Genomic DNA, 60,948 nt, shown 5'->3' with positions numbered 1-60,948 from the left:
TAGTGCCCTATAGGTGCTGGTTCTTGGTCGTCTCCTTCATCGGCGTCCATACCGTCGATGTCTTCGGAGTCGAAGTCGAGCATGTCGGTTAAATCGTCGACAGTGGCTACAAAGTGGGTGGTGGGTGGGTTTAGAATTTCTTCCTCATCCGCATGCCAACCATGCTGACCGTAGTCCGGCCAGGGCTCTCCTGACAAAGAGAGAGACTTTAGTGAATTCAGAATATCGCCAAAGGGCGAGTGCTGAAAGACGTCCGCGGCGGTGAACTCCATGATCGGAGCCCAATCGGGTTCGATCGGAAGAGGTGCGGAAGATTCGGAGTTTGGAACGGAGTCCGACACCCCGGAGTCATAGGCCTTGCAAAGGACTAGGCTGGTGTTTGGCTCTATCGCCGTAGAGATTGTGGCTCTTGGGGCGGTGTCCAACCGTCCGTCCCCAACTGGCGCAGCCGGCTCCGAGCTAATGGTCGGAGCGGGCACCTGAGCGACGCTCTGGGCATTGTCCGGCGGCAGAGCTAAATCATGCCCATCGTGACAGTGCGGCGCGCTCGGCGTGGCTCGAATCCGTCGAAGATCAAATCCCCGCGGATGTCGACTGTGTAGTTTAAACTTCCAAACTTGACCTGATGGCCAGGGGCGTAGCTTTCGATCTGCTCCAGATGGCCAAGCGAATTGGCCCGCAGTGCGAAGCCGCCGAATACGAAGATCTGTCCGGGGAGAAAAGTCTCACCCTGGACCGCATCGTGGTTGACGATCGAAGAAGCCATCGAGCCTAAGGGTGACGACACAGAGGAACTCTCAATGAAAGCACCAATGTCGGTGTCAAAACCGGCGAATCTCGGGTAGGGGGTCCCGAACTGTGCGTCTAGGCGGATGGTAATAGGAGACAAGGGACACGATGTTTTTACCCAGGTTTGGGCCCTCTCGATGGAGGTAAAACCCGACTCCTGCGTGATTAATATTGATGGTATGGGTAGTACAAGAGTTGATCTACCACAAGATCAGACAGGCTAAACCCTAGAAGCTAGCCTATGGTATGATTGTTGTTCATCCTACGGACTAAAACACTCCGGTTTATATAGACACCGGAGAGGGCTAGGGTTACACAGAGTCGGTTACAATGGGAGGAGATCTTCATATCATATCGCCAAGCTTGCCTTCCACACCAAGGAAAGTCCTATCCGGACACGGGACAAAGTCTTCAATCTTGTATCTTCATAGTCCGGGAGTCCGGCCAAAGGTCATAGTCCGGCCATCCGGACACCCCCTAATCCAGGACTCCCTCAGTATGCAAACTCCAGCGATCCATTTATGGGCTGGTGCAAACATGTCGGAGTTGGAACATTCGCTTTGATGAGATGATCAAAGCGTTTGGGTTTATGCAGACTTATGGAGAAGCCTGCATTTACAAGAAAGTGAGTGGGAGCTCTGTAGCATTTCTCATATTATATGTAGATGACATACTTTTGATGGGAAATTATATAGAACTTTTGGACAGCATTAAGGCCTACTTGAATATGTGTTTTTCAATGAAGGACCTTGGAGAAGCTGCTTACATATTAGGCATCAAGATCTATAGGGATAGATTGGGACGCCTAGGTCTTTCACAAAGCACATACCTTGATAAGATATTCAAGAAGTTCAATATGGATCAGTCCAAGAAGGGGTTCTTGCCTGTGTTGCAAGGTGTGAAATTGAGCTCGGCTCAATGCCCGACCACGGCAGAAGATAGAGAAAAGATGAGTGTCATCCCCTATGCCTCGGCAATAGGGTCTATTATGTATGCCATGCTGTGTACCAGACCTGATGTAAACCTTGCCGTAAGTTTGGTAGGAAGGTACCAAAGTAATCCCGGCATGGAACACTGGACATCGGTCAAGAATATCCTGAAGTACCTGAAAAGGACTAAGGATATGTTTCTCGTTTATGGAGGTGACGAAGAGCTCGTCGTAAAGGGTTACATCGACGCTAGCTTCGACACAGATCTGTATGACTCTAAGTCACAAACTGGATACGTGTATATTTTGAATGGAGGGGCAGTAAGCTGGTGCAGTTGCTAGCAAAGCATCGTGACGGGATGTACATGTGAAGCGGAGTACATGGCAGCCTCGGAGGCAGCACATGAAGCAATCTAGTTGAAGGAGTTCATCACCGACCTAGGAGTCATACCTAATGCGTCGGGGCCGATCACTCTCTTCTGTGACAACAATGGAGCTATTGCCCTTGCCAAGGAGCCCAGGTTTCACAAGAAGACCAGGCACATCAAGCGTCGATTCAACTCCATTCGTGAAAATGTTCAAGATGGAGAGATAGATATTTGCAAAGTGCATACAGATCTGAATGTCGCAGATCCGTTGACTAAACCTCTTCCACGAGCAAAACATGATCAACACCACAACTCTATGGGTGTTCGATTCATCACAATTTAAGTAGATTATTGACTCTAGTGCAATTGGGAGACTGTTGGAAATATGCCCTAGAGGCAATAATAAAATGGTTATTATTATATTTCCTTGTTCATGATAATTGTCTATTATTCTTGCTATAATTGTGTTATCCGGAAATCCTAATGCATGTGTGAATACATAGACCACAACATGTCCCTAGTTAGCCTCTAGTTGACTAGCTCGTTGATCAACAGATAGTCATGGTTTCCTGACTATGGACATTGGATGTCATTGATAACGGGATCACATCATTAGGAGAATGATGTGATGGACAAGACCCAATCCTAAGCATAGCACAAGATCATGTAGTTCGTTTGCTAGAGCTTTTCCAATGTCAAGTATCATTTCCTTAGACCATGAGATCGTGTAACTCCCGGATGCCGTAGGAGTGCTTTGGGTGTACCAAACGTCACAACGTAACTGGGTGACTATAAAGGTATACTACAGGTATCCCCGAAAGTATCTGTTGGGTTGACATGGATCGAGACTGGGATTTGTCACTCCGTATGACAGAGAGGTATCTGTGGGCCCACTCGGTAATGCATCATCATAATGAGCTCAATGTGACCAAGTGTTTGGTCACGGGATCATGCATTACAGTACGAGTAAAGTGACTTGCCGGTGACGAGATTGAACGAGGTATTGGGATACCGACGATCGAATCTCGAGCAAGTAACGTACCGATTGACAAAGGGTATTGTATACGAGATTACCTGAATCCTCGACATCGTGGTTCATTCGATGAGATCATCGTGGAACATGTGGGAGCCAACATGGGTATCCAGATCCCGCTGTTGGTTATTGGCCGGAGAGCTATCTCGGTCAGGTCTGCATGATTCCCGAACCCGTAGGGTCTACACACTTAAGGTTCGGTGACGCTAGGGTTGTAGATATATTAGTATGCGGTAACCCAAAAGTTGTTTAGAGTCCCGGATGAGATCCCAGACATCACGAGGAGTTCCGGAATGGTCCAAAGGTGAAGAATTGTATATAGGAAGTCCAGTTTCGGCCACCGGGAAAGTTTCGGGGGTCACCGGTATTGTATTGGGACCACCGAAAGGGTCCCGGGGGTCCACCGGGTGGGGCCACCTATCCCGAAGGGCCCCGTGGGCTGAAGAGGGAACGGAACCAGCCCCTGGTGGGCTGGTGCGCCCCCCTTGGGCCTCCCCCTGCGCCTAGGGTTGGCAACCCTAGGAGTGGGGGCGCCCCACTTGGCTTGGGGGGCAAGTCCCCCCTTGGCCGCCCTCCCCCTTGAGATGGGATCTCTAGGGGGCCGGCGCCCCCAGGGCCCCTACATAAAGAGGGGGGAGGGAGGGCAGCCGCACCCTAGTCCCTGGCGCCTCCCTCTTCCCCCGTAACACCTCTCCATCTCGTTGAGCTTGGCGAAGCCCTGCCGAGATCGCCACTACTTCCACCACCACGCCGTCGTGCTGCTGGATCTCCATCAACCTCTCCTCCCCCCTTGCTGGATCAAGAAGGAGGAGACGTCTTCCCCAACCGTACGTGTGTTGAACGCGGAGGTGCCGTCCGTTCGGCACTAGGATCTTCGGTGATTTGGATCACGACGAGTACGACTCCCTCAACCCCGTTCTCTTGAACGCTTCCGCTCGCGATCTACAAGGGTATATAAACACACTCCTCTCTCTAGTTGCTAGATGACTCCATAAATTGATCTTGGTGAAGTGTAGAAATTTTTTATTTTCTGCAACGTTCCCCAACAATGTCTAATCCAATGTGGTACTTAGTACTCACTCTCTACATGTCATCCCAGTCTTGGTATTCTTGTGATTTCTTCTGTTTGCTCTGGCTAGTAGGTGTATCTGTGTTATCTAACCTTGTTTTCACAGGTTCATTCCATCCTGAGCCAACTCAAGACCACAAGGTAAGTATATGCATCACAGTCATGTGTATGAGGAATTCTTGCTGTTGTACATATTGTTTGCAAGAAGGACTCATGAGCATGAAGGTACATTTCTCACATACACATATGTTGTTTTCTTTTGCTCTGATGCATATGGCCAAGATACATGTAACACATTGCTTACTCTGTCATGATTATGCATTCACATGCTTCTACATTCCATACTCACATGATTGCATACATGTAGGGGGAGCCTATGCTTGTTACATGTCTTTCCAAAGCTTCACTTGCCATTCTCTATATCTTTATCAAAAGCTTTCATGTATGTTGTCATCAATTACCAAAAAGGGGTAGATTGAAAGCACAAGTGCTCCCTGGGTGGTTTTGGTAATTAATGTCAACATATCTCTTGTTGGACTAACACTTTTACCTAGTATATTTTAGATAAGTTCAACAATGGAGTGGCATGGACTAAAGGATGTGGAACTCCTTCAAGATGCTAAGGACAAAGGATTGGCTCAAGCTTCAAGCACAAGAATCTACATTTTATATTTTAGTGATCCAAGATCACATTGAGTCTATAGGAACAGCCAATACTATCAAGAGGGGATGAGATGTTGCTTAATGGCTTGCTTGCTCAAAGTGCTTAGTGATATGCTTCAAATCCCTCAACTACTCTCTCACATCCACATATGTCCTAAACCAAAAGTCTAACTCGGCCCCACCGATTCTTTCTATCCGGCGCCACCGAGTTCAGATGTCATAGCCATTGCCACAAACCCTAGGAAAATCGGTCTCACCGACAGGAATCTCGGTCTCACCGAGATGGGATTGTAATCTCTCTGTGTATGTCCATTATCAAAATCGGTCTTACCGAGTTTGAGCAATCGGTACTACCGAGATTACAATGCAAACTCTTGGTTAGCTTATTACTAAAATCGGTCCCACCGAGTTTGAGTAATCGGTCCCACCGAGTTTGCCTGACCAACTCTCTGGTTAGCTTATTACCAAAATCGGTCTCACCGAGTTTGTGTAATCGGTCTCACCAAGATTACGTTATGCCCTTACCCTAACCATATCGGTCCCACCGAGTTGCATGTCGGTCCCACCAAAAATCCTAATGGTCACTAGGTTTACTGAATCGGTCGGACCGAGTTTCTCAATTCGGTCCCACCGAGATTGGTAAATTGTGTGTAACGGTTAGATTTTGTGTGGAGGCTATATATACCCCTCCACCCACTCTTCATTCTTGGAGAGAGCCATCAGAACAAACCTACACTTCCAACTTACCATTTCTAAGAGAGAACCACCCACTCATGTGTTGAGGCCAAGATATTCCATTCCTACCATAAGAATCTTGATCTCTAGCCTTCCCCAAGTTGCTTTCCACTCAAATATTCTTTCCATCAAATCCAAATCCTGTGAGAGAGAGTTGAGTGTTGGGGAGACTATCATTTGAAGCACAAGAGCAAGGAGTTCATCATCAACACACCATTTGTTACTTCTTGGAGAGTGGTGTCTCCTAGATTGGATAGGTGTCACTTGGGATCCTCCCACAAGATTGTGGAGTTGAACCAAGTAGTTTGTAAGGGCAAGGAGATCACCTACTTCGTGAAGATCTACCGCTAGTGAGGCAAGTCCTTCATGGGCGAAGGCCATGGTGGGATAGACAAGGTTGCTTCTTCGTGGACCCTTCGTGGGTGGAGCCCTCCGTGGACTCGCGCAACCGTTACCCTTCGTGGGTTGAAGTCTCCATCAACGTGGATGTATGATAGCACCACCTATCGGAACCACGGCTCAAAAATCACCGTGTCTCCAAATTGCGTTTGAAATCTCCAATCCCTTCCCTTTACATTCTTACAAGTTGCATGCTTTACTTTCCGCTGCTCATATACTCTATGCATGCTTACTTGTTATGTATTGTGAGTGTTAAACTTGTGCCTAAACTCCACTTAAACTTAAAGAAGTTAAAAACTGCAACTTTTGATACTTAGTGTCTAATCACCCCCCCCCTTTAGACACCTCTTCTCGATCCCTTTCAGCTATCTTTATATTACTCCGTCAGGAATTACTTGTCGATCAAACGGATGTATGTAGATGTAGGGAGTATAATACATGCAACTCTCTTGACTGGTTCAAATTTGTTTTGACGGACGATTGGGATGATACGATGTGACTGAGGGCATGGCATGTAGACTTTCAGAAACGGAGAGTGGGTGACATAAAAGAAGAGTCAATTACACATGTGGTGCTAGAACTTGGCGCAAATGGTCACTTTTGTGCTAGAAGTTGTGGTGTACATCGAAGTGGTGCAAAAACTTAGTTTGGGCGTGCAAATATTAACAGAAAAAGATTTCGGCCAGGTTTGGAACAGCGACGCCATGCTACCAAAATCTCCACCCTACACGCTGATTCATTCAATAATTGATAACAGCCATATAAATATTTAGTAAGGACGCATGCGAAGCTTAAATGGGTTGCACATATTGTAGCCCATTTTGCACAAGCTATTTTTATAAGATATTTTAAAATGTAAGTAATAAAAATTATGATTTGTTTGTTATCCATTGAGAACGTCGTAACCGGAACAGCGTATTGGTTGGACATGTTTGCTCTCTTACCTTGGTTGCGTGTTTGAGTCCTGGCCTCCCCCTTTTTCCTGATAACTTTGACCAGCGGGATGAAAAATGGCACTTCGATATGGATTTTTTTTGCCAAAAGATATATTCCGATGGAGTTTTGAAAAAAAGAAACAAAAAATCAGGCCACACCCCCCCTCTGCAAGGTCCAGTGGCTGACAGTGGGACCCATGCGCCTAGTCAGCGTAGATTCCATATACCATTGCATGTTCGAGTCAAGTTTTTGCACCACTTGATGTACACCGCAACTTCTAGTATGCGCTAAGCTCTATAGCACCATCAATGTAATTGACTCATAAAAAACTTGTACCTTTCTTTTTTGCGAGTGAAAATTTTGTATTACTCAACGACCAAAAGATTACAACCAGCGGAGGCTAGCTCAACTGCAATAGAGGGGCCAGAGCCGATCCAAGTCATGGTTCTACCCTCAACACGAGCGAAATTTGTAGAGTATCGCTAACCTTATTTTGTGAGCATAAATCCATGGGCAAGTAAGAACTTTCTCTCTGAATGCACCTCCCCTAGGGCTCCTAGGGTTCCCAACTTCCCTTGGCGGCGACGTCAGGGTTCCCATCTATCATGAAGATTTCGATTCCAATCTCAGTTCGATCTCCCCCCAGGGCGATTCAGGACGTGATTCCAAGTAATCCTTCCTCGAGGAGGAGATTGCATGGCCGACGGAGCTAGCAGGGGCCCGCTGGCGGATGGCGGATCTGGATTAGGCAATGCGTGGAGACAGGAAGGAGGTGATGATGGAATTTTGGGGGATCGATTCGCGGGACTAGCCTGCATGGGGAAGAGGAGGAGGAGCTCGACTTGTCAGGTGAGATTGAAGAACTGATTGAGGAGATGAGATGGATCGCAATTTTTAGGGTTCATACCCAAAAACCCTATAGTTATGTTTCACTATATAAATCCCTGCGGAACGCCTGGACAGCATCGCAGGGGGTGACATTCAAGCCGGTGGGGGAGAATCTCTTTTTAGCCCAAGTGTTGTGTTTGGGCGACTGGAATCGAATCATGAATGGAGGGCCATGGCTCTTCCGTAAAGCTGCGGTGGTGCTTGAGGAATATGATGGAATTACAAATGTGCAAGAGTATAAGCTAGATCGAATTCCGGTTTGGGCACGAGTCATTGGTGTCCCTGATGGACTGATGAAAAGAAAGACGGCAGAAAAGATAGTGAGGAAGGTGGGTGTGCCACCGCTAACGGTGATCGTCAATGAAGGACGCATCAACCTAACTAGGTACCTAAGAGCGCGGGTGTTCGTAAAGCTTGATACGCCTCTAGTGCATTTTGTCCCGTTGACTCTGAAGTAGAGCAAAAAATACCCGGTGGAGTATGAGAAGCTACTAGATTTCTGTGACTTTTGTGGGTTGATTGGGCACGTTGTGACTGAATGTGGTGATGGTATACACAGTGCAGAATCTTGTGAATGGGGGGAGTGGCTCCTTGTGAACTTTGATCCGCCCATGGGAAGAACACATACAGACAGAGGGGGAGCCCCGGGACGCTACCACTCGGGTAGAGGACGGGGCTTTGGACGGGGTAGATGAAACCCAAGTGCCCCGAACCAAGAAAAGGAAAATGATATGATCATTGGGGAGGAGCTAGAGTGTAACCGTGGTGCAATGGTTCCAATGGCACGGAAGAGACTGATAAACCAAGATGGTCCAGTGGCTAGTCAGGGGAGTGGAATAGTGGTGCCCTCGGTGATGCCACCAGCAGGATTTGTTAGCGATAAAGTGAGCTTGTTAGAGAGTGGGCAGGAGGAGCCAGTTGATAAGAGTAAGCTGAGTACCCCTCAAAAGATTCATGACAACAAGAGAATGAGGCCCACAAGTGTGGGTGAGGATCCAACACCAAGCACATCGGCGACTCCCCTCGAGGGTGTTCACCGGGACCAATGAAAATACTATGTTGGAACTGCCGCGGTTTGGCCAGTACCACGGCAGTGAGATCGCTTCTGGATGTCCAGAAGCAGTTCGGGCCAGATGTATTTTTTCTGTCTGAAACACACCTGAACACAGCTAAGGCAGAGAAGGTTCGAAGGAAAATAAATATGGATAAGATGGAGGTTGTCAAGAGTGTGGGAGCTAGTGGAGGCCTGATCCTCTACTGGCAGAACGCGGTGGAAATACAAGTGAAGGACAAATCAAAGAACTTCATTGATGTGGTTGTGGGAGGTGCAGCGGATGAATCTTGGAGGTTTATAGGTTTCTATGGAGAATCCAAGTGGGAGGATAAGCACCTTTCATGGGGGTACATCCGCAGCATGTATCAGCAAGAGCGTGCACCATGTGTAGTGGCAGGCGATTTTAACGAGATTCTTTATTCTCGTGAGAAGGATGGTGGAGCGCCGCGACCAAAAAATATGATGCAGAGATTCAAGGACACTTTGGTTGACAGTGAACTTGAGGATATGAGCTTCACCGGCGACCAATTCACTTGGAGGCGACGAAGAATTCTGGAGAGGCTGGATAGAGCTGTATGCAATGGACAGTTCCTAGATCTCTTCCCTAATGCAAAGATCACCAACATAGGGCATACTAAATCAGATCATAGACCGGTACTTTTGGACACAGATGGTGACTTGGCGAGCGATCATTTCAGAGTAAAAGCCAAGCAGTTTGAAGCGAGATGGTTGAAGGAGGATGATGTGGAGCAGCTTGTATCTGATGCATGGAACAGAACCAATCCACATGCAACGTCGGTAGAACGTACTACTGTGGTACATGCAGAGATGCACATATGGGATAGGGAAATCTTGAAGGCGCCCCATAGATGCCTGAAAGAGCTTAAGGAGGAGTTGGAAAGCTTGCGGTCGGGCCCTCTCACTGACGAGTCGGCGGATCGGCTATGTGCTTTGCTGATTGCAATTGAAGAAAACTTAGAAAAGGAGGAGATCTACTGGGTACAGAGGAGTAGGGCAAACTGGCTTAAGTTTGGTGATCGTAACACACACTTCTTCACCAACTTTTCTACTGCCCGGAAGAAGAGGAACCATATACGCAAACTGAAGGATGATAGTGGGGTGTGGGTGGAGGATAATGAGTCAATGAGGATTATGATAGCAGAATACTTTCAGCATTTATTCTCATCTGAAGTTGCTCTTCCTAATGTAAATGTTCTGAATAAAGTGAAACACTCTGTTACAGATTATATGAACCAAGCTTTATTGGCGCCGTACACTGCCGAGGAGGTTAAGCGTGCATTGTTCAGTATTGGGGATTTGAAGGCACCCGGTCCAGATGGACTATACGCTATTTTTTATAAGAAATTCTGGCCAGTATCGGGCGATGAACTAGTAAAAGAAGTGTTGCAGGCAGTAAACACGGGAATCATTCCTGAAGGGTGAAACATGACCACTATTGTGCTCATACCGAAGGTTGAGAACCCGGAGACGGTTGCACAGTTTAGACCCATAAGTCTTTGTAACATTGTTTATAAAGTAATATAAAAAATGCTAGCGGCAAGGTTAAGGCTACTACTTCCAGATATCATCAGTGAAACCCAAAGTGCGTTCGTGCCTGGAAGGATTATTACCGACAATGTTATTGTTTCTTATGAGTGCCTTCATACAATGAAGAAGAGGAAAACAGGGAAGCAAGGGACATGTGCGGTGAAGCTAGACATGCACAAAGCTTATGATAGAGTGGAGTGGGTGTTTTTTGGAGGCAATTCTTGGGAAGCTTGGTTTTGATGCAAGATGGATAAAATTGGTTATGGCATGTGTGACTTCTGTGCAGTATAAGGTAAGGTTCAATTCAAATGAAACCTTGCCATTCTCACCAACAAGAGGGCTTCGGCAAGGGGATCCCCTCTCTCCTTACTTATTTCTACTGTGTGCGGAAGGCCTATCTGCACTTATTTGCCATGAGGAGAACCTTGGGAATTTACAAGGAGTTCAGGTGTGCCGTGACTCCCCTCATATCTCACATTTATTATTTGCTGACGACTCCCTCATCTTGATGAAAGCAGACTGTGGGAATGCCCAAACCTTAAAAAGGATCCTGGATGACCTGTGCAGCATCAGGCCAAATGGTGAGCGTGGCCAAGTGTTCTATATTTTTCAGCTCCAATACAGAGGTGGAAACAAAAGCTGATGTGTGTCAAATACTGAATATAATGACGGATGCGTTGTATGACAAATACTTGGGGCTGCCATTGATGATTGGAGTAGAAAAGGTAACTTGCTTCAAACATCTAATCGAAAGAATCCAGAAAATGGTAAATGGGTGGAAGGAGAGAACTTTATCCTATGGTGGAAAAGAAGCACTAATTAAAGCGGTGGCCCAAGCCATCCCCACATATGTGGTGAGTGTATTTAAATTCCCGAAGAAAATTTGCAAGGGGATCACTGATGCAATGTCGCAGTATTGGTGGGGTGACGAGGAAGACCATAAAAAGATGCATTGGTTTGCTTGGTGGAGAATGTGTATCCCGAAGGAAAGAGGGGTATGGGGTTTCGAGATGTCCAAAGTTTCAACTTAGCCATGCTGGCCAAGCAGTGTTGGAGGCTGATTGAGCATAATGAGTCCCTGTGTGCAAGGGTATTAAGAGCGAGATACTATCCCACTGGCAACATTTTGAATTGTGAGCTGAAGAAGGGTTCCTCTTATATTTGGAGGAGCATTTGGGCAGGTATACAAACATTCAAAGAAGGATGCATTTGGAGGGTTGGCGATGGTGCAAAAATTAATATTGGAGTGACTGTTGGATTCCCAACAGTTTTTCAAGGAAGGTGGTCACTGTCCGGGGTAACCAAGTGCTCACAAAAGTAATTGAACTCATAGACCCGATTACAGGTGAATGGGATGAGGAGTTGATCCGTGAAATTTTTTGGCACATCGATGCAGAATGCATCCTACAGATCCCCTTGCACCAACAAGTAACAAAAGATTATGTTGCTTGGCATCTGACCAGGAGCGGAATTTTTTCAGTCAGATCAGCTTACTACAAACAGTGGGAGGTTTCATATGTAGGCGAGGCAATTGAAGCAAACTTGTTTGGTGGGACAGCGCCACACCCAGTATGGAAGAAATTATGGAGTTTGAAAGTTCCTGGGAAAGTAAAGATCTTTTTGTAGAGATGCTTACATAATGCAATTCCGTGCTTCGGTGTCCTAGCAAACAGGCACATAGGCCATGTCTCTCAGTGCCCAATATGTCGTTTGGCTGCTGAGGATATTAAGCACACCATCTTTAGCTGTGAGCGAGCCAAAGCAGTTTGATCGTCGTTGGGGATTTGGAATACTATATCTAATGCTCTACTGGTGGACCGATCGGGAGCAGCAGTACTGGAATTTCTATTGTGTGATCATGTGCATCAGAAGGCGTATATGGATCAGTTTGACCTACCTTAACTTATCGCGACGGCAAGCTGGTATATTTGGTGGCAGAGAAAAATGCATGTTAGAGGGGAGGTAGTTCAACCTCCGGCGCGAACAGGACAATCCATTCATGCACTTACACTGAATTTCACCCGTGCAATGGCCGTTCCTATGCCAAGACCGAGGATAAACTCTTGGCCAATAGTTCTGGCATCGCAACAGCTCTTGAACGTTGATGCATCTTTCCGTGAGGAGGATCACTCAGGATCATGTGGAGCCATTATAAGAGACCACAAAGGGAATTTCATAGCAGCTTCTACCTCACGTATTGACCACGTTGCAGACGTAGTCTCTGCTGAAGCTGTAGCACTCCGAGAAGGTGTGAAGATAGCTATTTCGATGGGTTGCAATAACATCATGGTGAGGATGGATAACTTCATTGTAGTAAACGCTCTACAGCTGAATGAAGGACAATCAATGGTCGCTGGCCCCGTTTTGGAAGTATGCATAGATTTACTAAGAGGTTTTGGGAAGGTTATTCTTGAGCATTGTAATAGAGAGTCAAATATGACTGCTCATGCGCTAGCTGAATATGGCCGTGCAAACGACCCATCTCTGTGGATAGAGGCACCACCAAGTTTCATTGCCAATTCTTTGATAGACGATGTATCTGTTATTTAGTTTAATAAAGCTAGCCATGAAGGCCCTCCCGTAAAAAAAACCTTATTTTGTGAGCGGCTAACATGAGTAATACTATTTTCTCGAAGAGACAAGAGATATCTTATCTCTGATGCACCATCCAATTCCAAGCACAACAAGCCCCCCCTCCCCCCGCGTCATCTCCTCCGAGGCGACTCGGGGGTTACCCTACCCGCCGCCGCCACCCTCCTCCCTCCCCTTCCCTGCCCCTCCGCCGCCGCCAGAGGTGTCCTCCGGCTTCCGCGTGCGACACCAATGAAGGTGGCGGCGGGGATCTGGCGGCTCCACCTTGAGTGGAGGGCCTCGGCAGCCGGGGCGGCGGCCCTGGGCGGTGTGCGCGGTGTGGCCTTTGCGGCGGGTCATGCCCGCATGTGTTGGTGAGCCGTCTCCCCTCGGTCGTGTGGGCGACGAGGTGACGGCGGCCGTCGGTTGCTAGTGTGGCAACGTCCCCCGCAAGCCTGCCGGCATCCTTGTGAAGATTCTCCTCCCTCTCGCCCCGATCTGCTCCTTCCCTCGCCGGATCCGGGCTCTGGTGGCGCTAGCCACTGACTCCGGGTGCTGGTTGCGGGATGCTTGTTGGGTGTGTGTGGATCTAGGGAAACCCTTGACCGACGCGGCGGCCACATCAAAGTTGACGCCTTGGGCACCGATCTCCTCCATGGAGGCTCTGGTGAGGATCCACACCCTCTCATCCCCTCCCTGCATCATGGTGAAAGCCAAGGTCCCCTGTTTCGGGCGGTGACGGTGCTATTTGTCGTGTTCCTTCTTGGAGGCTTCGTCCGGGGATCGCAGGGGTGGCAAGTGAGTGGTGGTGGGTGTGGGGGCGGCGGGCGCCAACTTGATCTTTCTTGTCGGCATCTTTTCATGGGCTGCTAGTATGGAGTGTCCCTGCCAAGATCGCCGGCGGATCGACGCCCTCGTTCCTGGGCGAGAGGGGATCAGGTTCCCCTCTGCGGCGACAACGGTACGCCAGTTTGGTGGGAGCCGTGTGCTCCGGCAAGTCCTGCTTTTTGCCCCTGTTTGGTGATATCTCTTAATGTTGTCCCAATGCTTCTGTAACTTCGGCCGGCAGCTCTCGTCCGAGTGTATGACTGAGCCGGAGACGACGAGGGTGCTCCTGCGTAGTGTGGTCTGGGCTTGCAAGTTCTGTTTCAGTTTCGCCTCATTGGCAACGTGGGTGCCAGCTATCTGGGTTCTAGGGAGAACCGATCTGTCGTCTGCCGGTGCGGCACCCTTCGAACCAGGGTGAGTGGGTAGGGGCCTTTTGCAGCGACGGATTCAGATGGTGGTCATGTCCATGTTTGGTTATTCGAGGGTGGTTGCGACATCAATTCAAGCGCGACAGTGCATTCCTCGGTAGTCCTTAGTCTGCTCTAATGGTGCAGGTTGTATCATAGGGCGATGGCCATGGCGTAACGATGCTTCTGATCGCTTATGCCTGGGCCTTCGAGTTGTTTCAGCTGTGCACCTTGTATCAGTCGTGTGGTTTTTCTTTTTTCTGTTGCGTGCTTGTAAGTTGTTGGCAGTTGTAATCCTGGCCGGTTGATGGCTTTGTTAATTCAAAGCCGGGCTCGACTTGCGCCTTCGTTCCAAAAAATAAATAAAATCTTTATCTTTTTTTTTCTCTCTCTTTAACTAAAGAAGCATAAATCGATCTATCATGGTCTCGATCTTGGATCATCTTAACTGCATTGTCTGTGGGCTCAAGTACATTTATGGTGGGAGTATAATAACATCAAATTAAGAGTACTACCCCTATCTTATGAACACCTGCTAGTTTTGGGAAATCAGGAAGATGCGTGTTCGTAATTTGCTTACTCTTGTATATCTGGCTTGGCAGAACGGCAGGCGCCGGCGACGGCGTCGTGTGTGTGGTCGTGTTCCTTACGTTTCGTCCAACACCCGATCCAATGCTTTTCATATACATGGGCTGGCCTTGGTAGAACTGGTGAGTAGCGTACCTGAAATTGCACCACACACCGACAACCCATGCACCTTGCCGGCTGACGACGGAGCCACAGCTACAGTATCTCCCAACGAACATCTTCTTGATGCCGTCGAGGCAGTCCCAGCAGTCATCAGGCGGCAGGTCTGGGTTGCACTGCGCCAAAGAGTAGATCGACGCCGGTGAGGCGCCGGTGCTGTTGACATCGACGCGGCCGGTGGCGTAGCTCGCCGTTGTCAAGCTGTACGCCGCCATCATGGCAGTCTCGTCGATCATGTCACTGACGACGCTCTCGCCGTTGCCAGCATGCATGGGCTTGACTTTGACGTCGTCGGGCCAGACGACCACTAGTAAACTTTCGGTGGCATCACGGCCGTATGAGGCGAAGTCATGGCTGGAGTAGCTGAGGACGCAGGTCTCGTGCAGGACACGAGCGTCCTTGTTCAACGCGCACAGCTGCTGCGCGTCGCCGAACGCGGCGCCGATGCAGTCGCCGCAGGCGGACACGTCGCCGCGGCAGAGCCCGATGCCGTAGACGGTGTCCGGGGCAGCGCCGACGGAGCCCTTGGTGAAGAGGGCGGACGAGGCGTTCTTGCGGAGCGCGGCGGATAGCAGCTCAAGGTTGGCCCCGTAGGTGCTTTGGGCCGTGTAGTCGCCGCCGGTGACGCCACCAATCGATCAGACTGCCAGCAAGAGCAGTGACGCCGCCGTGTAGTCGCCATCCGTAAATGCATGCACGGATGGCTTCCCTTGCCCGTACGTTTTTTGCCAGTAATGCTACATCGACGGGCTCTTTACAGGGCTTTACGGACAGGTGTGGAGCTGTCAACTAATCATTGGATTAAGGTGAGGAAGGAGCCCCACCCACCTGAAAATCAGGGGGAGGGGGGCGAATTAGAATGAAGGTCCCTGTAAAACTCATGTAAGGGTCTGTATGTTTAGCATTTTTGGTTTTTTGCAGCCGGGCTCCTACCCTTTTTTTTGCAGCCGGGCAGCCTAGTCAAATTAGTATTGATTGTAAAGAAAACACGGATGTGATGGTCAGACACAGGCTGCATGCATGTATCTGTTTAAATCTGGGAATGGGTTTTGATTAACTGGGGCCAATGGTTTGGTTTTTTGCTCTGGGCTTAATTGGTTCGGATTGTGACGGGCCCAGATCGTTATCAGTTTGGTTTGGTTTGGGTTTGCATAAAAACAAGTTGGGTATGGCTGGGTGTGGGTCTAAATGGTTTGGTCGCTAACAGTTGCAAATCCTGGTTTAGAACCGGTTCTAGAACCGGGTGTACGCACGCGATGCGACGTGGCCGGTGATACACGTACGTATGCGACGCGACGCTTCTGGACATATATCGTATTGGGCTGCTACTGTGGATCAATTAAGCCACTAGCTAGCTTGCTTGTTTCTTGGTTAGCTTTGCACGTACAGCAGATTGATTTGGTTTCAACCCAAAATTAAGAACTAGGTTAAACCCATAGTTTGAAGAGTGGTTTGGTTTTGGTTGAGGTGGACAAAACGTACGGTTTGGTTTGGTTTAGGTTATGCATGATAATTGGAGGTGTGATTTAGTTCTGGTTCAAACTCCGCGTTGACTGTTTATGGTTTAGGTTTGGTTGAGTTGTATAACCATTGCCAGGTTTATATCTGTTCACCAGGAGCGCCCGCAATTTTCTACGGAAACACTAACGCCCCACACATGTGGGTGTTAGCCAACTCGCGCACACGCGTCGAATCTTGGCACAAAGCTGTTGATTTTGTGTGCCACGTAGGACAAGTCGAATGTGTGGCGTGTAAGAGAATTTGCCCGCACGCCGTTTTCGTTCCGAAGTCAGTGGTTGCGAGTCGGGGCGTGCGGTGGAACTGCCGTCGCGCCCGCACGCCACGCCCGTCTTCGGTTGCCGTCTCCCACGTCTCGCCACTTCGCTTTCCACTTGCGGTTTAGTTTACTCCCCTCCCCAACCCACCCATTCACACCAGTTGCAGTCGATTGCGAGGAGAAACCGAGAGGAGAACGCGACGGTGGCGGCGGCGGAAGAGTCGACCGCATTCGCGGCCGTTGGTGGGGCTCGCCGGACCGGAGCGTCGTCGCCGGAGAGCCGCAGATTGAAGGTAAGACTCCCTCCCGTGCTCACATTTCCTGCCTGCGATTTTGCGCCCCCTTCCTTTTTGGTCAATTTCCGATCGAGTTTCGTCGAGACTACGGCCGATTCACCGTGCTCCGGCGTCCCTGTCGGCTGTGGAGTCGTGTGCTTGCCATCTAGGGCGGCATTGCGCGGTTCTGTCGCCACCGTGGCGGTAGTCATGCCGGTGTGGGCCAAATCCGTCCCCGTCCCCGTCCGCAGCCTAATCCGTTATTTGCCTTGCGATTGAGCGGGCGATTTGCCTCGGAATGCTATGGCCATCAGTGTAGTGAGTACTTTGTTTGTTAATTTTCAAGGTATGATAGTTGCGAATGAACCCTAGATCTAGGTAGTTGCATTTCAAAGTGTAGGATAATGGCAGCCATGGCATTTTCAACAACTGTCATCACTGATGGCAACTAATTCCCTGATCAACTGTGTCAATTGCCACGAATATGCTTTCCATGTGGTAACTAATTTTGTGAACATACTATGCTGTTGTCATGCCACTATCATCACTGATGGCGACTAATTTCGTGATCAAGTGTGCCAGTTACCATGAATATGATTTACATGTGGCAACTAATATTTGTGAGCACACTATGTCTGTTGCCATGACACTACCATCACTAATGGCGACTAATTTCCTGAACAATCGTGTCAGTTTTGCCACGATTACGCTTTCCATGTGGCAACTAAGTTTTGTGAGCATACTATGCCTGTTGCCATGCCATATTCAGGAATCAGTTTACGTTTGCCATGCTGGTTTGCAACACCTGAATGTTTTCTTGACCGCATTACAAGGCAACTCATTTTTATGTGAGGACAGGGTGTGAGTTGCCTCATTACATGTTGTGTAGTGAAAGTTGTCTGCCTTTTTTTTCAAATGCCTTGTGTCTGACACGACAACTTGATGGCAACTAATTTCATGATCAAGTGTGCCAGTTGCCACGAATATGCTTTACATGTGGCGACTAATATTTGTGAGCACACTATGTCTATTGCCATGACACTATCATCACTGATGCCGACTAATTTCCTGAATAATCGTGTCAGTTTTTCCACGATAACGCTTTCCATGTGGCAACTAAGCTTTGTGAGCACACTATGCCTGTCGCCATGCCATATCCAGGAATCAGTTTGCGTTTGCCATGCTGGCTTGCGATACCTGAATGTTTTATTGACTGCATTACATGGCAACTCATTTTTATGTGAGGGCAGGGTGTGAGTTGCCACATTACATGTTGTGTAGTGCAAGTTGTCTGCCTTTTTTTCAAATGCCTTGTGTTTGACAAGGCAGCTTTAAACATAGTACAGTTGCTGCTTGTGAATACATGGCAACTCATTTTTATGTGATGCCAGGGTGTGAGTGACCTTATTACATGTTGTGCAGTGGAAGTTGTGTGCCCTTTTTTTGGAGTGCCTTGTGTTTAACATGGCAACTCGAACCTAGAAGATGTGTTCTGTACATTTTTTATAAAGCCAATGTGTTAGTTTCCACATCTCATGTTGGACAATCCTAGGGGGGTGGGTGTTCACATGCTCTGCCTCATTTGCCACTTTTATTGGAGCCAACATGGCAAGTAGATTATGCTAGTTGGCAATTGCTTCCTTGAGAAACACATACAAGTCCAGTTGCCATGTTTCTGCAATTACTCTTCCATTTTACTATTTTCCTGCCTTTTTGTGCATGTTTAGCACATGTCAATTACTGCCCTCTTCAGATGCTTAAACTTTGGGGCAACCATGGAGTTTTCATTTTTGTTCATCGATGATATCCAGTGAATATTTTACTTTATGCATTTCTTTCCGTATCCGTCGGATGTGTTTTCATTTCACCCTAACCTATGTTTTGTTCTTATCATAGCACAATGGCTCGTGGCGACCATCAAGATGATGATGATGACTTCATGGATGACCGCAACTGAATCACGTGACCGGTCGGGCAAAAGATGGCGAAGAGGTAACTTTCCACCCCCATATGTTTTCAATGTCACATTGTGTTTTCAATCTTCGGTTAGAACTAAATTTTTCATGACATTGAACATGGCAACAAATGATCCTTTTTCTGTTATGCAGAAGAAGAAACGTCATCGCAATAAGGCTCCGCAAGAACGCCTGACCATTTTGAATGATGGATTTACTGATGAGTAGAAGGGAGCTGCCAGTGCCATGGGGATGCAGGCTCTGATGGATGATCGCTGCAAGAACCTAGTGAACCCTGTATGTGACTGGCTCGGTGAGATTTATGATCCTGCCTCCAGAGAATTTTTGATTCCGCGACAGGGAAGACTGCCTTTGGATGAGGATTCGGTGTTCTGCACTTTGGTTGTGCCCCGTGGAGAAATCAAAGTCATGTATGAGGTGAATAATAAGATTGAGGCAGCCTTGTTCCCCCGTTTGTTTCCTGGGATGTCAACCATGCCGAATACGACTGCGCTGGCAACTTCGCTAGAGGGCATGACAACCCATGGCGAGGTATTTAAGATGAAGCTACTCATGTACTTGATCTCAGCTGTCTTTGCGCCTACCACGTCTCTTCGCCCAAGCAACAAGTGCTTCCCCATTCTGGTGTATGCTCTTTCTCAACTTCTTTGTTCCCATCAATTTTTTTGATTTTGATGTCATTTGGAAGCTAGTCACTGCCAGTTTTTTGATGTTTTCATTTGAATGCTGATGCGGCAACTTTTGTTGTCCTGAAATTTGTGTTGTGCAGGCGAACCTGAAAGATGTGAACAAAATGAATTGGTGTAAATTCATCGCTGACTTCCTGCATGATGCATTCTCGACCAAGATGTACCAGAAGGGTTGCCTCTTGCACCTAATGGTATTCCCCCCTCCCCCACTCTTTTGCAAATACTCTTATCATGGTTCAATGATTTTTCCTAAATCAACATCACAGCGGTTGATAAGTGTGAACTGTACAAGATTGTGCATGGCAACCATACAAGATCGTGCATGGCAACCGTATAAGATCGTGCATGGAAATCCTTTTGTTTCATTTTTATGCGAATCCTTTTACATGTGAAAGTGAATTTTTGTGTTAATTCGTGACAACTGTAGTTGCTGCCTACAAGGCAATAGCATTTTTCAACAACACAAAAAAGTTTTCATTTCATACATTCGATCTTTTTTTATACAATCTGCATGGCAACTATCAACAAACCATGATGACGACTAACATAGATAGATGGCAATTTTTTTATTCATTCTCTTGAACTTGATGACTCAAGGAAACTACATAAGCTTCCTTTTTCACCATAGCATGATTGCAACTGACATAGCTTCCTTTTTTATTGTGTATACAAGCATTTCTCAAAAACACAAAAAGTGTTTAATTTCATACATTCATTATCTCTTATACAATCTGCATGGCAACTACCAGCATAAGAAGATGGCAACTGCCAGCACAAGCATGATGGCAACTAACATAGATAGATGGCAAACTCTTTCTCTTCATTCTCTTAAACTTTGATGAATGAAGAAAACTACATAAGCTTTCTTTTTTCACCATGGTATGATTGAAAGTGACATAGGTTCCTTTTTTTATTGTCTATACCAGCTCATGTACGTCGATGCTCTTGATCTGTCCACCGTTGACTTTACTGGGATAGGAGGCCCGCCGCCTGCACATAAGTTTGTTGTCTCTGCGTGGACGGACGCATTTGTCAAGGCTGTGCTTGCCATAGACAGGATAACCGATACGAAATATGGGAAACTGCAGGTTAGTTCTGCCTTTTTTCTTGCACAACATTCTTCAACTTTGGATGTTGCATAACATGTGAAAAATCCCCATATAGCAATCATTTGCAGTTAACAAGAGGTAAATACCTTTGGCAGCCATGGCTGTCTGCACATGGCAACCATGTCTGACCCCATATGGCAACTCCGCCATCTGTGTCGAAACTCCTTTTTCATTTCCTCTTTTTGCAATACACGAATTGTTAGTCACTGCACCTTATATCTCTCTCACATCTTAGTTGTTTTTTGTTGGTTTCTAGCTGATGGCCAAGAATGCTATAGACTACAATGTGTTTGGTGGGCCACAAAACTTTGGCAAGTGGATGGATGTGCATTCAGCTCCATCTTGTCCTACTAAGGTAATCAAGGATGTTTATTTTGTTTTTTGAAATTGTTTTACTCTTTGCGCGTGACTCTAATATCTTTGGTTTTCACTACTTTTTTTGTTTTTGTGATCAGGCGAGGGCACCTGTTGAGCATCTAGTTGGGCAGTTTGCCTCCAGGATGACCCGCTTGCTCAGGAAGTTGGTTGAGGGTTGGACGACACTTAATGGCTCTGACAGCAACGCGGTTGCGAGGCAGTTCACGTCATTCATTGAAGAACGGACACATCGACCAACTGGTTGATGTGGCCGGTACGACTACAATAGCTCACAAGAGCTTCCCGACACACAAGATGATCTAGATGGAGACGCTGGTCTCGACAATGACAATGACGATGACATGGAGAATGTGCAACATGCAACCGACGATGATGAACATGGTGAAGTTCGTGTAGGTGGTAAGAAGGATAAGGCTGCACCAAATGTCCCTCCACCGGAGGAAGCAGTTGAACAAACAGTTGCGGGAGATACGGGGGTGTCGCTGTTAAAGAGGGGCAGAGCTCTAGAGGATGTTGGGCAGGGCTCTGTTAGCAAGAGGTCTTGGACCGATCCCGTAGCTTCTAGGAGGAGGTTCGACATTTATTTAGTGCTTTGTTTGTCTATCCTTTTTAACAGACTGACCCTCTTTTTCATTGTTTGTTAAGTGCGGCATGATTTTTTGTGTCTCACACTTGGTATCCTTTTTTTCCATCTTTTCTACGTACAGCGAGGCGACAACTGGTGGACGTGCAGTTAAGAAGAAGCAAGCACCAACGCCAACCGCGCTTCTGCTCGATTGAACAAGGGTGCTCCCACTGTTGGTGACACCACTTACACTAGGTCGTCTCCTCGTACGTCGACGTCAAACACCAGTGATCCTATTGTGTTGGTAGAGTTGAGGAAGACAAGCAAGAAGTAGGTTCTCCCTGTTTTTTCATTTGTCATAGTGCTATTTATTTTGTTTGATGCATTCTAGATCATACACAACTTTTTCAGTTGATACATTTATGCGGCAACTACCCCGTCTGCTTTTCATTGCAGCTGTTCAGCTTGCCATATGGGCTACTACCATTAGTCCCACATGGCAACTTCTTTTTTTCCCATGATTTTTATTTTTTTTGCTGCATGGAAACTCATGTTTGTTCTCCATGGAAATTGTTAACTATGCCACATGGCAATTCTTATTTCACTCATATGGCAACTAGCAACTCTCCACTGGCTTCCATCCCCTACATTTTCTTCTTGTGTGCTCATCCATACCTTGTTCTCAAATAGTAGCTCTGGCACATCACACATTTTTTCATTTTTAAAGATGACCACAATGGCAACTTTTTTGTTCAAATTTCATACTCTTCATGCACTTTTCTTGTAGTGTGAAGAACACTACTACATGTGTGACCAATCAGAACCATAGGGATCCACTCGAACGCATTCATTCAAAGTTGTCGACAAGTTGCAACTCAGATGCTCATGAGGTGCCAGTCGAGAAAACTGCTGTTGCACCGTCCACTGTTCCCATTAGCTCTGATGCAAGCGGCTGACCATCTCCGCCTATTGCAGATGTGCAGGCTACAACAACAAGCATCCGTACATCTGGGAGTGATGAGTCAGTATCTGCCAGGACTATTGAGATATTGCCCACTCTGCTGGCAATGAGGTATGCTGCTGTGACCCATGCCACCCGATCACACTACTAGGCAAAACGCTATACACAGAGGTATAGCAGTAGCATTGGTCAAAACTCGGCGCTAGCGCTACGTAGTAGTAGCGCTTGTTGCAAAACCACGCTACAATCATTATTTTAGCAGTAGCGCGTCTCCACAGAAAAGCACTACTACTAAAATTCTCTCACTGGTGCCGGTAGGCTAGGAATAGTAGCAGCGCTTCTCCCAGAAGCACGCTACTGATAAGGACATTGTAGCAGCGCGTTTCTTCTTTACAGCGCTACTGCTATGTAAAAGAAAATAAATAGAAAAATAAGTAGAAAAGTAAATGAAAATGAAAGAAATGGAAAAAGGAGAAATGAAAAAAAGAAAATGTAAAGAAAACAAAAGAAAAAGAGAAAGAAAACAGAAAGGGTTAGCTGCAGCGCGTTTCTCTGGAACGCGCTGATGCTAGTTTGACTCAAATCTCGGCGGCCCTGGCTCAAAATTTCGCTAAGTCCTTCCCCCCCCCCTCTCTACTCCCCCTTGTCCCCCAACTGCTCCATCGCTGCCGTTGCCCTGCCGCGCGCCTTCGACCACACCGCCACCGCCCGAGGCCGCCTTCGACCACACCGTCACCGCCCGCCGCCTTCAACCACACCGCCGCCGCCCGAGGCCGCCCCCTCGACCTCACAGCCGCCGCCCGAGGCCGTCGTCGACCTCACTGTCGCCTCCCTCGTGCTCGCCGCCACCGCCCTCGACCTCACCGCCGCTGCCCGAGCCAGAGCCTGCCCTCGCTGCCGACCGTAAGGCTATGCCTCTCCTGTCCCTACCCTCCTATTTCTCTCTGCTAGGGCAATTATATATATGTGTTGATACTGTGGTGATGTTCATATGAACCCTAGGTGTTCATATGAACCCTAGATTTTTTTAGGGCAGTAGGCATTTTATAGCATTTAGGAAAAATGATTTGCAATTTTTTTAGGAAATTAGCTAGGGCAATTTTTATGAAAATTCCTAAACAGTAATTCCATTTAGCTTTAAACTAATAGAGGGTATATAAATAATAGTAGCATTTATATTTAAATTAACAGAGGGTATAAACAAAAAACACTTAGCTATAAAAAATATTTTGACTACGGACCTGAATTTGTTCCAAATTTCATTCAAATGAAATTTGAATTATTTGGACTATGGACCTGAATATTTTTGACGAAATTGGGTGTAGGTAGTAAGGTCTTGCTGTGGAAATTCTGGTGAGGTCAAAAGGGTTAGAGAAAATGTAGTTCCTAGACTTTTAGCTTTAGAAAAAAAAAGTATTTAGCTATAAATAAAAAATAGTAGCTATGGCATTTAGCTATAAACAAAAAACAGAATTGTTTTTCTTTTCAAAAACTTGGTCAAACAGAACAGTAGCTATATGTCATTGATGTTCATTTGCATATTCCATTATTGTTGATTATATCTTTTCATTGAAATGGCCATGTTATATGCAAATTCCTCAATAGTGTTTGCTCATGTTATATCTTTTCATTGAAGTTGTTCGATTGCACCCAAGTGGCTTTGTTGTTTCCAGGGAATGATGCTGAGTGGCCTATATTTTGCCGGAATGTTGATTCATTTTTGTTCCGGCAAATTTCAGGTCCAGGTGTTGCCGGTTTCCTTTCCGAGCGACAGGCAGTAGTTAGTTTAGGTTCACGCTAATGCGAGAGAGGGATACGAACTGATGTACTCAAAGTGATAGCTCTTCTCACGTATACCATTGTTTAGATGGATGACGATGTATTTGCAAGTAATCAAGGACTTGTATCGCTATTTTCGAGATGATGACGAGAGACCACTTTGTGTTGGATGATGATTATGATGAGACTATTTGTATGTATATGCTATGATTATATTCGTGGTCTCGCAGGCATTTGTATGTGTATCATGATGACATTTCTATGTGCTAAAGATTCTTCTATAAAGCCTGTTCAAATACAAAACAAATATGCCCAAAAAAACAAAAAACCTGTTAAATTAGCAGTAGCGAGTGTATAGAAGTTAGCAGCAGCGCCTCTATAGCAGTAGCGCGTTGCTGCAAAGGGCGCTAGAGCTACTAGTAGTAGCGTGCTCCCAGTAACCGCGCTGCTGCTACAATTGTGTAGTAGTAGCGCCGGTGACCACGCGCTACTGCTATATGTTAGCTGTAGCGCCTTATTAGTAGCACCCCACCCCGCGCTACTGATACACCTAAAACCCGCGCTGCTGCTAGCCTTTTCCCTAGTAGTGTCAGCAAGTGTTGAAGTGGATGCTCCCTACATCAACCTAGGCAAGGAAGATTCCCGCTCATCTGATATGGATTCCAAGCACGTGGTTGTTGGTACTTATGCATCCACAAAAGAAGGGGCCGCGGCGACAATTCAGAATGAGATGTCATCCACAGGTGAGACTCATGGCATAATAGCCCCATCTTCTAGTGGCCCAGAGGCTGATACGGTGACTGTTGCGCGAGATGGTCTTCCACCCAGGCGTCGTAGCCCCCGCAAGCAACCTGTAGACATAAGTAGAAATGCACCATATGTAGCTAGGAGCTGCAGAGATGACTCCGGTTATGTGCCTGCTTCCACACTGTTTCCACCACCTGCCAAAAGCAATGTTACGGAGAAGACAGAAGTCTGGAGTACAACCGATGCACGCAGCAAGCCGGGCATGACTGACGGAGGTGAACGTCCGAAGCAGACTGCGTCTCTCACCACTGTGAAGAACCCTAGCTTAAATCTATGCACTTCTAAGCTCTCAGTCAACATTGGTGTCCCGTACAACCCAAACAAGAAGATTGGCAAGAAAGCTGTGGATGATATCGCTGGCAGCGCGCCCCGCCCTACTAATAAGCCTGATGATACTGCAGCAGATGAGGCAGAAATGTTTGTTAATCTATCACCCCTAGATTCTGCCAGACAACTCATTCGAGATCCGGCTGGCAGGCAGGAGAGGCACGCAATGGCCTTCACCTCACCGAGCTGTAGCCTTGGCATTGATCGCAGTCAAGACGAACCAGTGGTGCAAGATCCTATGCCAGTTCCCTTTGCTTTCTCGGCAGGCATGGCCCCAATGATGGCGGAACCAATGGCTGATGGCTGGAAGGTTGTGAAGTTTGCAGAGCTGATAGTGCAAGGTACAATTTTTTGCGTGTTTATCATTTTGGTTTCTACATTTTTCTAGTCTGACGTTAGTCACAAGATTTTTTTGGTTTGACGCTGGTGATGGCAAATCTGATCTGATGCACATGGCAGCTGGAGTTGCTGCAACATGGCACCTACAGTTTGTTGCTATGTTGCAATTCCATTCGCCAAGCACATGGCAACTAAAGTTTTTGCAACATGGCAACTTCATTTCAATGCGCTTGGCAACTTTAGTTGTTGCCACATGGCAACTGTAGTTGTTGCCACCTGGCAACTGAAGTGCACTACACAAGGCAATTGTAGTTGTCTCCACATGGCAACTCACTATTTTTGTACCTACATTTCATATTCTGCATCATTTTTTCACAACAACTTGTTTGTTTTGAAGTATCCTAAACCACTGTTTTCGATCCTTGCAGCCACCCCTGAGGAGATTTCGGCGTCACTTGATGCTGCTTACCGTAGGATTGAGGATGAAGCACTGAATAGGGGGTCCTCACGGGGTCAGGGGCAATCAAGTTCTAACGTGCCTGCTGAGTCGGTATCCGAGGATACCATTAGAAGTGCCACCCCTGGATCTGTGAGGCAGCATAGGGTAGTTCACGCACCCCCCGCAGACGACTATGAGCCCGAAGTCAATGCCACAAAGGAGCATAACTAACTTTATGATATTGTCAAGCGTTTTGGAAATGCGAGGTCCAGCAGCAAGCACATGAAGGAGCTGAAAGTGTAACGTCCCCACCACATAACCCCTCACTTGCTTTTCTCTTATTTTTTTCCTCTTGCTATTTTCAGCCATGCTTTGTTTATGTTTTATATTTTATTTTAATTAGCAAACATGATTCTTTCATGTTATATCATTTTCATACAGCTCATGTTTGGACAGAACCAAAGTCATACAATGTGATGCGAAGTACGTCGACCTGGGTGATCTGGCGGAGTCTGTGAGGCCACTTGGCAAAATGTCGAAGAATGTAGTTGCGTGTGGGACTGACTTCATCAACAGGCATATGGATATTTGTCCCAACAAAACGATCATGCAGTACAATGTGACCTGCAAAATATGGGATGGTGACTTCCACCCTAAAATCCTGAGGAAGCATTTTGCCACGCATGGTGATTTCGAGCTCACACTGAAGAAATGCGTGAGTGTTCCTTCCTGTTTGCACATCTTTTTTCCCATGATATGTTTTGTTAGTATCTATGCTTCACTCTTTGGGCTACATACTATTTTTGTGATAGATGTTTCATGTGGCAACAACTGTCATGTAAAATAAGTTTGTCTGTTTTTTAATGTAACTTGTGTGGCAACTTGAATTAAAATTCTGGGCAACTTTGTTCATACATGGGTGGCAACTTCTTTTAATTATACATGGCAAATAAACATTCTCTGTGGGCATATCCTTTGGTCACTAGCTACTTTGCCATTCATGTACCTCTTACTGTATCTGACAATATCTTTACATATCATTTTTCCAACTACATCATTGTTGTTTTTTATGTGAAATCTGATTTTTATTTTCCTATTATTTTACTTGCAGCTACTGTTTCCCATGTTCCAGGAGCTTGCACCACATGACCCACATGACAAGTGTGGTCACCACTACGCGATTTTCCTTGACCTGAAGAACCAATGATTTGAGGTGCTCGATTCAATGCGTTCAGCAGCTGATGCAGACCTTACTACACATGCTGAATTCTTCATCAACATCCTCAAAGAGACATGGACCCGTCACTACGAAAACTCAAGGGTCCAGATCAATCATTTTCCAATCGAGTATGTTGCGACTACACTGCAAGGAAACCGGTAATTACTATCTATTTTCGTGTGCACTCCACACCAATCCTAAACCTTTTGTATCTTGTGCATCAAAGTTTATGATTTTTTCTATTCTATCGAGTTGACCTGATTCTTTTTCTTTTATAGGCATGACTACGGGTTTCACAAGTTGGAATACCTTGCTAAGTGGTAAGGCCGACGGGTCCCCGTCGTCACAGCTGCAATGGTTGTTGAGCTTCGCAAAATATACACATGGAACTGGTTGATGACTGAAGATTTCAACACGCATGCCAACGCACGAGAGTTAATAGAGGAAGCTGTCAAAAAAGCCATCAAGAAGTACAAGTGATCACGTGGTGCTCCATACCGCACGCCTACCTTAAATTCTGTGGCTGATGAATGTAAGGTATCAACTTGTTCTTTTAAAACTATGTCTGTGTACTATGTTATGACTGCAAGCCTTCCGTAGTCTAGTATTTTAGTGGTAGTGTGTGAGTGGCATTGAACATATTTTGTAATATATGTGTGGATGCGAACCTACTTAGGTTTGATAGAAGCTACGTTTATGTTTCAGTACTATTTATGTGTTTGTGGTTGGTAGTACCAGTTGGGAGTTTGAATGTGTCTATGATGCCTGAAAACATGGCAATTATAGTTGATTAGACACGGTTAGTGAAAGTAATCGTTCTGTTTTTTGTTATTTTTGGGCAACTGCATGATATATGACATGGCAACTGCATGATATTTGGCATGACAACTAGATAATATATAACATGGAAAACACAGTTTACTTAACATGGCAAATGCAGTTCATAAAACATGGCAACTGTAGTTTTGTGTCACATGTCAACTAGACACCATTTCCACATGGCAACTGCATTTTGATTACACATGGCAACTGCAGGTGATTTCACATGGTAACTACGATTTTTCATGCTTATAATGTACCCAGTTGCCATTTTCCAATAGATCAGCATGTCAAAAAAACAGAAACAAAAATGCGTGGTCTGAAAACGAAAAATATGCGCGATGGCAGATTCAGTAGAAATCACATGGCGGATTCGATGGAAGCTGCATGGTAGATTTAGCAGCACATGTGGGGCATACATGGAATTTCTTTCAAATCATGTTGTCCACCAACAGTCATTTGTCCAATTTTTAAAATCCTGACCATATACCTTACAAAAAATGTTACTAGCACATAAGTTACAATCCTCCACAATTGCTGTTATGGATTGCCCGCCACTTTCTTTGTTTTCTTGTGTTTTGCTTGAATTTCCAACCCTGATTTGTATCTTATCTCTTTTGGAAAACCTTTTGTGATGGAACGGGGCGGGTTCCTGACCTGGGTTTGCGTGCTTGCTGTTCGAGACCCTACCTCCGAGTTTTCAGATGACAGACCCATGGACGAAGGCACACTTGAGGTGCAGGGGAACCTGTGTAAGGCTTCTTCAGCCTTCCTCTTTTTGATCTCATCAAGCTCTCTTTTGAGGGCTTTCCTGTGTTTTTCTGCCACCCTCGCTGTCTCATCGCTCTTGCATGCTTCATCTATTAGTTCAGCATAGTTCTTGGTCAACACAACGTGCCTCATGGCTTCCATGGTTTCCTCCGGTCTCTCATCATGCGCAGCCAACACTACATTTGAAGTTTGTGGCCCCAATGCATCGTCAGCATCCCAAGTCCATCGCCACCTTATGAAATGGCGGGGCAATTGCGTGACCGCATGCATGTCCATTACTTTCAGTATATGACAGCACACAATGCCGTCGCGCTCGAATTTGCAGCGTTGGCAGTACTATTCATCTTTGCTTATCATTGCCTTCACATAGTAGTTCCTTCCCTTGTCCGGGTCTTCAGGTTTTGAATCTGACATGCCCAATAATGAACACACCTTGAACGTATGTTCGTCCACCTGGTAAGCCGTGTACATGCTGGCACGCTTTATTTCTTCCTGGAATCTCCATGTTTTTGTGCTTTTGTTAAACTTCTTATACGATGTTTTTTATCACCTTATGTTGAGGTAGGTCGTAACATAGCAACACGTATATCTAAAACCAATGATGGCATGGAAATCATGTTCTCTTTCCTACATCTGTTCTTGTGTTTTTTTGTTTCCATATGGCAACTGCACGATATTTTTCACATGGCAAAATGCATAACATTTTGAATTGGCAAATGAATTTCATTTAGCATGGCAAGTGTAGTTTATAAAACATGGCAAACGTTTTGAGCCACATGTAAACTACATATCATTTTCACATGGCAACTACAGTTCAACCCACATGGCAACTGTAGTTCAACCCACATGGCAACTACAGTTCAACCCACATGGCAACTACAGATCATGCTTACACTGTATTCAATGGCTATTTTCAATAGATTAGCAAGTCAAAAATGATATGTAGCATTTTCAATAGTATATGAAAGTGACAACATATGATACTCTCTATCATGAAGATCATGGTGCTACTTTGAAGCACAAGTGTGGTAAAAGGATAGTAGCATTGTCCCTTCTCTCTTTTTCTCTCATTTTTTATTTTGGTGGGCTTCTTTGGCCTCTTTTATTTTTCATAAAGTCCGGAGTCTCATCCCGACTTATGGGGGAATCATAGTCTCCATCATCCTTTCCTCACTGGGACTATGCTCTAATAATGATGATCATCACACTTTTATTTTTCTTACAACTCAACAATTACAACTCCATACTTAGAACAAAATATGACTCTATATGAATGCCTCCGGCGGTGTACAGGGATATGCAATGAATCAAGAGTGACATGTATGAAAGAATTATGAACGGTGGCTTTGCCACAAATACAATGTCAACTACATGTTCATGCAAAAAGCAATATGACAAAAGTAATGTGTGTCATATGAACGGAACGGTGGAAAGTTGCATGGCAATATATCTCGGAATGGCTATGGAAATGCCATGATAGGTAGGTATGGTGGCTGTTTTGAGAAAGGTATATGGTGGGTGTATGATACCGGCGAAAAGTGCGCGGTATTAGAGAGGCTAGCAATGGTGGAAGGGTGAGAGTGCGTATAATCCATGGACTCAACATTAATCAAAAGAACTCATGCACTTGTTGCAAAAATTTAGAAGTCATCAAAAACCAAAGCACTAAACGCATACTCCTAGGGGGATAGATTGGTAGGAAAAGACCATCGCTCGTCCCCGACTGCCACTCATAAGGAAGACAATCAATAAATAAAATTGTGCTCCGACTTCATCACAAAGTGCTTCAACATACGTGCATGCTACGGGATCACAAACTTCAACACAAGCATTCTTTAAATTCATAATCACCCCAACTAGCATTGCTTTGATATTATCACCTCCATATCTCAAAACAATTATCTAGCATCAAACTTATCTTAGTATTCAACGCACTCAAAAGAAAGTTTCACATATCTTGAATACCAAGTATATTAACATTAAGCAAATTACCATGCTATTAACGACTCTCAAAATAATCTAAGTGAAGCATGAGAGTTCAATAGTTTCTTTAAAACAAATCCACCACCGTGCTCTAAAAGATATAAGTGAAGCACTAGAGCAAAAATTATCAAGCTCAAAAGATATAAGTGAAGCACATGGAGTATTCTAGCAAATTCCAATTTGTGTATGGCTCTCTCTCATTAAAAAATTCAGAGCTTGATACTTATTCAAACAGAAAGCAAAGCTAAAGAAAACTACAATGCAAGGATAACACAACTCATGTGAATAAGCAAAAACTTAGGCTCAACCGATACTAACCGATAGTTGTTGAAGAAGAAAGGTGGGATGCCTACTGGGGCATCCCCAAGCTTGGATGCTTGAGGCTTCTTGAAATATTATCTTGGGGTGCCTTGGGAATCCCCAAGCTTCAACTTTTGTGTCTCCTTAATTCCTCTCATATCATGGTTTCTCTTTTTATCAAAAGCTTCATTCACAACAAACTCAACAAGAACTCGTGAGATAGGTTAGTATAAGCCAATGCAAAACCTTATCATATTCTACTGTAACAAATCACTAATGTTATTATTCAACATTGCATACTAAATGTATCTGCATAATTAATACTCCTATCCTCAAATAGAATCATTAAACAAGCAAACATATGCAAACAATGCAACCATAACAGCAATCTGCCAAAACAGTGCAGTCTGTAAAGAATGCAAGAGTATCAATACTTCCCTAACTCAAACAATTATGAACTAAAATTCCCACTGTAATAAATTTATCAGAGCTTAATATGCAAAAAGATTCAATGTTATACCATTCTCTGACTTTTCTAGGGAATTTTTGCAACAGCGGTAAACTTTCTGTTTTCAAACAGCAACATGTATACTAGTCAAATAAGCATGGCAAAGGCTATCCTTGACTTTTTTATTGAAACTAAAGATGCAAAACATGATTATAACAGCAAGCAAAAACTAACAAAATAAAATGACGCTCCAAGAAAAACACATATCATGTGGTGAATAAAAATATAGCTCCAAGTAAAGTTACCGATGAACGAAGATGAAAGAGGGGATGCCTTCCGGGGCATCCCCAAGCTTAGTTGCTTGGTTGTCCTTGAATTTTACCTTGGAGTGCCTTGGCCATCCCCAAGCTTAGGCTCTTTCCACTCCTTACTCCATAGTCTATCGAATCTTTACCCAAAACTTGAAAACTTCAACCACACAAAACTCAAAACAAAACTCGTAAGCTCCGTTAGTATAAGAAAATTAAACCACCACTTAGGTACTGTAATGAACTCATTGTAAATTCATATTGGTGTAATATCTACTGTATTCTAACATCTCTATGGTTCATACCACTTAATACTAGCCATAGATGCATCAAAATAAGCAAACAACACATAGAAAACAGAATATGTGAAAAACAGAACAGTATGTAGTAATCTGTATAAACCGTATACTTCTGGAACCCCAAAAATTATGAAATAAATTTCTGGACCTGAGTAATTTGTCTATTAATCATCTGCAAAAAGAATCAACCTAAAATCACTCGCCAGTAAAAAATGGCAGATAATCTCGTGAGCGCTAAAGTTTCTGTTTTTCACAGCAAGATCACATAATTTCACCCAAGTCTTCCCAAAGGTTCTACTTGGCACATTATTGAAACAAAAGCTATAGAACATGATTACTACAGTAGCATAATCATGTGGACACACAAAAACAGTAAGGATAAATATTGGGTTGTCTCTCAACAAGCGCTTTTCTTTAATGCCTTTCTAGCTAGGCATGATGATGACAATGATGCTCACATAAAAGATAAGAATTGAAACATAACGGGAGCATCATGAAGCATATGACTAGCACATTTAAGTCTAACCCACTTCCTATGCATAGGGATTTTGTGAGCAAACAACTTAGGGGAACAATAATCAACAAGCATAGGAAGGTAAAACAAGCATAGCTTCAAAACTTTAAGCAAATAGAGAGGAAACTTGACATTATTCCAATTCCTACAAGCATATGTTCCTCTCTCATAATAATTTTCAGTAGCATCATGAATGAATTCAACAATATAACCAGCACCTAAAGCATTCTTTTCAAGATCTACAAGCATAGAAAATTTACAACTCTCAACATAAGCAAATTTCTTCTCATGAATAGTAGTGGGAGGAAACTCAACAAAATAACAATCATGTGATTGAAAATTAAGATCAAGATGACAAGTTTCATGGTTATAATTATTCTTTATAGCATACGTGTCATCACAATAATCATCATAGATAGGAGGCATGCTTTCCTCATAGTAAATTTGCTCATCAAAGCTTGGGGGACAAAAAATATCATCTCCATCAAACATAGCTTCCCAAAGCTTGTGGCTTTGCATATCATTAGCATCATGGATATTCAAGGAATTTGTACTAACAACATTGCAATCATGCTCATATTTCACATATTTTATGCCAAGAATTCTATGTAGTTCTTATTCTAGTACTTGAGCACAATTTTCCTTTCCATCATACTCACGAAAGATATTAAAAAGGTGAAGCGTATGTGAGAAACTTAACTCCATTTTTTGTAATTTTCTTTTATAAACTAAACTAGTGCTAAAACAAGAAACAAAAAGATTCGATTGCAAGATCTAAAGATATACCTTCAATTACTCACCTCGCCAAAAAAGAGCTTAGTTGACGAAGTGTGAGTACCCTTTACCTAGCCTCCCCGGCAACGGCGCGAGAAAAGAGCTTGATGTCTACTACACAACCTTCTTCTTGTAGACGTTGCTAGGGCTGCAAGTGCACAGGTTTGTAGGACAGTAGAAAATTTCCCTCAAGTGGATTACCTAAGGTTTATCAATCCATAGGAGGCGTAGGATGAAGATGGTCTCTCTCAAACAACCCTGCAACCAAATAACAAAGAGTCTCTTGTGTCCCCAACACACCCAATACAATGGTAAATTGTATAGGTGCACTAGTTCAGCGAAGAGATGGAGATACAAGTGCAAAATAGATAGTACATATAGGTTTTTGTAATCTGAAATAATAAAAAAAGCAAGGTAACGAGTGGTAAAAGTGAGCGTAAACGGTATTGCTATGATAGGAAACAAGGCCTAGGGTTCATACTTTCACTAGTGCAAGTTCTCTCAACAATAATATCATAGATAGATCATATAACAAGCCCTCAACATGCAACAAAGAGTCACTCCAAAGCCACTAATAGCGGAGAACAAACGTAGAGATTATGGTAGGGCACAAAACCACCTCAAAGTTATTCTTTCAGATTGATCTATAAAAGAGTTCGTACTAGAATAACACCTTAAGACTCAAATCAACCAAAACCCTATTGTCACCTAGATACTCCATTGTCACCTCAAGTATCCGTGGGCATGATTATACGATATGCGTCACACAATCTCAGATTCATCCAGCCAACATAAAAGTACTTCAAAGAGTGCCCCAAAGCTACTACCGGAGAGTCAAGAACGTGTGCCAACCCCTATGCATAGGTTCCCAATGTCACGAAACCCGCAAGTTGATCACCAAAACATACATCAAGTGGCACATGATATCCCATTGTCACCACAGATAATCACGGCAAGACATACATCAAGTGTTCTCATAAAAGACTCAATCTGATAAGATAACTTCAAAGGGGAAACTCAATTCATCACAAGAGAGTAGAAGGGGAGAAACATCATAAGATCCAACTAGAATAGCAAAGCTTGGGATACATCAAGATCGTGCCATAGAGGAACACAAGAGAGAACACGAGAGAGAGAGATCAAACACATAGCTACTGGTACATACCCTCAGCCCCGAGGGTGAACTACTCCCTCCTCATCATGGATAGCGCCGGGATGATGAAGATGGCCACCGGTGATGGGATCCCCCTCTGGCTTGGTGCCGGAACAGGGTCATGATTGGTTTTTCATGGCTCTGGAGGCTTGCAATAGCGGAACTCCCGATCTATCTTCTGTTCTGGAAGTTTTACGATACATAGGTATATATGGGTGCAGGAGGTACGTGGGTGGACCTCCGGGGTGCTCACGAGGCAGGGGGAGTGCCCAGGGGGGCGCCCCCACCCTTGTGGGCAGCTCGGGACTCCCCTGACGTGCACTCCAAGTCCATCAGGTTGCTTTCCTTCCAAAAATAACTTCTCCAGTTGATTTCGTTCCGTTTTGACTCCGTCTGATATTCCTTTTCCTCGAAACACTGAAATAGGCCTAAAACAGCAAATCTGGGCTGGGCCTCTGGTTAATAGGTTAGTCCCAAAAAATAATATAAAAGTGGATAATAAAGCCCAATATTGCCTAAAACAGTAGATAAAGTAGCATGGAGCATGTTGGATTTCGGGTTCCGGCAGACCCTCTAGATTCGAACACTGGGGTGCGCGCGGAGATTTCACCCACTACCTACCTGCACCTCACAGCCTCGCTAGGATCTAAGCCATCAAAGGAACAACACAAGACACACAGGGTTTATACTAGTCCAGGCCACCATTGTGGTGTAATACCCTACTCCAGAGTGTGGTGTGGTGGATTGCCTCTTGGGCTGATGATGAACAATATAGGGAAGAACAGCCTCGCGAGGGGAGGGGTTCTTGCGTTGGTGGTTCTGGCTAAGGTTTTACCCGTCCCCTGCCTTGAGAGTGGCTAGTCCTATTTATAGGCAAAGGCCCTGGGCCTCTTCCCAAATATTGAGCGGCAAGGGCGCCAACAATTGGCCATTTTTAAGGGGAACATCTAGTACTCTTATCCTGACTAAAGTCGGTCCTCGCCTGTCAAAGGCTTTGGTGGTGACGCCTTCCTGGGCTCCACGATGACTTCCTTCCTGCCGTTGCGACGGTCTTGGTCTTGTTGCATCTAAATGGATGCCTTTGCTAGATGCTCGCTCCTGCGCTTGCTCCCTTTGCACCAAAGAGGAAAAGGAGGACACTGCGCGGGCTGGCGCCCGCCTGGCACCCTTGGTCATCATGGCTTGCGTCATGGGCACCTTGTTAGGTGCCCTGCCTTGATCTCTCCGCCTCCTCACGAGCCATCCTGACGAGGCCGTGTCTGAGGAAGCTTCCTGTCATCCACCTTGCGAGGCTTGGTCCCTCCCGAGGGTCTTGATCCCGTGCTGATGAAGATGGGCCATGCTGGGCCACCCCTTGAGCCACGCCGCAGGCCGCAGGCATGCAAGTCTGGGGACCCCCATTCCTAGAACGCCGATAGTAGCCCCCAGGCCCAAGGCGCGCCCGGACTTGGCTGAGCAGAGAAGCGAAGGGGCAAGTGCGAAGCGCCGCGGGCCCTAACAGCCTACGGCCTTGGGCGTCGCGTGGCGGTTGATTGGACGTGGGCGGCTCCGCTCCCCCACAACGCCTCGGAAACTGTGCGAACTGACAAGTCCCTGCATGCAAAGCAGATCATGATTACCTATGATCGTGGAGGCCAGCGGCTGGCCTCCTCTGGCTATAAGTACAGGACTGTGCCTGCCCTTCCGGACCATCCCCTCTTGCTTCTCTTTCTTCTCCATGGCTCCGCCAAAGAGGTTCTCGGCCGCGAAAAAAGGGAAGGCCCGCCTGGCGGGGCCTGACCCTCCCCTGCCCAAGCGCAGTCGAGGCCGTCCCTGCAAACACCCTGCGACTCCCATGGCGGCTCCTCGCGGCCGTGGAGGTGATGCCCCGCCTGATGACGGGCGGCAAGCCGTCGCTGGGGGCGCGCTATGGCCGCGCGACCCCCTAGGCCTCGCTCCCACTCGGCAAAGGTTCTGCCGGAGTTTGTTGTATGGTCGGCGGAACCGGCCAGCACCCGGCTCCAACTTCCTCGCTCCCTACTAGGTGAGCTTTCCGCTGGCGCCCCGGGCGGCCTCTGGCTTCAGGAGGACGGTTTTTACAGCCGAGCCTCCTGGGCTTCGCTGGAGGCCCCTGCAGCCGGGAGCCTGGCCCTGACCCGCGGCTGGCTAACGTTTGCCCGCGCGCGTGGTTTGAGCCGGCGGTGCACCCTGCACTTCAAGTTCGACGGTGATGCCACCCTCTACGTGAGGGTATTCGAGGAAGATGGTCGCCGCGCTGGTTGCTGCCCTGAGAACGACGACCGCGGCCGTGGATCCAGCCCCAGCGATGATGAAGGTGACAGCGCGCGCGTGGTCGGCGGCGCTCGTAGCTCATCGAGCTTCGACGGCTCTTCTTCGGGCAGCGGCTCCTCCAGTGGTGGCCGCGATCAGCCTCCGCGCCACCGCGCACGCCTGGAGGGAGGTAGTGGGTCCGCCCGCCGTCGCGCCTCGGTGAAGCGCGAGATGGAGTCCTCCTGAGCTCCGGAGGCAGTTCGAGTCTCCGCCGCGAGTTGGTCTCGGGCGAGCCGCGCCTGTTTTGTTCTTTTTTTTCCTTTTCCTGCGCAAAAAAACAGTAGTGTAGGGCCCCGCGAGGGTGTGCTTGGACTATTGCTGTTAATTATCATACTGCTTCCGCTATTCTGATATTGTGCCTTTGTGCCACGCGCCTGAGCTCAGAAATTACTTATCTCAGGGGAGAGGCCGGTCGTGATCTTTGCTTCCCGAGGCCGAGGCCTCGTCGAATGCTTCGAGCCCTGCGAGGGTTAGTCTGAAGAGGTAGCTCCCGGCCCCAGTGTTCGCGTCGCGGTTCCCGTGGGGCACGGACCGGAGGGGTGCTCCTATAGTGGACCCGGGTAGGGAAGCCTTGAACGATAAGGGCGGAAAACACTCGCGAGGGTGCCCGCGTTGCTCCATCACGAGACTTGCGCGAGAGAAATCGGGGCAGGAGAGCGAAAAAGGCAAAGAGTCACAAGCCAAAGACGACAACAACTTCAATAAAACCTCGAATGGGGATGAACAAGCCAACTGTAGAAAGCAAATGAGAAAAGCCGCGTCCGGCACCTAATCTAGTCTTCGACGTCTTCTCACCAGCGCGGAGCTAAGTGCTGCCACTGGGCGTGGGAGGGAGCCCCAGGGCCTGAGGCCGGCGCTCCTGAGACTCCGGGGAGTGTACAGCCCCAACTCATTATTACGTGAGAGTGTCACGGGCGGCGAGCTTCACAGGCATTGGCCTTCTTCACAGGCTCCGGGCCATTCTCGAGAAGGTAAACTTCACAGGCGTTTGCCTTCTTCACAGGCACTGGGCCTTTTCCAAAATGCGACAGCTTCACAGGCGTTCGCCTTCTTCATAGGCTCTGGGCCTTTTCCAAAACACGATAGCTTCACAGGCGTTCGCCTTCTTCACAGGCTCCGGGCCTTTTCCAAAACGCGACAGCTTCACAGGCGTTCGCCGTCTTCACAGGCTCTGGGCCTTTTCCAAAACGCGATAGCTTCACAGGCGTTCGCCTTCTTCGCAGGCTCTGGGCCTTTTCAAGGGTAAAATCTCTGAGGTGCTGGATGTTCCACGTGTTCTCGACGGGTACCCCCTCCTGAGTCTCCAAGCGCACGGAGACGGGCCTGCAAACATGAACAACCTAGAACGGGCCCTCCCACATGGGAGAGGGCTTATGTAGTCCCTCCCTGGAGAGAACCCGCCTGAGCACGAGGTCCCCTACCTCGAGAGTTTGGGGCCGGATGTTGCGGTAGTGGTATCGCCGCAGCGCCTGTTGGTATCTTGCTGCTCAGAGCGCAGCTTCCCGATGACGCTCCTCTCCCAGCACGAGGTCCGTCCCCCGCATGGCGTCCTGCTGCGCCTCGTCGAACGCAAGGACCTGTGCGGAACGACATCTGACCTCGTGAGGGAGGACCGCTTCATCTCCATAGACCAAGAAGAATGGGGTCTCGCCAGTTGGCTTGGTCGCGGTCGTGCGGATGGACCACAACACGACCTGAAGCTCATCGTACCAACCTCGGCCGCAGGCCTCCAACTTCTTCTTGAATGTCCTGGTCTTGAGGCCTCTCAGGACCTCCGTGTTGGCCCGCTCGGCCTGACCGTTGCTCTGGGGGTGCGCCACTGAAGTGTAGCATATCTGCGTTCCAAGGATAGCACAGTATGTTTTGAAGAGGTTACTGGTGAACTGCGAACCGTTGTCGGTGATGATGCGGTACGGCACCCCGAACCGGCTCATGATGCCCTTGATGAACTTGACCGCAGAACCTGCGGGAATGGTGCGGACGGCTTCCACCTCAGCCCACTTAGTGAACTTGTCCACGACGACGTAGAGGTAGCGATAGCCCCCTGGCGCCCGAGGAAATGGGCCCAGGATATCCAGCCCCCAGACTGCAAATGGCCATGAGAGGGGTATTGTTTGCAGACCTCCAGCCGGCTGATGGATCTGCTTGGCATGGAATTGGCAGGCCTCGCAAGCCTTCACCAGTTCGACGGCATCATTGAGCGCAGTGGGCCAATAGAATCCACTGTAGAATGCCTTGCCAATGAGGGTCCGCGACAATGAATGATGTCCACAGTCTCCACTGTGTATATCCGCCAGCAGTTCCTTCCCTTGCTCCCTGGAGATGCAGCGCAGGGACACATCATTCGGCCGCCTCCTGTAGAGCTCTCCATCCCTGATGCATTATGCTGTGGCCTGCCGCGCCACGCACTCCACTTCCTCCTCCTTCTCTGGCAAGGTCCCTTGCGTCAGATAGCTCCGGAGCTACGTGATCCAGCACCCCTCCTGAGGCTCCATCGTCAAGAGCAGACGCGCCCCTGAGGCCAGGCCACAGACCGGGGCTCCCGAGGCTGGCGGCTGGGGGTGCTCCTCCCGAGGCTGCACCGCGCTTGATAGTGATGGCGTGGACGAGGGCTTGAAGAGCCGCTCTTCGAAGACGCCAGGCTCCTGAGGTAGCCGCCTGGATGCTCGTTTGGCGATGTCGCCAGCCTCCTGATTGGTGCCATGGGGCACATGCTACAACTCTAGCCCCCAGAACTTCTTCTCCATCCTACGGACCTCCGCAAGGTAGGCTTCCATTTGCTCATCCCTCGGCTCGTATACTTTGTTCGAGAAGTTGACGAGGAGTTGTGAATCGCCCTTGATGGTAAGGCGCTTCACTCCTAGGGCGGCCGCGGCCTTCAGGCCTACTATCAGGCCTTCATATTCTGCTATGTTGTTGGAGACCTTTTCTCCATGCTGGAAACAGAGCTGCACGGCGTAGTAGAGCTTGTCTTGAGTAGGAGATATAAGCACCGCACCAGCCCCCGCGCCGTGCCTGGAGAATGCCCCGTCGAAGTACATGACCCAACCGTCCGGTGCCTTGCTTCCCGGTGAGAGGGATCGATCCTCATCAGCCTTGAGGCCCGGCGCCTCTGTCCACTCTGCCACAAAATCTGCCAAGGCGGCCCCCTTGATGACTCTGGTTGTGCTGAATTCGAGCTGAAATGCTTGCAGTTCAATGTTCCACTCAGCGACTCTTCCAGCCGAGTGAGGGCTCCTGAGCACCCTTTCCAAAGGGTATGCTGAGACAACCTTAATGGGGTGGCCCTGAAAATAATGTCACAGCTTGCGCGAGGCCACCAATAGCGCGAGGAGAAGTTTCTGAGGCATGGGGTACCGTGCCCTTGCGTCCCGCAACACTGTGCTGACGAAGTACACCGGATGTTCAACGAGGTTGGGAATGCTGGTGTCGATGGCGCCCTCCAGAGACCATGGCACCTCCTGAGACAGGGGAGCCCCCAGCGGCTTGTCGCTAGGGGGAGGGGTTTGCGCTGTCCCAAGTGTGTTCCCCAGCGGCGGCTGATCCTTCTTGGCTGTGGCAGTGGTCTCTGTGGGTCTTCCTTGTTCACGCTTCGCCTCGACCCGGGCAGATATCGTGGCTTTGTTCCGACGCTCCTCCCTAACCACCACCAGGGCTGCGATGGCGGAGTAGGGAGCGGCTGCAAGGTAGAGCACCAGGGGTTCCTGAGGGCACGGGGCCACCATTACCGGAGGGCTGGTTAGGTACCTCTTGAGATCTTGGAACGCCTTGTCGGCCTCTTCAGTCCATTCAAAGGGCCCCTTTTTCTTCATCAGCTGGAAAAAAGGCAGCGCTCGCTCCCCCAACTTGGAGATGAAGCGTCCTAGTCCTTTCACGCGCCCAGTGAGCTTCTGCATTTCTCTGAGGGTCTTTGGCGGGCTCATGTCCTCGACCGCCTTGACCTTCTCTGGGTTAGCCTCGATGCCTCGGTGGGACACAAGGAAGCCCAAGAGCTTGCCTGAGGGGACCCCAAACACACACTTCTCTGGGTTGAGCCACAGGCTCGCAGAGTTGAGGCTTGTGAAGCTTTCCTCCAGATCCTGTATCAGGGTCTTGGCCTCGCGAGACTTCACCACAATATCATCGACGTAGGCCTCAACGTTCTTCCTGAGCTGTGGGCCCAAGGTGATGTGCATTAGCCGCTTAAAGGTCGCCCCTGCACTGCGCAGCCCGAACGGCATGCATGTGTAGCAGTACACCCCACACGGGGTTAGAAAAGCCGTTTTCTCCACATCTTCTACCGCCATCTTGATCTGGTGATACCCAAAGAAGGCATCCAAGAAACATAACAGGTCGCACTCGGCGGTGGAGTCGACGATCTGATCGATGCGGGGGAGCGGAAACAGATCTTGCGGGCAAGCTTTGTTGAGGTTGGTGAAGTTGACACACATACGTTCCTTCCCTCCTTTCTTTGGCACGACGACTGGGTTGGCCAACCACTCCAGGTATCGGACCTCGCGAATGACCCCTGCAGCTTCCAACTTGCGGACATCTTGGACGATGAAAGCCTGCTTTTCCATGGACTGCCGCCTTGCTTTCTGCTTAACGGGGCGGACATTGGGGCACACGTTGAGGTGGTGCTCGATTACGCCTCTAGGGATCCCCGCCAGCTGATCGGGCTCCCATGCGAATACATTCTTGTTCGCGCGCAGGGACTTGACCAGGGCATCCTCCTGCTCGGGCTCGAGGTTGGCGCCTATCGTGAAGGTGGCGTCAGTGGATCCGTCCTCGTCAACCAGCATCTGCTTGGTTTCTGCCTTGTCTTGGGTGAACAACTGCTTCTTCTTGGCCGGCGCAGCCCCCTTGGGCTCAGGGGCGTCTGAGTCGGCAGGCTGCACCGACGCCGCTACCTTAAAGGCGAGCTTGAGCGCTTGCAACACATCCCCGGTGTCTCCGCACACGGTGAGGACGCCGCTGCTCCCGGGCATTTTCATGAGGTTGTACGCCGGGTGAGTCACGGCCATGAATCGGGCCAGCGCCGGGTAGCCGAGGATGGCGTTGTATGGGAGGCCGACGGGGTGATGTAGAAGTTGATTAGCTCCGTGCGGAAGTTGTCGTAGGTGCCGAAGATTACCAGGAGACGGATCTGCCCCAGGGAGCTGGAGGACCCGCCCCCGACGCCCAAGAAGGGCTGGCTGGGCCGAAGCCGCTCTGGTGGTATGTGGAGGAGGCTGAAGGCTTCAATCAAGATCACGCTGAGGCCCGATCCGCCGTCGATGAGAGTCCTGGTGACGGCAACCTGGCAGATGGTGGGGGTGCACAGCATCGGGAGCGCGCCTGAGCAGGCTGAGTTGGAGGGGTGGTCCTCCGAGATGAAGGCCAGATCAGCCTTGGGCGCCGACCGACCTGAGGGAGCCCCCTGCCGCGTGGAGGCAGCTCCGACCTGGCGGATGAATGGCTTGACGTGGCGGCCCAAAGGTGGCGCCGGCGAGCCGCCCAGGAGGGCCGTGACGACCGGGGGCGCCGGCGCAGCGTGTTTGGCGAGGAAGAGGTTGCGCAGCTCTTCCCATGGGGCCACGGAAGCCGCCGGTAACTTGTCCGACCACCGCACCTATCGCAAGGCTGGGGCCAAGGCTCAGAGCCCCCTGGCCCCCGCGCTAGCGGTAACGACCGGAGCGGGCAGCGCGCCGCTCATCGCAGGGCGAGTCGTGGTGTCGGCGGAGAGCGGATCAGCGGAAGGAAAAGCTCCGGGGCACCCCTACCTGGCGCGCCAAATGTCGAATTTCGGGTTCCGGCAAACCCTCTAGATTTGAACACTGGGGTGCACGCGGAGATTTCACCCACTACCTACCTGCACCTCACTGCCTCGCTAGGATCTAAGCCATCAAAGGAACAACACAAGAGACACAGGGTTTATACTGGTTCAGGCCACCATTGTGGTGTAATACCCTACTCAAGTGTGTGGTGTGGTGGATTGCCTCTTGGGCTGATGATGAACAATACATGGAAGAACAACCTCGCGAGGGGAGGGGTTCTTGCGTTGGTGGTTCTGGCTAAGGTTTTATTCGTCCCCTGCCTTTAGAGTGGCTAGTCCTATTTATAGGCAAAGGCCCTGGGCCTCTTCCCAAATATTGAGTGGGAAGGGCGCCAACAATTGGCCGTTTTGAAGGGGACATCTAGTACTCTTATCCTGACTAAAGTCGGCCCTCGCCTGTCAAAGGCTCTGGTGGTGACGCCCTCCTGGGCTCCACGATGACTTCCTTCCTGCCGTTGCGACGGTCTTGGTATTGTTGCACCGAAATGGATGCCTTTGCTAGATGCTCTCGCCTGCGCTTGCTCCCTTTGCACAAAAGAGGAAAAGGAGGACACTGCGCGGGCTGGCGACCGCCTGGCGCCCTTGGTCGTCATGGCTTGCGTCATGGGCACCTCGTGAGGTGCCCTGCCTTGATCTCTCCGCCTCCTCGCGAGCCAGCCTGACAAGGCCGTGTCTGAGGAAGCTTCCTGTCATCCACCCCGCGAGGCTTGGTCCCTCGCGAGGGTCTTGAGCCCCTTGAGCCACGCCGCAGGCCGCAGGCAAGCAAGTCTGGGGACCCCCGTCCCCAGAACGCCGACAGAGCAATCAAAAATTATAGATACGTTGGAGACGTATCAAGGACACATGGGAATCATCGTCAAGCTAGTTTCATCTCGCTCATATGATTCGCGTTCGGTACTTTGATAATTTGATATGTGGGTGGACCGGTGCTTGGGTACTGCCCTTACTTGGACAATCATCCCACTTATGATTAACCCCTATTGCAAGCATCCGCAACTACAAAAGAAGTATTAAGGTAAACCTAACCATTGCACGAAACATATGTATCCAAATCAGCCCCTTACGAAGCAATGCATAAACTAGGGTTTAAGCTTCTGTCACTCTAGCAACCCATCATCTACTTATTACTTCCCAATGCCTTCCTCTAGGCCCAAATAATGGTGAAGTGTCATGTAGTCGACGTTCACATAACACCAGTAGAGGAGAGACAACATACATCTCATCAAAATATCGAACGAATACCAAATTCACATGACTACTAATAGGAAGACATCACCCATGTCCTCAGGAACAAACGGAACTACTCACAAAGCATATTCATGTTCATAATCAGAGGGGTATTAATATGCATAAAGGATCTGAACATATGATCTTCCACCAAGTAAACCAATTAGCATCAACTACAAAGAGTAATCAACACTACTGGCAACCCGCAGGTACCAATTTGTGGTTTTGATACAAGATTGGATACAAGAGATGAACTAGGGTTTGGAGAGGAGATGGTGCTGGTGAAGATGTTGATGGAAATTGACCCCCTCCCGATGAGAGGATCATTGGTGATGATGATGGTGATGATTTCCACCTCCCGGAGGGAAGTTTCCCCGACAGAACAGCTCCGCCGGAGCCCTAGATTGGTTCCGCCAAGGTTCTGCCTCGTGGCGGCGGAGTTTTATCTCGTGAGCTTCCTTATGATTTTTTCCAGGGTAAAAGACCTCATATAGCAAAATATGGGCACCAGAGGGCCACCAGGGGGCCTAGGAGACAGGGGGCGTGCCCAGTAGGGGGGGCGCCCCCACCCTCCTGGCCAGGGTGTGGGCCCCCTCAGGTACTTTCTTTGCTCATACTTTCTTATTAAATCCAAAAGTAACTTTCATGGAGTTACGGGACTTTTGGAGCTGTGCAGAATAGGTTTCCAACATTTGCTCCTTTTCCAGCCAGAAGCCCAGCTATCGGCATTCCCCCCCTTCATGGTAAACCATGTAAAATAAGAGAGAATAGCCATAAGTATTGTGACATAACGTGTAATAACAGCCCATAATGCAATAAATATTGATATAAAAGCATGATGCAAAATGGACGTATCACGCAGCAGCAGCAGGTGAGGTGTGCGGCCATGGTGAGGTAAGCACGCGGCACGTCAGAGAGAGGAGGGAGGGGACCTCATAGGGGAGGAGTAGGGCATGGGTAATGGGGCGCGAGGAGGGCGACGGGGACGACGGTGGCGGAGAGGAAGCATGCCGGTGAGGAGGACGGCGGTGGCGCGGCGATCCGAGCGGTGGTGGTGCTCCGACGAGGTTCAGGCGGCACCGGCGCGTCGATCCCCCCGATCAAATGACGGGAGCTGAGGGGAGGGGAGGGGATTGAGGGAGTGGTGGAGTAGGTGTGTGGGGCGACGGGGTGGGTGGTTATGGTTTCGGGAGGGATAAGGGGAGTGAGGGGGGCTGGGCCAAGTGGGTCGGTCAGGTGGGCCGTCTGGCCCAGTTGGCCAAGGGGCCTTTTTGTTTTTTTGTTTTCTATTTTGTCCTTTTTTTATTTTTATTTATTTTCTTTTTTGTTTTAATTCATTTTAAGTATTTAGGTTTTTTATAAAAGCATGGTTCCCTCACCTTAAATACCTAGGCATTTATTTACACACTCCGAACATTTTAGTTTAACATTTTGAAAACTTTTGATGTTTGACAAAAACTCAAATTTGAATCTGAATCGTTTGAACTAATGCGGGATTTGGAACAGTAATCAGAGGTGACGTGGCATCATTAGCATATGTTCACTATAGCATAATTATCCGGGAGTTACACATCTCCTCCACTACAAGAAATCTCGTCCCAAGATTTAGGAGGTAGAAGGAAACAGTGTGGGGTATTCTTCGCGCAGACGATCCTCACGTTCCCAAGTGGCTTCATCTTCAGAATGGTGCGACCACTGAACTTTGAGAAACTTGATCGCCTTCTGACGTGTGCAGAGTTCAGCTTGGTCAAGAATGCAGACCGGATGCTCTTTATAGGAGAGGTCCTATTGCTACTCGAGAACTTCATGATCCACTGCTCGGATTGGGTCCTGGAAGCAGCGGTGGAGTTGCGACACGTGGAACACATCGTGAACCTAACAAAGGCTCGGCGGGAGCTCCAGTTGGTATGCCACTTTTCCACGTCTTTCCAGAATAGTGAAAGAACCAATATAGCGAGGAGCTAGCTTGCCCTTGATCCCGAAGCGGTGAGCACCCTTCATCGGTGTAACTCGAAGATAAGCCTTTTTGCTAGGTTGATAGACCATGTCCTTATGATGATGGTCATACTAACTCTTCTGACGCGACTGACCAGTCTTGAGATTCTCGCGAATAATGTGGACTTGTTCTTTGTCATGTTGGATAATATTTGGACCAAAGAGTGGACGTTCCCCAGTTTCTAACCAGCTCAGAGGGGTTCGGCACTTTCGTCCATATAACACTTCAAAGGGGGCCATATTCAGACTAGCTTGATAGTTATTATTATAAGAGAACTCAACATATGGGAGAGATTCCTCCCATTTCTTGCCGAAGGAAATAACACAAGCTCGAAGCATGTCTTCGAGAACTTGGTTGACGTGTTCAACTTGCCCTTGCGACTGAGGATGAAAATCAATGATGAAAGACAGATGAGTCCCCATAGCTTCTTGGAAACTTGCCCAGAATCATGAAGTGAATAAACTACCATGGTCTGAACTGATAACCAGTGGAATACCGTGTAATGAGACAATTCTGGACATGTAGAGGGTTGCCAGCTGACTAGCATTGATAGTTTCTTTGACAGGCAGAAAATGCACAACTTTAGAAAGCCGGTCAATGACGACAAGAATAGCATCATTACCTTTCTGCGATTTGGGAAAACCAGTGATGAAGTCCATTTCAACATGGTCCTATTTCCATTCAGGAATAGAGATAGGTTGCAGAGTTCCAGCAGGCCTTTGATGTTCTGCTTTGATATGACGGCAAACGACACATTCAGCAACATAACGAGCAATGTCTTGCTTAATATTAGACCATCAGAATCTCTGATGAATGTCTTGGTACATCTTGGTACTACCGGGATGAATAGACAGAGGTGTATCATGAGCTTCTTTCATAACCCTTGGAGTCAGATTCAGGTTTTCCCTCTTACTCGGAACCACTAGGTGACCTTTGAAGAATAAAGTGCCAGCATCATCAACAGTGAAGAATGAGGGCTTTCCTTCTACGAGATAACGTTTAATCCTCTCGACTTCATTATCTCATTTCTGTATCCATTTGATGGTGTCCACAAGATCTAGTCTAGCAACCAGGGTATTGGGAGAACCCTGGGAAACAACGTGGAGGTTCATTTTGCGGCACTCCGTAGGAGGGGGAGAGAGTGCACCGAGAGGAACAATATGGAGGTTTAGATTTCTGAATTCTTCAACAAGCGAGGGATGAACTTTGTGAACCTGGAGGTGATTGCAGTAAGACTTGCGGTTCAAGGCATCAGCCATTACATAAGCCTTGCCTGGGGTATAGGAGATCCCAAGTTAAAATCTGCTACAGTCTCCATCCATCTCTGTTGACGGAGGTTCAGGTCTGGCTGAGTAAACAGGTATTTCAGACTTTGGTGGTCAGTGATGATCTCGCAATTATTACTGAGAAGGTAATATCGCCACTGTTTTAGTGCGTGTATAACAGCAGCAAGCTCGAGGTCATTGTCGGTGTCAAAACCGGCGGATCTCGGGTAGGGGGTACCAATTTGTGCGTCTTAGGCTGATGGTAACATGAAGCAAGGGCAATGTTTACCCAGGTTCGGGCCCTCTCGATGGAGGTAAAACCCTAGTTCCTGCTTGATAAATATTGAAGATATGAGTAGTACAAGAGTAGATCTACCACGAGATCGTAAAGGCTAAACACTAAGAGCTAGCCTATGATGGTATGATTGTAATTGTGATCGGCCTTCTAAGGACCATGCTCTCCGGTTTATATAGACACCGGAGAGCTAGGGTTTACATGGAGTCGGTTACAAGGAAGGAAATATAATATCCAGATCGCCAAGCTTGTCTTCCACGCAAAGGATAGTCCCATCCGGACACGGGCCGAAGTCTTGAGTCTTGTATCTTGACGCTTCTATAGTCCGGACGATGCATATAGTCCGGCAGTCCAGATACCCCCTTATCCAGGACTCCCTCTGTAGCCCCTGAACCAGGCTTCAATGACGATGAGTCCGGCGTGCAGTCTTGTCTTCGGCATTACAAGGCGGGTTCCTCCTTCCGAATACTCCAAGGTTATTATCAAACATGTAGGCCATGTCCGAATCTGCAAAATGACCTTCACATACCACCATAGAGAGAATGATACTTCAGCTGACAACTTTTTAGACGACGTGATATGCCATTATGTTTAGGTCATATCCGAGTTGTTTTCCCACGCCCAGCCTCAGCGTATATTGCGAGGCAGTTTCCTCAGCACGTCTTGTTGAAGCGAAAATCGTGTCCCCTTATCACGGGATTCTCATCAATACGGGTACGGGTAATCGAACCGCACCGCTAATCGCGGCGAATGGGAGGTGAGCGGGTTCCACCAGGCAAGTGGGGAGGCGCAAAAAGCTCTTACCTTCTCTTATAAAGAGATAAGGTCTCTTCCTCTTTTACCCACGCCTTCTCCTCTACTCGAGCCCTAACGCCCAAGTGCTCTACTTCTCCATAGAAGAGAGGTTTTCCAAAGATGTCCAGATCCGGATCAGGAGGCAAATGGATGGCCTCTACTGTCCGGGAGAAGAATATCAAGAGGCTCCAGGAAACCGGGTATCTGGCCAAGAAGATTGGCCACCGTCTCCCACCAGCGGGACAGGTTGTCCCTACTCCGGAGCCTCATGAGAGAGTCATGTTCCTTCCCCATTTTGTCCATGGGCTCGGGTTTCCCCTCCACCCATTTGTACGTGGAGTCATGTATTACTATGGGGTTGATTTTCATGATCTTTCCCCCAACTCTTTTCTCAATATCTCGACGTTCATCGTCGCATGCGAGGCCTTCCTTCGGATTCCACCTCACTTCAGCCTGTGGCTGAAGATTTTCAATGTGAAGCCCAAGGTGGTGAGTGGCGAACACGCCGAGTGCGGCAGCGCCATGGTGAGCAAGATGCCCAAGGCAGTTTGGCCGAAGGGCACCTTCAACGACTTCGTCAAGGAGTGGCAGCAGTAGTGGTTTTATATTACCGAACCACGCGGCGAAAAGTGGGCTGCACCTCCTGAGTTCAGATCCGGAGCTCCACTGCGGCTCACATCCTGGCCCAAGAAGAGCCCGAACTGGTGCTCGTCTTATGAGCTGTCACTGCTCCATACGCCCGTTCAGAGTATGGTTAACAAGGACGTCAAACTTGTTGACGTGGTCCAGGCGATGCTAGTTCGCCTGGTTCTCCCTTGCCAGCGTCGAGCCTGCACTTTGTGGGAGTTCGACCCAGCCGAGCACCTAACCCTCCGGGAGCTCTATGATTCCTCCCACAAGGATATCTGGAAGGTTCTCTTCAAGTCTGGCAAATGGCCGGATTCCACCGAAGATCGGGGGTATCAATTATCCCATTCTCCAAGCCCAGTAAGTTACAGCCACGCCCTGTCCATCCATGCTTCAGTTGGCATGTCCTGAGAGACAATTCTAATCGTGTCTCGTCGTGACCTCAGGGATGGATAAAGAAGGTGGAGTGGATACAATGTCCGGCCCCACTGCCGGAGGAACCAGACGGACCTCTTCTAACGAAGATGTTGGTCCCTGCGCCTTACAAGGCGCCCAAGAAGGAGGCGTCCAAGAAGGTCAAGAAGACCCGGAGTAGCCTCCGTTGTCGCGAGGCTTCGGACACTAGATCCGAAGGCTCCAGCAACTCTCCTTCTTCCGAAGACGAAGAGGAGGAACTAGAGGAGGACGATCCCCGCTCTGCAAGCGGGAAGAAGCGTGCAGCTTCCCCATCCCTGGTGGCCAAATCGCCCAAGAGGGGGGCGAGGTTCCCCTCCAAAGGCATCCACCCCGGCTGCCGATAACAGCCTGGAGTGGGATTCCGAGGCCCAGCCCCTGGGAAAATCGTAAGTAACCGAAATCCGAATACGCCTATGTAACCAGGGTCGTCTAGGCATAGTAGTTTTAACTGTTGCCACATCTCATACAGCCCGGCGAGGTCTCCTGCCGGATAGTCCTCATCGGACGATTCATTGAGCTCGAATGTTGTGGCGAGCCAGACGCCTTCGGGGACTCCTTTTCCGAAGTCCGGGCGCGACACCGAGGTGTTGTCTCAAAGAGACCTATAGCCGGATAAGGTTCGGGAGGCCTCTAAGGCTCCAGGATCGGGCGAGTGGCCACCTTCCACAGAGGGAGGTTTGACTACTCCGCCGGCAACCTCTGTCTACATAGAGCTACCGGGTGGTCTATTGACAGTGTTAAGGAACACGTCCATCATCGATGAACATTGGACCCTTATGGGTACGGTGGTTGGAAAAATTCAGGCTGCCTAGAGCGGGCTGAATGAGTCCTATCTTGGCCTTATAAAGGCTTTTGAGGTATGGTTGCTAAGGAACCTTTAAAGAATCATCATGATATGAGGAGTAGCACCTGATACACTGTCCGGCAAAAGAGAGCCGGGCAGGGGATCAAACCCTATAATAGGAACCTTTGTTTAATGATGTATACCCATTTGTTTGAAAACAGGCGTCTGCGGAGAGGACTGCCGCTCATGATGCGGAGGTGTCCGAACTGAAGCAGATCCTGGAACGGACTGAAGAAGAACTTGGCCGTGTGAAGAAGAAATTAGTAGAGAAGCAAGGTATGTTTAAACATTGTCTTGCATTGGGCACAAATGAATAAGTGTGCTTATTGAAAAGTATTTATGTCATACGCCCTAGGAGCGACTGCCGAATATGAGGCACTGAAAAAGGTGGCAGCTGATGCCCGTGAGAAGGCTGCCGCCGAACAGGTGCTTCGTGAAAAACACGAGGCCAGGGTCGTTACAGCTGAGTGGAAGCTCCAGGAGGCTGTGACGAAAGGCGAGAGCTTGGAGTAGAGTCTAGTAGGAAAAGAATCCGAACTCGCCCAAGCTCTTCAAGCCGCGGAAGATGCTCGGGAAGAAGCCCGAGGTGCCGTACAGGACAATCAGGAGGCCCGGAAAGTTGCGGCTGGGAAGGCCTATTGTATCTATGGCCATTATTATGTTAGTGTGGAGAACTCTAAGCGGCAAGTTGATTTTTTTGATTTTGCAGGGGCGTTTGCAGATCTGCCTCGCAGCATATCAGATGCTGCCCAATTTTATCGGACAGAGGAGAGGGAGTCTGCGGAGAGGAACTTCTAGTCGCAGTATCTGGCGCTGAACTATTTGGTGCCTTTTATCGATCAGCTGATGGAGCTGGTCGAATTGCACCAGGTGGCCGAACTAGCCATTAAGGACTTGATTATCCGGCTGTGACCTGCAGAGCCAATTCCAAGCAGTTACTTCGGACTCGTGAAGCGGATTGTGGGTGCCTATCCTCGGCTTGATACTATCAAGCGATCAGTCTGTATAGAAGGTGCTAGCATGGCGCTTGCCCATGCGAAAGTGCATTGGGGGAAGCTTGATGCGGAGAAGCTGATAACTGAGGGGCCACCAGAGGGTAAGGAGCATCGCAAGCCCGAACTGTATTATGAAGGTGTAATGAAGGGTGCCCGCCTGGCGGCGGATAAGTGCACCAAAGACATTATATTTCCCTGAGGGCATTCTTGCCAATGTTTGTAATATGGGATAATGGCACTATTATTATATGTTGCCTGCTTTGTTTGAACATATGTTCTTCCTCTGCGGCTGTTTATTGTATGTAAATTCTGAGAGTTGGCCAGTCCTCGGCTTTAGCCCCCACGTGGGAAGCACGGGGGTGTTCGGGGTATTTCTGAACACTCTTTATCCCATGATTGGGTCCTTATCAGGAGGTGTTTCACACAACGAACCAGGCAATCGGACTATAGGGCTTTACTACTCTCACGTAGCCATAGGAATTCGAGTATGGTCAGCGCAGCCCCTAGTGTTCGGAAGGCCAGACTAGGGGCTCTATTGGCACCTGATTGGAAGACCGATCCGTCGCAATCTGCATTTTGTAGTGGCATTATGCAGAATAAATCTTTAAGGATTTTACAACCTCTCGAACAGCTGACCGGATCTCGCAGCATCATGACAGTCGGTTTTCGGCTTTCTCTACTAAGGCACTCGTCCGGCTGAACCGAGATGCAATCACATTAGTTCTCCCAGCACTACCTTAGCCGACGGAACGGAACGTAAGGTACCAAAACATGGGATCCGGGCAAACCCAACCAATGACCCAAGACATGATTCGGAGCTGATGCATATAGTGTTATAAGTTCAGGGTGCCGAGCGACCGAAAAGGTGGTAGGACTTTGTTGCCGTATTGTGCAGCCCATGGCATAACCAGGCGTAACACGAAGCATGGTTGCCGTATTGTGGCAAAGAGGCGTCGATGACAAACGACGATGGTGCATGTTTATTAAAGTCTACGCAGTGCAGTAGGATGATATGTCTATGCATATGAGTGCGATTTATGATTATGAGAAAGGGATGGTTTTTGGCGGAACCTGTGTTGGCCGAACTAGAGGGGGCTGTGAATGGATCAAAAATGAATCTAAACTGCCTTCTACCTGCATGGTCCTGTCATTGTGTGTCCGGGCCGAGTCCACGGCGCTAATCCTATTCTGCATAAAAGTTAGTTTGTAAAGGTAAATGTTTGGAGGCAGCCGAGCATCCTCCCGTGGTTGGTCTAGAGGTTCCTGATCGGACCCTGGTGACCCCAGCCGCTATTCCGAGAAGTAGCCCGGACTCCTCAGTTGGTGTCCGGATAGTTGGATGTTATATCAAAATATTGATAGGTATGCACGACTTGTTATTCCGGCAGATGTATGATTTCCGCTCTAGTGGCGGGGTTTGGCCTTGTACGTAGGCGTGAGTATATCACTGATTTTTGCCTTACGGCCTACCACGTGGAATCTAGTCAGCATGGTTCATCCCGTTAGCAGACGGTGAGTTACCGTATGAGGGGAATGCGCCAATGATGTGGCTTTTTTTAGTTATCTGAGAACAACCGTTAGAGCGGTGGGCCAATGAACTTAGCCTTTGCGCCTGACATCTTTATTTGCAAATTCATACCCGCAGGGGCTTTATGTGTTATGGAGCCCCTGTACCACTAGGTCTGGGGGTGCGACAATTGAATTGCTGCGGTTTGTATGATAGGGGGCGATCGGCCGTACTATTTGTGCCTTGGGGGTCTCTTGACTAGACACCTACCTCCATTGTTTTCGGCACACGACCGGTCGCTTTGTTTTGAAGATTCTGCATTCTCTATTGGTATGCTTTGCCGTCTTTCTAGGAGTACCGTGAATTGCACACGGTTGATCAAGTATGTGGCTCGGGCCGAATAGGCTTGAGCCGTTCTTTGTCCCTTGACCGGACTGGGGGTTGCTGGACTTGGCGCCAGCTTCCTTGGCTTGACGTTTATGACCGCTGCACCGAGGTTTTAAGATGCATCTTTGTGTATCCTTTTTGCTTTCTTGGACCGTGGTGGTGTGTGGGCGTAGGATTGTGTGCCTTTGGTTCTCCTTCTTAGGTTGAGGTAGCCAGTTATGCCTCATATGCCCTTTACTAGGGCGGTCAAATTCGTACGTTTCGGCGGCCAGGATCTTGGTCCACCTATCCGCTAGCAAATCCCGGTCAGCTTGAAGCTGCTCTTCCTTCCTTTGCAGACTCTTTGTCGTGGCTATGAGTCGTCGCTTAAAGGGAACTTGTTCCACTGGGTCTTCAGGCACGCCGAATTCGTCATTGCCGAGGCTTACCTCGTCTTCGGAGGGGGGGTGTGTAGTCGTCCCTCTCCAAGTATCCCACCATAGCCGGTCCGGCCTGCTTGAAGGTAGGCTGGTCGGGGATGTATTCCTCTTCGGCACCATCCGGGCTAATTCCACCTCCGGGGCCGGTATTGATGTGGCGGGGCTTGGAGCGGCGCCGGGGGCGCCCATACTTTGCTTTTTCTCCTGAGGGGTTATCCTCTACTGCCTCGTCGCCATTGGTTTCTTCTGGAGTGTCCGCCATATGTATATCGTATCAAGGGGTGGCTGTCCACCGCCCTGTGAGCGGTGACTCCTGTACGTCTCCTGCATCATCGTCATGTCTTCGAAGTCAAAGTCAAGCACGTCGGTTAAATCGTCGATCGTGGAAATGAAGTGGGTGGTGGGTGGGCAGCGAATTTCATCGTCGCCTACTTCCCACTCAAGCCGGACACAGTTCGGTCCAGAGCCTCCTGACATAGAGAGAGACTTTAATGAGTTCGGCATGTCGCCAAAGGGCGAGTGCTGAAATATGTCCGCAGCGGTAAACTCCATTACCGGAGCCCAAACTGGCTCGACTGGCTCGAGAGTGTGCGGACCGGGACCAACGACCGGATATGAATCCGGGGGCCCGGGGATACAGGCCTCCGCAGAGGTGAGACCTGTGTTCGGCTCCACCACCGACGGGTATGCAGCCTTCGGGGCGGGGTCTCCCCCTCCGTCCTTGGGCAACGCAACCTCTTCTGGATTTAGATCGGGGCTATTGTAGGGATAATGTTCCGAGCATTGTCCGACAGCAGGTCTAGGCCGTGCTCGCTGTGACTGTCTGGTGCTCCTGGCACAGGGCCGAATCCATCGAAGATCAAGTCTCCGCGAATATCCGCCGTGTAGTTCAAGTTTCCGAACCTGATCTGGTGGCCAGGGACGAAGCTGTCGATCTGCTCCAGATGGCCAAGTGAATCGCCCACAGTGCGAAGCCGCCGAACACAAAGATCTGTCTGGGGAGAAAAGTCTCTCCCTGGACCATGTTGTTGACGATTGAAGATGCCATCAAGCCTCGAAGCGACGACACAGAGGAACTCTCAATGAAAGCACCAATGTCGGTGTCAAAACCGGCGGATCTTGGGTAGGGGGTCCCAATCTGCGCGTCTTAGGCTGATGGTAACAGTAAGCAAGGGACACAATGTTTACCCAGGTTCGGGCCCTCTCGATGGAGGTAAAACCCTACTTCCTGCTTGATTAATATTTAAGATATGAGTAGTACAAGAGTAGATCTACCATGAGATCGTAAAGGCTAAACCCTAAGAGCTAGCCTATGATGGTATGATTGTAATTGTGATCGGCCTTCTAAGGACCATGCTCTCCGATTTATATAGACACCGGAGAGCTAGGGTTTACATGGAGTCGGTTACAAGGAAGGAAATATAATATCCGGATCGCGAAGCTTGTCTTCCACGCAAAGGAGAGTCCCTTCCGGACACGGGACGAAGTCTTGAGTCTTGTATCTTGACGCTTCTATAGTCCGGACAATGCATATAGTCCGGCAGTCCGGATACCCCCTTATCCAGGACTCCCTCAGTCATGAACTGGGTAGTTCTCTTCGTGAGGGCGCAATTGACAAGAGGCATAAGTGTCAGTGTCAAAACCGGCGGATCTCGGGAGGGGGTCCCGAACTGTGCGTCTAAGGCTAATGGTAACAATGTTTACCCAGGTTCGGGCCCTCTCGATGGAGGTAATATCCTACTTCCTGCTTGATTGATCTTGATGATATGAGTATTACAAGAGTTGATCTACCACGAGATCATAGATGCTAAACCCTAGAAGCTAGCCTATGATTATGATCGTTGTTGTCCTATGGACTAAACCCTCCGGTTTATATAGACACCGGAGGGGGCTAGGGTTACACAGAGTTGGTTACAGAGAAAGGAATCTTCATATTCGAATCGCCCAGCTTGCCTTCCACACAAAGGAGAGTCCCACCAGGACACCGGACAAAGTCTTCTATCTTGTATCTTCATAGCCCAACAGTCCGGCATATGCATATAGTCCAGCTGTCCGAGTACCCCTTAATCCAGGACTCCCTCAGTAGCCTCTAAACCAGGCTTCAATGATGATGAGTCCGGCACACAGATTGTCTTCAGCATTGTAAGGCAGGTTCCTTCTCCGAATACTCCAAAGTAGATCTTGAATACAAAAATCGTGTCCGGCTCTGCAAAACAAATTCCACACACCATCGTAGAGAGTATAGTATTCCACGAGCCCAATCTGCTGACAATTTTTCATAGCGTGACATCACGCGACTGCCTGGTCATTATTCGAACCATTCTTAGCCAGGCATTCCGTATTTCGAGGTGTGGTTTCACTGGCACGTCTTGTCAAAGCAGAGATCGTGTCCCCTTATCATCGGATTCTCATCAATACGGGCATAGGTAACCCAACCGCGCCATCTGCATGGCACTTGGGGAATAAGTTTGTGGCAAGTGGGGAGGCACATGATTTTACTGCCTTTATAAAGGGATAAGGATTCCCCTCTTTCTCCCACGCCTTCTCCTTCCTCTTCTCATTCATTCTCGAGCTCTAGCGCCCAAACACCCACCTCTTCTGCCCCAAAAAGCACTCCAACCATGTCCGGATCCGGAGCGCAAGGCAAGTGGATGGCCTCCTCCATCAAGGAGAAGGATATCAAGAAACTTTAGGTGGCCGGATACCTGGCCAAGAATATCGTGCATCGTCTCGCGGCGGCGGGACAGATCGTCGTCCCTACTCCGAAACCCCACGAGAGGGTTGTATTCCTCCCTCACTTTGTTCGTGGGCTGGGGTTTCCCCTCCACCCATTTGTTCGCGGCCTTATGTATTATACGGGATTGATTTCCATGACCTATCCCCCAATTCCTTCCTCAACATCTCGACATTCATCGTCGTGTACGAGCCTTTCCTCCGCATCCCTCCACACTTCGGACTATGGCTAAAGATTTTCAACATGAAGCCATAGGTGGTAGGCGGCGAACATGCCGAGTGCGCAGGCGCCATGGTGAGCAAGATGCCCAACATCACATGGCCATCAGGTACATTCAATGAGTTCGTCAAAGGTTGGCAACAACAGTGGTTCTATGTCACCGAGCCACGAGACACCGAGTGGGCCGTAGCCCCCGAATTTCGATCTGGAGCCCCACTGCGCCTCACGTCCTGGCCTGAAAAGGGCCTAGACTAGTCTTCGTCAGACGAGCTGAAGACGCTCCAAGCACGTATCAAGATCATGGAAGACAAGAATATCAAACTTGTCGATGTGGTCCAGGTGATGCTAGTTCACCGGATCCTTCCATGCCAACACCCGACTTGCAATCTATGGGAGTTTGATCCGGCTAAGCACCCAACTTTGATGTAGTTCTTCGGCACAATGCACAAGGACATCTGGAGGGTGCTATTCAAGCCCGGCAAGTCGTGGCCGGACACTGCCGAGGATCGCGGGCACAAATTGTCCCGCCCCGCAAGTTCGGTAAGTCTTTATATGTTTCCAAGGTGCATCATTTATTTATATACTTGAGGAAAACACCTAATATTTCCCTAACGATTCTCCGCTATCTGAAGAACGAGCCATCCCACGTGTGATGAAGATGCTGGTCCCGGCGCCTTACAAGGCGCCTAAGAAGAAGCAAAGAAGGAGGCCATGGACCCCAGGGGCGGGCTCCGCCACCAAGGTACTTCGGACGTGGTGTCTGAAGACACCGATGCACACTCCTCCGCCGAAGAAGACAAGGGAGAGGAGGAGGAAAAAGAGGAAAGCCAGTCCCCTCCTGCGAGGGGGAGAAAGAAGAGGACGGCCTCCACACGTCTGGAGGCCGAAACGTCTAAGAAGGGGAAAGTTTCCACTTCCAGACGAATCCACCCCAGCCACCGACAGTAGCCCGGAGTGGGAACCCAGGGTCAAGTACCTGGCCGAATCATGGGTACAAAGAAACCCGGATGCATTCATACATCCAGTCTCACTTTTGCATTGCATTAATGCATTGAGTCACGCATTCTGACGTTCGGTCGGGTCGAACACCGAGCGATCTTCATCAGAAGATTCACTAGACCCGGATGCGATGGACAATGAGACCCTCCGACGGCCTCCTCCCCCAAAGGAGTGGATGACATCGAGGTGTCGTCCCAAAGGGGCCCAGGCCAGGGCGGAGCTCAGGAGACTGTCGAGGCACCACCGGAGGGTCAAACCTCGGCAGCCGGACACATGGGGGAGCAGACCCCCATGGATGCTGATGGCGGGGGATGTCCTGAATTCGGCCCCCAGCCAGAGACAATTCCGGGAACCAATACGGCTCTGGAATTAGGCCAACAAGCTCCTTCAATAGAAGGTGGTGCGCCTATTTTGCCGGCGACCTCGGTCCACCCCGAGGTGCCAAATACTTTATTGGTGGCGCTGCAAAGCCCTTCCATCGTTGAACGGCACCGTACCCTTATCGGTGCGATGATTGAGAAGATCCAGTCCACCAAAAGCGGGCTGACCGAAGCCTGCACCAGCCTTCTAACAGGCTTTGAGGTAAGTAATGAAGTTGAAAGAATGTCACAATATAGATAGTAGCGCCTGATACACTGTTCGGTATTCGAAAATAAAACCGGACAGAGGATCAAATATATTTCGCAGGAGACTAACTAGGACACATTTTTGTGAATGAGCAGGCGTCCTTATTGTCTATTACCTCTCATACTACGGAGGTGTCCAGACTGAAGCAGAGTCTGGAGCGGGCTGAAAAGGAGCTCGACCAAGTAAAAAAGCAATTGGAAGATAACCAAGGTATGGGATAACTTTATTTTTATTTAAATACAAATTAATAATTTATTTTGACTAAAAAATGTCATGATATGTATTAGGAGCAGAGACCAAAGTCGAGGCTCTTAAGAAGGCGGTGGCTGAGGCCGAAAAGAAAGCGGGCAAGGAGAAGGCTGCTCGTGAAAACCATGAGGCCCGGGTTATTGAACTTCAACAAGAGCTCCAAGAAGCCATAAAGAAGTGCGAGACCTTTGAGCAGAGTATAGCGAATAAAGAGTCCGAACTCACTAAGGCTCGTCAATCCACGCATGATGCCCGGGCTGGAGCCCAAGGCGCCTTCCAGGAAATCCAAGAGGCCAGGAAGATCGCGGCGGGTAAGGCTTATATTATGCAGAGCAAATATGGGAAGGAAAGATTTCTTTTACTGACCCGGATTCGGAGTTCTCCAGGGGTGCTTGAGGATCTGCCGTGCAGTGTGTCTGACGCCACACAATTCTACCGAGCCGGGGAAGCTATTCTGGTCGCAATATCTTGTCCCAGAATATCCAGTACCCTTGACTGATCAGCTGATGCAGCTGGTCGAGCTGCATAGGGCGGACGAACTAGCCCTGAAGGATTTGATTATCCGGCTGTAGCCTACCGAAGCGATTCCCAGCAGCTTCTTCAGACTCGTGAAGCGGCTGGTTAGTGCCTGCCCTTGACTTGACGCCATCAAGCGGTCGGTCTGCATTGAAGGTGCTTGAATGGCCTTTGCTCGCGTCAAGGTGCACTGGGCGAAGATGGATGCCGTGAAGCTGATGCCCAAAGGATTGCCCGCAGGGAAAGAGCACCGCAAGCCCGAGTTGTATTATGACAGTGTCCTGGAGGGATCCCACCTTGTGGCGGAGCAATGTGCCAAGGATATTATATTCCCATGAGTACGTGCATGTTATCCTGTGCTATAATATGAAACAAGGTTGTTATGTAAAATAATGCTTGTTATTTGAATTTTTACCTCATGTGCGGCCATTTTTAAATTAATTCTGAGAGTTGGCCAGTCGTCGGCTTCTGCCCCCATGTAGGAAGAACGGGGGTGTTCGGGATAAATCTAAACACTCTTTACTCCAGATTTTTGGTCCTTAAAGGAGGTGTTTAGCACAACGAACCAGGCTATCGGACTATAAGGCTTTATCACCCTCACTTAGCCATAGGAATTTGTTGGCGTTCTGGGAATGGGGGTCCCCAGACTTGCCTCCTGCGGCCTGTGGCCTGGCTCAAGTGGTGGCCCAATGCGGCCCATCTTCATCTACTCAAGCTCAAGACCCTCGCGAGGGGCCAAGCCTCGCGGGGGCGGACGACGGAAGGCTTCCTCAGGAGCGGCCTCACCAGGCAAGCTCCTGAGGAGGCGGAGAGATCTAGGCAAGGGTACCTCGCGAGGTGCTCGTGACGCAAGCCATGACGATCGAGACCAGGCGGGCGCCGGCCTGTGCAGTGTCCTTGTTTCCTCTTTGGTCCAAAGGGGGCAAGCGCAGGCGCGGAGTACCAAGGCGTCAAGTAAAGGTTACCATTTCGGTGCAATGAGATCAAGACCAGCAGAGCAGCAGGACGGTGGTCACTGTGGAGCCCAAGACGGCGTCATCACCAGTGCCTTTGGCAGCCGAAGACCAACTTTCGTCAGGATAAGTTGTACTAGATGTTCCCCTTCAAAATGGCCGTTGTTGGCGCCCTTCCCGCTCAATATTTGGGAAGAGGACCAGGGCCTCTATATATAGGGTTAGCCACCACCAAGGCAAAAGAGGGGAATCTGGGATCAAATCCTTCCCGCGCAGAATGCCACACCACCACAAGAACATCCCGCGCGAGGCTGTTCTTCCTCTATACTGTTCATCATCAGCCCCTGAGGCAATCCACACATCACACACTGGAGTAGGGTATTACACCACAATGGTGGCCTGAACCAGTATAAACCTCGTGTCCCTTGTGTTGTTCATCTGGTAGCTTAGATTCTCAGCGAGGCGTTAGGATGTGGATCGGTAGGGGGAAGATCTTCGCGCGCACCCCAGAGTTCGAACCTTAAGGGTTTTGCCGGAACCCCACATCCAACATTTGGCGCGCCAGACAGGGGTGCGCCCGAATCTTTCTTCGGCCATCCCGCGTTCCATCGTTCGTCGCGTCCATGGCTGACGCTTGCCGAGCTCGTGCCGAGTGTCGAGCTGCCCTCGCCGCCCACGTCGCCTAGACGGCTCCCGTCGGCGGGCCTCCCCATCGTTCCCCGTCGCGTGCCGCCCATGCCGCCACCGGCTCGGCGGGGAACG

At 48.7% G+C, this 60,948-nt stretch overlaps 1 long non-coding RNA gene across 1 annotated transcript; it reads left to right on the top strand.

Moving 5' to 3' along the window:
* The first annotated feature begins 19,521 nt into the window (after positions 1 to 19,521).
* LOC123095867 (uncharacterized) lies at positions 19,522 to 20,650 on the top strand. Its single transcript, XR_006446347.1, has 3 exons — positions 19,522 to 19,617; positions 19,761 to 19,871; positions 20,607 to 20,650. It is a non-coding gene; the product is annotated as an uncharacterized lncRNA (long non-coding RNA).
* Positions 20,651 to 60,948: the final 40,298 nt, after the last annotated feature.

The sequence above is a fragment of the Triticum aestivum genome, chromosome 1B, assembly GCF_018294505.1.
Source record: "Triticum aestivum cultivar Chinese Spring chromosome 1B, IWGSC CS RefSeq v2.1, whole genome shotgun sequence".
Classification (NCBI taxonomy): domain Eukaryota; kingdom Viridiplantae; phylum Streptophyta; class Magnoliopsida; order Poales; family Poaceae; genus Triticum; species Triticum aestivum.
Note: the sequence above shows the minus strand (reverse complement) of the source record. Positions and strands in the feature narration are given on the sequence as shown.